Below are 72089 nucleotides of genomic sequence, written 5' to 3' on the forward strand. Positions count from 1 at the left end.
TAAAAGGCGACTAAATAGTGCTCAGATACCTAGCCGGTAGCTAGGGCGCTCTGCCCAGAGAGCAACTGGGATCTGTGCCCCAGGTGGTGGAATGGGGTACCCCTGGCGTGTTACATGCTGGGGTTGTCAGTGTATAATACGGAAAACCTGACGGCAAACCATAGTGGTGCACCGTGTTTGGAAAGATGCCACGTTCCTCGCACGTTAAAAAAAACATACTGTGGTATTTTCCCGGAGTAGGAACCATAGGGTTCTGCCACAGGAGGCTAAATTGCCCGACCCTACCCACCTCTCCCTATTTCCAGTAGCAATCAAAATTTGTCGACCCCATTTTCTTGTGTCGCATCCCATTTTTCATTTCATCATATTTTAATACAGGTGCCTTCTGATATCAACCCTTATAATTACTTCTGGTATCCCCTTATTGAAGACATACTGCAGAATATCAGTGTCACTGTCTGTTAGTTGTAGTTGTAGTTCTCTTTGAAACCACAATGAAATTTGAATGCGTGCTAAAATAGTGTAACTAGAAAAAATAATATTATCTAATACTTACAAATTAAACAATATAAAAAAAAATATAATGCACTTATCACACATGAATATCACTTACAAAAATAATCTAAAATACTTATCAATGTAATGTACAACATAATATTGTAACTATGTTTCATATTAGTATAAACAAGTTGGTAGCCTTTTTCCTAATTGATTCAAACAGATCAGACCTTTTTACATTTTCGCATGTACCTGCCTTTTACATATTTGAAAAAAGGTTTGATTTCAATGTATTTGCTTGATGTTTTTTTTTTTTTTTTTTTTTTTTTTTTTTTTTTTTTTTTTTTTTTTTGAATGTCTTCCAGACAGTCTGTGAATTCCACTTTGTTTATTCAAATTTTCTGAAACGGCAAAGCAAGTGTCTGCAGCCATACATTTACAAAGGCACCTTCCAGGATTCTCACCCTTTCCATTTGTGACAGTAAGTACTCTGCAGAATTGACTTCACACATTCTGTAAAGTACTTGCTGTGAACAGAGCGACCATAAAAGACCATTTGTTCTACGTTGCCTTCTTTGGCTGTGTCATTCAAAATCATTATTTGAATGGCCCATGTGACAAGGTTGGCGAAATAGTTCAGTACCTCGTCATCATTACCATACTGCTCATCTGTACATTATAAATATAAATGGCAAAAAAATTAACTTTATTTATTTACACATGACATGTGAACATTAGCAAAGTTGCAAATAAAAAGTTTTTAACCTTCTTTTAGTCAATATAAAAGTCTCTTTTCAAGCCAGATCATCTGTACATTATAAATATAGATCAAGTCTTTCAATGTAAGTTTTTCATATTTTGCATGTGTGTAGAACACCTGAAGACAGTGTGTTGCATACAGTACTTAGTATTCTATGACCCTGAACTTAGACCTCAAGGTCTACTTCCTGTTATTTCAATGACAAACTGGTATACGGGTGTATTTTTTTTGTCTTACCATGTGGGCTCTGTGGGCTCTGGATATTTGGCATGTTGGTAGATCCAATGACGATGTGTCGTGTACCATCGATAGTGGGCTATGACCTTGAACTTTTACCTCAATCATATAGCAATATGTAGTTAAAAATCAATTTAAATTATTATTTAATAATTGCATCAGCATACCATAAATTGTCTTAATTATTTGATTTAGAAGTGCATCTCTGCCAATTTCCTCTAGGTTTGGAAAATCGTGAACAACACGATAAATGAGTGCTTTCAAAATTACAAGCAAAAGGTCCTCATGAGCATTGTAATTACTTTTTACATTCCCATTTACATCAGCTCTATGTGAAATAACTTTAGAATGGTACAGAGTACCGTTTTTGCTCTATTGACTCTTGATGGTATAGTGCTGTGTATGCTTTCTGAAAAAAAGTGTTGTAAAAATTGTTTAATTAATAATTACTGTATGTTTATTTTAAACATATATTACAATGTCTGTTTAATTAAAGATACCATTAGAATAAGAATGGTATTAGATAAGAAGGGATATAACATTTTTTTTCTTTAGTTATTGAATAAACATGATTATAAATAACTTTTTTGTCTTTCAATGAGGGCTTTTAATATTTGGCGTGTAGATTGATCGACTAATTTGGGCTAAAGATGACGTGTCGCATTCCATGCACGATGGTTTATGACCTTGAACATAGACCTCAAGGGCAAATTCCTGTTTTTGTTTTTTTTTGTTTTTTGTTTGTTGGTTTTAACTTGTGTGCTGAAAAATGCCTATACAGACGTTAAAACTAGGTTTTTGTTTGTTTTTTTTTTTTTTTTGGGGGGGGGGGTTTCTTATCATATTTTGGTACTTCACTCTCTCCAACCAATTATCCTATTATTACTGAAATGGGACAAGTTCATATATATATATTTATAAATACCATCACAATATCCTGTTCAACATGTCACAATTCAACTACAAAATGTTCAAATCTCCCATCTGGGTTGTTTGAGAGGTGACAAGCATTTTTCGTCTTCTGTAGTCTTTCCCTACGACAGTAGAAATAATATCCATTATTAACCATGCAACATACTATGTAAATATACAGTTGGCAACTGGAGAAAAAATATGAGTTACACATTATCTGAAGTATACTACATTTTTTGTATTGACGGCAAATTCTGGTCAAAACGATTGTTTTGTCAACAGGTTACTGGTTAAAACATCTTATCAATATTTTTTTTAAGAAAATGTATTGTCATTTTTATTCATTTTTACAAAAATAAGGTCAAGATTGTACATTTTTTATATGTATACCTTGTCAACTGATCTCCTCCACCTACAACTACCTTGTGGGCATTAAGCTGGTCTATGTTCCCTGTAGAAGAAAATTGAAGTTTGTTGTGATACCCTGATTGTTATGAATTAATGCATAAACAAGTCTTATTATTGTTATTTAACCTTAGACATGGTAGACTAAGATCTAGATATATATTATTTAATGTTTCTCGATTGACAGCATTTATAAACTTTGAAGCAGACTGTACAGTTGTGATATTTGTGTCATTTCCTCACAGAATCTGTTGGTGAAAGGAACTACCTCAGGTTAATTTTCAGTAATTAAATTCCAATTATTTGTAAAGAATATGATTTTTGCATTGAATAAAATAAAGACATTACAACAGTTATTTTTTTTATCAATAGTATTTGACAAATATCAGAAAAAACAATAGAGAGATGGGTCATAATATTATTACGGGTACATTGTACTAGTACCAATCTATCTTTAATAATATTTCATCTTTCTTGGCACTGTTACAACGTTGACTGGTCGATAACTTGTATTGAGTTGTGAGTTCAAAAGCCTGATCTATTTTGGACCATTAAGATATCTGTTACTTGAATGAATCTAATTGAAATTGTTTTACAAGGGTTCATTCCACTAAATGAAAACTAGAAATGATTTTGGGTGTATACTTAAAAAGGGCATGAAAAAGGTATCGTTCTTATGTCCTTATAATAAATTGATTAACATGAATGGTTCTCATATTAATTTTAATGTTGTCATTATCTACTTTTTGGTGTTTGTACGGATGTCTAGGTTGTCACCAGTAATTTTTACTTCCCATTTTTTAATTGCATCGATTGTGATTCTTTCTGTTGTTTCAACTGCCTTGTCTAGCACATATATTTCTAGTGTACAAGACAAGGTTAGACTCAGTTGGTTGAGTTGTCTTATGCATTAACAAAATCAAAAACTATAAACCAGTTAACATGTTTTTGTGAATTTGTTCTTATTGTTACATAATTGCATTTGCAACTTTTACATTTAAGAGGCTGTACATTCAAAAAGCAGGCTCATCCTATGTTATGTGTAACACAGGATAATTTTTATTCCACCGACTTTTTCTTGTTCCAATGCACTGTTTATGTCATATGAAAACCAAACAGTATAACGATTTTGAGTTTCCAAATAAAGCAACAAAATTGTGCATAAAATAGAGTTAATGCCGTTTTTAAGTGAAATTTTAATGCTAACCAGGTAAGTTATTTTCTTAAATTGATACAGTTAATCAAAAACCAACATTAATTTTGAGAAACGAAACAATGAAATGGATGAACTTTTTTTTTTCACAAAATATGTCATATGCCTCTCGCTGCCTAGTTTTTGCATGGACACGTTCTTTAAATTATACATACTAGTGAACAATTCTATGGTAACTTGATGGAATGTATTACATTCTTTTACATATGGAATGCTGATGTTCTGTGAAACCAAAAAGACATGCTTGGAAAGCAAGCCTACAATCAAATTTTTCCAGGGTAATAAATTACTATTATATCTCATTCTGGTATAAGTAAATATGTCTGCAACAGACTAATTATGAGAGATTACTATTCCTAGTTTGAACTGTAGTCGGCTTGTTGATAATAAATCTAATATTGTAGGCTCAAACTAAATTCACTGGTAAAGTTCAATCTAATTAGTAGAGAATACTATTGTACCAACCTCATCACTGGCATTGCCTTTAACAGCAGCTACCGAAGTTGCCATGCGTTGAAATGCTGCGTTTTTATTGCACCTAGCAAACATGAGAATACTGGTTACAATAGCTGTTAACTGTCTCATCGAAACTTTAGATGAATTCTTTTCAATAGCAGTGTCCGCCAAAACTTGGAGTAAGTCTGAACATCTAAGAGAAGACAAATATTTACCATAATACATACCAAAATATGAAATTGACAGCTGTTTGTGTCATTTATTTGATAGAGGTGGAAACATGAAATTAAAAAAGTGTATATCTGGTATTTCAGTCACCAAAAATATACCAATAGAATTGATACATTTTTGTGTATTATGAGTTTTTAATATTTAAATCAAAACCTGTTTGAAAATATCAATTCTCCAGCTAGTTCACTAAACATTTCATCAACTTGGTAGAGGCACAGAGCAATTTCCTCCATTGGCACCAGTAGATGTTTTGTGTACAAAAGTTATCATTAATATGTTAATAACTTATCTTTTATTACAATTTTAATTCTATATTTTTTAACTTTAAATGTATTTGGAAATTACAAAAACATACAAGAACTTAAAAAATATTCATAAAATTCATGCAAACTTAAACCTTGTACACAAGAAATAATAAAGCCCTGGGTGGTAATCGAACCCACATACCAAGAGATGCAATCAGTGACAAATGAATTAATAATATTTATGCAGCTATGATGGATAAAATCACTAGTAGAAAATTATTGGAAATGACCTTTCTCCTGATTTGGATCGTGATTAATCTTATGATACAGCAGATGATTCTGGCAGATAGAAAATAGTTAATTAAAGTCAAGGATTACAGGAAATCCCCTTTTCCCCACTCATAGAATCATGTCAGGAGACTGAATCACTCACGTGGTTGAATTTTGCCATTCAAGGGCAATAAATTTAACAAGAAGTTGTCCAACAATTTTGACTCAGAAGACTTTGGTAGGACATCATAATAATCATTTCAATTATTAAGAATTTTTTTCTATCATAGTTTTCAAGGGAAATAACTCTTACAAAGAGTCGTCTGACAGCTTTTATCCTTGCAGACTTTTGTATGTCTTATAATAAGGATGATTTCACCAATAAAAACAATATGGCTAGACCTAACCGTTTTGGAGGTATATGCAAAAATTTACTGTTTGACCCCTATGTTCTGTTTTTGGCCATATTTTTGGACGGATCAAAAATCCCCACTTTAATTCTATGCAGGATACCCTTAAGAACATTCAAGTTTGGAACCAATTGGTCGAGTAGTGTCAGAGAAACTATTGAAAAATTTACGACGACGGACGCCAAGTGATGGCAATAGTTTACACGGCAAGGTGAGCTAAAATAATCTAAACAATGTCCTCAGACAGGATATTTGGTCTGAAATTGATTTCAACAAATTAAGCTTTTGTAAAAATTCAAAAGTAGTAGCAGTGAAATCTGTTCTCCCATTGGATTGATGAATGATTACGTCTGTAATTTGCATCAAATCACTCAATTAAAATTGGAAAATGGGAGATATATAAATGACATCTCTTTGAAAAAAATGATGGAACAAAATATTAATTATACTTGATACTAAATTTACTGAGAATGTATGGAAAGAAGAATGATAAGTTTTGGTATAAATATAATAAATGATGAGTACATGGTGATGAAATTATGATGAAGATGACAGTGATGGTGGGGATGATCTTAGTATGAAATGTCTAGCAGGACGCCTCATGCTGGAATAAAAATTCAAAAAAATCATCTATTTCTTCTTCCATAACAACATCATGAATGTTAGAGACATACTCATGATCACTTTCTTTTTTCCTTTTCTGGTTACCAATGTTAACATAAGTATGATCACTAGAAATACAAAGTACCCAGAAACAATGAATTTTAATGGCCTTAAGATATAATTTTATATGTATATATATATGTGTTTAATAAAAGTCAAATTGAAGTTGGCAACACAGGTTAAGCGTTGTTTTATGTATCAGTGGAAGAGTAATGACACCAGAGAAAATAATCCAAAAATGAAATATTTAAAGTATTTCTAATATTTTCATCTATACACTATACTCAGCTTTTTTTGTTCCGTGAAGTGCCATCACAAAATTACAACATAAGCTTTTCTTTCCTTTTAGAGTTATCTTCCATGCTACCCTTACATTTAAATAACATGTAAGATATCAATGCCACTCTTTATGAATATATTATTATGATGTTTCAAACCTGCTGCATAAACTATTATCCCTTGTCATCTCTTTCTGTTGTGACCTGTAAAATATAACTCAATGTATTATCAACATTATCAAATAACATAGCTTGGTAAAAATATTTTTCTTTCTTGAAAAAATTGAAATATATATTGATTTTGCAAAGTGAAATTTGTAGCATGTATCTTGTTATTTTCCTTATCATGCCATTTACAGACGATTGATAACTTTTTCAATTTACATGATGAGACATGACATGGTTTATACTTACAAAGTGGATGATGCATCTCCACTTTCATTAATCAAGTTAATCATTAATCATTACCTTACGAAGATTAAAATATAACTAGCTATAAAATATCACAAACTTTGTGTAATGAGTATCATTTAGTGTTTTTTTAAAGAAGGTATTCTTCTATATGTAAATACATGTATGGGTAATTATAAATGCTATTTGTTTTTAAATCAATTATAAGTGAAACAATTTCAAATATTTTTCACTTATGTCATATCACAAATGCATCCTTTTTCAAAGTTGACTGTTGTTTTTTTTATTAACTGCAAGGATTGAAAATAAATAAGTTAAATAATCATTATAGGGGAGATAACTCTTTAATTTCAACTTTACGGCCACTGATAATAGAAATAGTTGTTAAATTTCTCATACCCACAGTCTGATTCTATAGGTTGATTTTCATAAATGTCTTTGTTTTTGTTGTCTCGGAAAACCTGCAGCAAACAAATACAAAAATGAATCAAGAACAAACTACAAATCAAATTACAAAAAAGTGCTTGAAGTCTTCATGTTTAGTACTTGATTAGAAAAGTTTAGTTGGTCAAATAGGAAAAAAAACTAGCATACATATTGTGACCAGAATTTCTACATCAGCCACGGTTTTGTTTATATCATTGTCATGTGTCCTGATCAGTATCCTGATGTAATATGTAGATACTGATAAATGCCATGCATATATATGAATGAGTTACATAAATGCATTACATATACATGAATGGGTGCCAGTTTTTCATTTTCAGAATATAAAAATGGGGTGGGTAAAAACAATTTTTGGGGCCGCACCCTTTTACCTGTTAAGATACCCCCCCCCCCCCGTGGGCCTGGCTTATGACAATATAGCTAGTCTATTGGCCTTGCCATTGACCAATAGAGTGGTTACCTTTTATCCTTAATTCTGGTAAAATCAAACCCATTATCCGTGTGTCCCGCCCAATTTTTTAATTCATTATATTTTTTCTGTTCATTTTATCACCCATACCATGTTCATTAAATGGATATAGCAGAAATATTGCTGCTCGGTTGTTTAACCCAAATCAGTCAATCTTTGGATTTAGTGCAATTCATATGTAGTTTGCGATGTAATGAAATGGTTTTCCTTAAAATTATAGATTTGGACTAAGGGCAATAATATAAATAACATTTATATAGATAACGTAATTTACTTTTATTTTCATTGTAACTCAAGTTTTAAAGTAAGTTCTATGATTCACAGCTATAAAACTATGAAGTTATTCATAGCATGGAGAGGCATTTCTATCTTTTGGCGAATAAGTACTTGCAATTATTTTGGGGAAGATTTATATTGGCTGATTTTGAATAGTGAAGGGCGAGGGGAGGAGGCCGGGAAAAATTTGTTAATTCCGTGCACATTTTGGCAAAGGTGAGCAAACAATAGTCTGGCATCATTCATTTCCGGAAATAACCTTCACCAAATATCTGGATCCACACTTGGATATTGGACTTCGATACATGTATTTAAAGAGTTATAGAGGGAACCGAGGTTATAGCGGTAATCAAAAGAATGTAATCCAGAGACCAACAACAACATGGAAAACAGACATACACAACAAAGAACGTAAAGTAACTGAAATCATACATACAAAGTAACAAAAGCAATTGAGCAACTCGGACTTCTGGGAGCATGGACCAGGTGCAACGGTGGGATAAGCGTCCTCTGCTTTTCTAGAAATACCCGCCGAGTTGCTCGTAAAAAGTCAAGTCAGGGGTAGACGAAATAGGAAATTAATAGGCTGAAAGATTATCTTAAAAAGTAAGCATCAGCCTATCTCTCTTCAGGACAAGGCATTGCTTGCATACTGAACATTTGTTAAGCATCTTACAGATAAGGTGTATAATTTACAATTCAACGAAGCCAATGAAATTTACGTTCATGAAGGTGAGCTCTATTTAACTTGTTATATATCCCTATATAAATGAAGTAGATCGGGATATGCATTTACAAATTGGAAGCATGGGGTTTTCTGCTATGTTAATGATGTACATATTTCACTTATATCAGGAAAAACAAAACTTTTAATGCACACGTTTATGTACTGACTACTTTTATCACAAAAATGTGTGGAATATGTCGCACCCTTAGATACCAGCAGTTTAAAAAGAGGGACAATTCAGACAATTTGGGTATGTCTTTCATCACGACATTCATTTCGAAATTACAAATGGGACGACTTTGATTATCTATGTCGGGATGTTCCTACTTGCAATGGTATCGACTCTTTCTTACAAGATTTTTATTTTGGTTCCTACAGTTTCTTTGATAATGCCATACTTATATCCATCCATCGCACTTTTGATATTTAAAAAAGCTGTTTACGTCAAATTCTGGTTTCAGTTATTTGAATAAAGAAACTACCACAAATAAATGAGCGTAACATTATGTAGAATGGGTATGTCGTTTATTGTGATTATAATTCAATAAGCTTCACGTTCAATGGATTGTCAATCCTTTAACTGTAAGAACAAACTGTAAACATGATTTTATAGGTAACACGTACATTATACGGTTCCCACAGTCTTACAGAAGCTGTTTATTAGGTTTATCCGGATTGCGTTTTTGATCGACTTTCAATTTGTAATCAATAATATATTTGAAATGTAAAAGTAGTTTTGTTTTGCTGTCTTCATTGCATAGTTAATGTCGGATCGTTTTATTGTTTTATGAATTGTCATTGTAATTTTCAGCAAGAGATGCTTATCTTTGTCTTTTTTTGTGTCTTTTTTGTCCAGGGACAAAGACCAGACATGGAAAGCAGACATACACAACAAAGAACATAGAGTAACTAAAATCATACATTCAAAGTGTCAAACGCAAGTGAGCAATTCGGACTACACTTAAAAAAAACTGGGAGATGGACCAGGTACACCGGTAGGATAAACGACCTCTACTTTTCTAGAAACACCCGCAAAGTTGCTCATAAAAAGTCCGGGGTAAACGAAAGAGGAAAGGAAATCTATGACACGTTGAACAAATCAGTTTTCATGGCGCAGATGGATACACCGTAACGACCCATAAATTCATGATGAGAACCATAAAACTTCTGTAGTGATGACTTCAATATTGTAAAACATTTCCGTGTTCCAGACGTCTAGCGCGATACAAATAGTCTGCGTTGTTTCGGCAAGCTATTGCATAGCATATGAGTTGTGATATGAACACACCATACGCAGGTGCTGAAGGAATATTGCCACTAATGAAAGGAAAATTGACAATTCTGAATGAAAAGTCATCACGTTTGTCGTAAAGTTTGGTCGAAATTTTTCCTTTACCATCGATCTCTAAGTGTAGGTGAAGATATGAGGCTGATTTCACAATGTATGCAGTATTCTTTATCTCAAGTTCTTCGGAATTGATGCGATGTATGAAAGAATTGTAATTTTTTGTTGATGCTTCGGTATCATGCTACACTTTTGAATGGCAGAGTTCAATGTGTGCCCCCTCAAACTGCTGCGTTAAAACACACGTGGACGGTGGTTAGTCTTTTTTTACGGTGTACTGCCAGTCGTTAGTCTTTTTTACGGTGTACTGCCATGTTGCTTTGTTCGAAATCTCATTCAGCAAGAGGAATGTGTGAGTTTTCATTCGAGGAAAGCTTAAGACATTTCTACACAGTCATTATTTTCCAAATTATTATTAAATAAATAAATAGATATAAAATCATTAACAGGCAAGACAACACCTTCGCACGTCTTCCGTGTCGACTCATTCCGTGAGTATATCTCAGGTCTTACATTCTACATATACAGGACGTCGCTGATACTCCGTTCATATCATATTTTGTTGAGTACGTAGATTTTTCCTGTTTCCATGCTTAGACCACGTACTTGGGTGTTGTTGTATCTTTATTGTCCGGTAATTGCTTTGTCAGTATATCCAGTTTACTCCTCTTTAATCAATCTTGTATTTTCCTTTTACTCTATACAATATTGAAAACACAAGGCATAACGTTGCAGCAAAAACTCAAGTGACTTAAGTCAAACTAATAATAATCCTTAACATAAAATTTTAACAAGATGTGTATTAAAACATGTTGACAAATGTTGACAAAAATTGACATTGTTAACTTTGTATAAATAACGTTTAATATGAATTGTGAACCAATCATTCACATATCATTAATGTATGATGCTTGTGATGAAATATAAACTGTTACATGTTGATTCGACATATCGATAATGTATGATGCTTGTAATGAAATGTCTTTATATTTGCCGAACAATTTATTTTAACTAAAAAAGATGTTTTAAATATTTTTTCTTTTTGATATGAAAGTTGTTTCAATCGTATTTCGTATGGTTGCAAAATATTGCTGACTGGTGGTGGATCTTGAGATTGTGAAGGAGTTCGAGGGAAGTGTTTGTTTCTATGGCTAACCGACAAAACTATGCAATAATGTTTTTTTTTTTTTCGTGTTGTTTATGTATGTTTTTTTAGTGCTTTATAAACTGTTACATGTTGATTCGACGTGTCTTTCCTGTTATTTGAAAAAAAGAATGTACTGTATATCATATAGGGTGCAAAACAGGTATTTGAGACTTTTCAGGTATCGTACGACTTCGATTGCACATTCGTTCTTTATGTTAGGGTGGAGGCTTTAGGTAGTTAGGGTAGAGGCTTTTAAAACGAAATGTTGGTTGCTTTACTCTCAGAGTCCTTGTTGTTCATTTTAATCATTTAACAATATAGTATAAGTTTACTATATAAAAGTTGACCACATGTGTAATATACATCTATGTATATAATGCAAGGGTATTCACAGTAGAAAATATGTGCGTATGCATGAATACCTTCAACTTTTATACAGGAAACTTATATTATATTGTTAAATGATTAAAATAATAATAATAATAATAATAATAATAATAATAATATTGACACAAACTCGCATTTGTCAAACACAAAGAAAGCAACAGCAAATACTAATTGACCGATTTTTTGGTGTTCTTAATAGCTTGGACCCAAATCTCGTGATTTGGTTATGGTTTTTGCATTGTATTTGTAATGTACGAAAAATGTCACTCAACACAGATCGCTCGACATTTATTTAAATAAAGTATTTTAGAATAGTGGATAACCCCAGGCCACCCACACCACCACACCCCAACCCAAACTTGAAAAGAAAAAAATATTGAACATTTTGTGTAGGCTTGTTTTTAGAATTAAATATTGTACTGAACGGGAAAAATGAATGTAAATTGCAATATGCTATAAAATGTACCAGGAAGTTATACATTTTATTTCAAGCGCTATTTCCTGTTTGCTTTTTTTTTTCATTTTAATATCTTAAGATAACATTATCAGTATATCCATATATTTGTATCATAATAAAACACGAATTCAGCAGGTTATACCAGGTAAGAGCTTACTCATTTTTTTTTCTTTTGCTTTTCTACCCTGAACTAAGTTACAACGTCATATAAAATAAATGTTTTTTTTTAATATTATATTTGATTTTTTAATGACTTATTACCTATTGTATATTAGGTGCAGAACAACCTTTTCTTATTTTATTCTTTGTTGGGCCTACATATTTGTTTGGATGAGCAATAAAAAATTCTTAGTCAAAGATAACCAAAGCTATAAGAATGTTTGTTTTAAAATTAAACTTCTCAGTCTAAATTGTTCTTCTTCGAGCTAGATCGGTTTTGCAAATACACCTCCCTACCATGATAGCTCTGTTTGATATCAACTCAATGAGTAATTGTTTCATGCTTTTATGGTATTCTTTAATAGCTTTCACAAAGTCTTTCTAGTTCTGCTTTGAGGTCATCCGAAGCCCCGTTATCGTTTTACATTAATGCTGCTTCTCAACACTTCCGTTTTTAAGTTTAAATGTTATTGATACATTAATTTGAACTCTAAACCCAAAGAACTTCCGAATTATTATTTTTATTTTTTGGGGGTGTGATCATGAGGATACATGTATAAAGGGGATATGAATTTAGGCAAATGTTATGGCTAAGACGAAAAGGTTACACCCAGTTTTATTCATTGAAGAATGATAAAATGTCATGTAGGTGTTCTCTATATGAATTTAAGGAAATTGTACATACTGATTTTTGTATACATGCAGTTTTCGAAATAACGCATATTCTTTACATTTTCGATACAATATATCGTAAAAGATTGCCTATCAAGACTCTATTTGGTGACATAAATGTCGCCCTTTCAAATAAAATTAAAGTGTTAATAAATGACTAAGTAATGATATTTTAGACACTTTTGATCGATAAACAAATGGATATGTATGAAATACATACTAAACTCAATTCGTTTAAATACGTTATTAAAATCTGGTACTAGATGAAAAAAAACACTAAATCTACAAAACGAATATGTTCTGTAAAATTAGATCGGTTTATTCTGGTAATTCTATAGTTTACCGAACGATCGTATTAATCGCTTTCATGAAAACACTGAACATGACTTGAGTAAAACAAACTAAGTTTGCCCTGAATCACTGAATTACACTGAAAAATATTTTTGTTCAGTAAAGTCAGTGTGTGTTCGATTCAGTTCAGCCAGTAAATTGTTTGCTTCTTAATGATGATTATATATGAAAATAAAAACAATACATTAGAAGTTGATTTCAAATTTGATAAATGTAATACCTAGTTTGCATCGCGTATTTTCCAAACACTATTTATGAACTACTGTGAAAGTTTTTATAATTCGTGGATTCTTAAATGCATGGTTTGTCACTTCCAACAGTCAAAATAACGGAAAATGTGTATTTTTTTCAGGAATTGTATTTCCTTGTTTGAGTTAACTACGAAATACACAAGAATTTGTACCCCAAGAAAATAAGTACTTTACAGCATTTGTAAAGCAAAGGACATAAAATAAAATGCACGTATGATAGGCACTTATCAAATATTTAACATAAATGACTTTGTACAATATTTCACGAGTGAAACACATTATTGATTCTTGTTTAAACACATTGATATCATTACAATTTATACATAAATTTAAGTACATTATTCTTGGACATAACACTGTAATCTTGTTTATTTTGTAAGTACTGTGAAACCTTTCAAAACCAAATCATTTTCAAACAGGAAATCGGTGTAAATTATGCACGTTTTGAAGTCTTTTGAACCTGGATGAACCGATCACCCGCCTTAATCGACTGAATCTACAGTCCGAAAAAAGGGTTTACTTTAGAGAGATTTCACTGTGTATTGCAATCTCACAAGTTCATTTGAAAAACATTTTGTTTTACAATTACTCTCAGTCCTATCATATGGGCAAACATAACAACCACTCAACGATTTGCTCAATAACTGTAAATGTATTAATCTCCGCAGTTGCTAATTTTCGCGGATTGTGTCAAGTGAACATTTTCGCGGTATTAATTTTCGGGTTTTAAAAAATGAAAAGCATTATTTTATGTTTCGCGAGTACTATTTTTCTTGTTTGTCTATCAACCGCAAAAATAGTGAAAATTAGTACGTTTACAGTGGTTAAAACCATCTAATCGGAAACTTTTTGAAGCGTAAAATTTCGAAAATCAGTATCTACGAATATTTCGAAATAACGAAATAACTTTATTTTTTATTGTTGCTTCCTTTCCTCTAATAGAAAAATAATATACGTAATGAGCTTAATCGGAATACTTTTAATTGTTGATCATAGATAAGTGTTTATAAAAAAAAAATATTTGATTTACAAAATGTTTATTCCGCCAAAGGCGACAGGAATGTACTTTTTAGTAATAAGTAAGATTTTAAACTATGGTTTTGGGAATTTAATTGTCTAATGATCAGAAAACCAATTATTGTCATCATACAGTGCAGTGTTTTTTATTTCTATTTTTTCACTAACCAAAAGAACTTGAGTTAAAGGATAATACAGACACTGTGAAGTCGGCCTCATATCCTGACCTACACTTAGAGATCGATGGTAAAGAAAAACTATTGACAAAACTTTACGACAAACGGGATGACTTTTCATTCAATATTGTCAATTTTCCTTTCATCTGTGGCAACATGGAGTATGGAGTTTTCATATCACAACTCTTACGTTTTGCTGGAGCTTACCGTCACTACGCAGAATTTTTGTATCGTGCTAGACTTCTTACATTTTGGCTTCTGGAACAGGGGTATGTTGCTACAATCACAACAACGAACATAAAGTAACTAAGATAATACATAACCGCAAGAAACCATATGTAACATGTATGTTGTGAATATTGTTTTCCAAGTCGATAAACTTAAATATACCGAGTGAAGTGTCTTTTTTATATATCAAATGGCTACAACATGCTCTCCAAAAAGTCATTAGACTTATATTTGTGTTGCTAAGTCTCCGTAAAAGGATGTATGTACTGCATCTATAGGTAAGGAATTAGAGTAAGGTGTAGGAATTTGTTTCGGTTCAGGTTTTTGCCTATGGTTAGTGTTCGGAATAGAGCTAGAGAGTTGGCGTCAGGGTCAATTGAATTAGAGCTAGGGTTATGGTTAGAGTTTTGGTCTAGTAACAAGAAAATTGTTAGACCTAAACATTAGATTTAGGGTCAGGTCTATGGTTAGGATTGTGTCCCTTACCCTAGGCCTACCTCCTTAAGGTCTATGGTTAGGATTGTGTCCCTAACCCTAGGCCTACCTCCTTAAGGTCTATGGTTAGGATTGTGTCCCTTACCCTAGGCCTACCTCCTTAAGTACATGTAGCACATCACTAGATACTATAAAACTAATTTTCCCATCACCTAAATTCACAATCCCCTTCCCCATACACTATCTCCTTCTCCTAGTATACCACGGTTTTACCCTATAAGTACGGCATGGTATCAACGTTAAATATCACTTCTTGTGTTTAATTATTAGCATTTTTCAGGTTTAACAGTATCTGTAGCAATCTTGGCACGATGGTTATGTATCTCAAGTATATCGTTTTGATTCTGACGATTTTTGAAGTTATGGAGACAAGATATCTAAAAGGTTATATAAATATTTCCTTACCGTTTCTAAATGAAACGTTGTAGAAACTTGAAGATAAACTTCATTTTTATTGTGATGTAAACATTGTTCCAAATTTTAATATAGCTGATACTCTCGCCTGTCTGGGTAGTTTATTACAGTTGAGTGAGGGGGCAATATCTTTCGCTGGATCGGATTTGTTAAAACATTATAAAATTTTATAATCTATTTCTAATCATGTAGTAACAATTATGATTTGACGTTCCAGGATCTAATATTTGTGATTTTAAACATTTATATTTACAAAAAAAATATATTATTTTTTTTTTACAGCTAGAAAGTGTAAAGAAGAAGGTAAATTATATCCTACATGTTCTTCTGTTTCATAATCTCAAATGCCGATTCATTATATACTTTGTATAAAACTTGTTTCATTGTCTCAATAATGTAAAAATAAAACAAAAACAAAACAGGCAAAAAACAAAACAAAACAAAAAAAAAACAAACGGAAAACAAAATCTCCTGCAGTTTATTGACGGAGTTTTCATGATTCGGTTATTAATTAATGTTCCACATTGTAAAAAAGATTTTGATGACACCACACTGAATGCATAGACTAAACCTTAATTGTGTTTTGTACACGATGAACTGTATTTCGTTTCAGACTTGGGTCATATACTACAGTATTTCTTTAGTTATAATTAGATATGTTCTCTATGAATTTTTAATTTACGAAACGTAATTCTGTCACTTACAATAGTGTAGATCTTATTATTACTACAAGACCAAACGAGACTCTCAGTTCTACATCAAAATCGATTGTTACGACAACTCCAAACGCGGTGTTTAGTTTTGCATCACACTCTACTGTTACAGTTACTAGAACTCCAAACCAGGCTTCTAGTTCTGCTTCAACCTCTACTCTTACGACAACTCCAAAAGAGGCTTCTAGTTCTGTCTCAATATCTACGGTTACGACAACTCCAAAAGAGACTTCGAATTCAACCGCATCTCTATGTTTTGGTAATGCAGATTTTCGTAAGTAAATATATGGATATAAATATAGATACCTTGCAAAATAAAACGCGTATGACTAATAAATGACAAAAATTAGGAAAACAATGTAATACACTCATTGTGTTAGGATAAGAGTACCATCAGTTTTCTTGGTCATTTTTTTTCACTCTTCGAGTTCAGACCGTTGCTTTTAAAGTGTAACATTCTATCTTGCCGACTTTGTGTTTGCCTTCATCTCGAAATCTACCTCTGTGATTTGTTTCGTTGAAAACATTTTTGTAGTTAAACAATCAATCCCTCGTTGATATATTAATGCTGATATATAAGCATCAGTTTTGATTGTATTTTCGTTTTAGATGACCCTAATAACATCACGATAACAACAACGAACGGATCGGTCTATTATATCACTGGAACTGACATGACATATCAGTGTGCAAGTGTACGTTAGAATTTCCGATAAACCAAATCATTCATTTTAGACTGTGTGTTTAATTAGGGTGGAGGGATTGAACCGTTTGTATGCCGTATAACCGATAATTCAAGGATTTTTTATTTTCATTAATTTTGCAATACTATGGTTTTTTGTTTTTGTTTTTTGTTTTGATTTGTTTGTTTATTTGTTTTTGTTTTTTTGTTTTTGTTTGTTTGTTTGTTTGTTTTTTTTGTAAAAATAACCTCAGCACACTTTAAGCGAGAAAAAAAAAGTTATGTAATTTTGTTTGCTCTTTAACAGTGATAACTAACTGGATTACATGTTTCAATATCATATTGCGCTTTGCAAAACATAATGCATCACATATTTTGATCAATTTTGAAATATTCAAATGACGAAATTCAAAAATAATTCACTCAAAGCATTAAATAATTACTTCATCATCAAATGATTTTAGGAGGCTTGTTCTCAAGTAGGGGGACATCTTGCAGCCATGACATCAACTGCAGAAAAAAAAATTGGTAGTTCAAGAAGCAATAAACAAATGCTAATATGGGGTAAGTGTGCACTGTCTCGGTCTCCTTGGAACTTCCTATATACAGTCAAAGATAAACTGATGTCCGTAGAATAAAATATTTTGTATAAATAACGGTAACTTACCGAATGTTCCTAATGTACAAAATTTCGATAATTCACAGTATAATTTCACTCTTTCACTTTCTCCCGCCAAATGACACAACAAGAATATCAATCCGCCGTTCAAAAAATTTAAAATATATTTTGAAAAAGTCAACGAATAAGAAAGAAAATCTACAAAAAGGATACTTAATTGATTATCGTGAATGACAAAAATATGATCAACTGTGCCAAGAACGCATCAATATTTCACTCCTGCGCGGAACAAATTCAGCACACTCGTTAAATCTGGGCATTCTTCGGTACTCGTGATAATACTTTGATTATTCACTCTTTCCAATTATTTGTCCTATTAGTAACCTTTGATAAGAAGTTCCACATTTTCTACAAATGAGTTGTACATCATTTGCTTAAAATATTTTAGGCTTATTGAAATTGAAAAAAAAGTGGTGAAATTAAAAAAAAAAGAATACTTTCAGTGAGTTTTAGAACAATGAACAAGACCTGACAAAACAACAAAAACATAAAAGATATTAAAGTAACGCATTTGTACAGAACATGACATAATAATTAAAAGAATACTGAAATACTGAAAACATATAACCTAACCAAGTATGTGGTTCACCGACCCAACCAAGAAAGGACACTGGTCTTTCCATACTACATCCATGTCCAATTGCATCAAATATGATGGAAATGGAATATTGATAAATAACTGCGAATGGGAAATGCGATAGGAAAGGTATTTGATGCGGGGACATATGGGAAAAATAACGGATATTACAGAATGATAATATTAGTACACGAAATAAAATTTCGTATGGAAAATTGACATAAAGACAATGTACAAAGGGACAAGTAGGGTGGTATAAACCACAATTCAAGAGCTGTAATATTTTGTCATATTTGCATGATTTCAGCTGTGTGGATCGGACTAAACAAGGTTAATGGTACATACCAGTGGGTCACAGGTGAAGACTTTGATTTTGAAGACACTGACGTCAAGGACACAGTTACAGACATGTGTGGAGCAATGCAATACATATATGAGTGGCTTGGAGTAGACGAGTGTGACAACAACGACTTTCAGTTAAGAGGACTGTGTGAATTAAAGGCATAAAAACACCAACCCAACAAAAAACCAGTGCACTCAATACTGAATCGATGGCTTCATTCAATATCAATAAATGATACTTCATAAACTTTACCATAATATCGATTAAGATAGGAGTCGTTTAAATACGTAAGAAATACATTAGTCAGTAATAATAAAATGCCCTCCCCCACAAAAAAAAATAAATAAAATACAAACACACACACGCACAAAACAAAACAAAACAAAACAAAACAATTATAACAAAAACTATAGTACTTGGAGCGAATCTCTAATGGGGCAATCATGGGTCCTTTCAGCATGTAGAAATACTACACCACACTATTTAAACACTATACAAACACCGGTGTTATTCCCTCTAAATATCATATCAAACTGATTGTCATTATTGCCAAAACAATTAATTTGAATAAACAACATATTCATACCTCTGAATTTGTCAAAAAGTTTATTCACGTGTTATTCTAAGGAGAACATTACAAAGTCTATAACTTAATTCATATATTAAAGACAATATAAAAACAAAATCTAAGTTTGTGTGCACAAAAAAAGTATCCCAGAACACATTAGATAAATATTGTCTAAACGGCACCAATGGCTTCCCTGTATTTATTTTGAAAGTGGGTTTGTCATCGGTTAAGATTGCCGGTTCAAAATCTGCGGTCATCATTTCAACTGATTTTATTGATCAAATAGGAGTGGTGACATAACTACCGAAGGGCAGGATATTTTAAAAAGACTTCTTCTTTTCTCTCGCAGTAACTCTGATGCTGATGGTTTTTCATTTTTTAATTTATTTTGTAATTCAAGATATATATTTTTCTTTTGTCATTCGAAGTTCCTTTGTATACTCAGCAAAATAGAAGCACTTTGATATGTCTACCCGGGCTTGACTTTTGATGAGCAACGCGGCGGGTGTTTCTAGAAAAGCAGAGGACGCTTACCCTACCGGTGCACCTGGTCCATGCTCCCAGTTTTTAGTGGAGTCCGAGTTGCTCATTTACTTTTGTTACTTTGTATGTATAATTTTAGTTACTTTATGTTCTTTGTTGTGTATGTCTGTTTTCCATGTCTGGTCTTTGTCCTTGGATTACATTCTTTTGATTACCGCTATAACCTTGGTTCCTTTGATTACTCTTAATCAATTCAGTTGCCTACTTCAGAGCTGGGTCAGTAAGATTTCTTTTGATAAAACATTTCAAATTAAATTATGTCACGGATGAGACAGTATGGCTAAATAATAACCTAGCCTGTTTTAAAACTCCTAAATTCTATATGAGATCTCAAACCTTCCTCTTTCAATATATACACTCCTTGAAATGTTCACGTTTCTTTTTTTTAGCGTTCGTGCATCGTTTTTCATGCAGAAACAGATCGTTTTGCATTCGTTTAAACGCACAATAAACGCATGATATAAGCGTTTGTTTAAACGCACGCTAGGAGCCTTCGGTTATTTTTTGTACTTTGATTATTTCCTTGCTTCAACTAGCTGTTATTTTCATATTTTTTGCTGTTATTAGTTTATAAATCTTCAGGGTTATGTTGCTATAAGATTGAAGTCATCACTTCACAAGTTTTGTGATCGTCATCATGAACTCGTGGATCGTTATGGTGTATCCATCTGCACCATGAAAACTGATTTATTCAACGGGTGGTAGTTTTACTTTCCTCGTTTGTGTACCCCGGACTTTTTTATGAGCAACTCGACGGGTGTTTCTAAAGGACGTTTACCCTACCGGTGCACCTGGTCCATGCTCCCAGTTTTCAGTGGAGTCCAAGTCGCTCATTTGCTTTTGTTATTTTGCATTTATGATTTTAGTTACTTTATGTTCGTTGTTGTCTGTTTTCCATGTCTGGTCTTTGTTCTTGGATTACATTCTTTTGATTACCGCAATAACCTTGGTTCCCTTTATAACTCTTCATTGAATCGGTTTTCTATCTTTTTTTTTCTTTCATCGTTATTTGTTAATATTATAATTTGTGATCGTTCCTCTATCGTGTGTTTAAACGCACGCTATGAGCGTTCACCTATCGTGCGTTGAAAAGCACTTGAACGCTCACCTTAATTTTGTAACGTTTTATTTATATCTAATGTGTATGTTGTTCCTTTTAAACTTCCAAACGTTCATTTATTCATTATTATTCTTATTTACGTTTAATTCGATCCACTTCACAACATATATTGTTTTAACAATAACATTACCGAGCTGATAAACTCTTGGCAATAGTCCGTATAACACATGGTAACCCGGAAACCACCGCATATGTAAATATCTGTTAACATTTTATATACAAAAACATATTTTGACGTGGTTAAATAAGTTATATTTAACCATATGAATGTTTTAAGAGGAAGTTGCAAAAATATATGACATCTGAGACGATTTGAATTTTATTATAAATTTCCCTTTTATGTGCGGTTATATACCGGCATCTGGTGCATATGACATTTCTCAGTAACTGAGCTAAACGTTACCGTCTAGAGGTTAGGGATCTGTTCTATTGCTTCAATATGTTAGTCTTTGGCAATTTCATACCAGATACAATATGTTAACAATATTTCTTTGTGATGTAAATATGAGGAACTCAGTTTTATTATTAATTTTTCCACATATTACTGATCATCCACAAAACAATGTCGACGAGAAGGTGTTCAGTACGATGCAGAGCATCCTTTTGAGAAGATAGGTAAAGATATGGAAATAATAGTTCAAACCATGATTCTCCAATATTGTCCCAAATTGTAGTGTACATTGTGATTGTGGGTCCAAGAAAAGATCCTAGTGGACCCCTATACTTTATATGAACTGGTTGTGATAGTTTACCATCTATGGGAACAGTTTGATAACGATCAATAAGATATGTTTTTATCCATTACAATGTATATTATTTTGGACTTTCATTAAGGCAGTTTTGGTTGAATGAAATTTTCGGTATGCGGACTGGAGTTTGTTAAACGATAAGAAGCTTTCAAAGCCAGAATCTGCTACCTTTTCAAGCATTTTTCTCATATACGTCAAATTTAAGACTGGTTTATATTTGTTTTAAACATTTGCATTTAAACCGGGCTTTTTTAATCAGTGGTCTGATAAGGAAACCTTTAAATGATTTTGGTACTTATTCTTTCTTGAAATTTAAGATTCATTTATAATATATGTAAGCGATGGTAGCACTTTAAGACATTCTTTCAGCAGCCATGTTGGTAGTGCATCAATTTTACAATATTTACTTTGAGAATTTAAGTAAGTTTTTTATCACTTCATATTTCATACTATGTGGCCAAAATTAATTCACTGAGTTCACCTATTTGGGTGTTTCGAAATTCATCTGTAGTAACTGTATTTGATTGTGTATTTGCCTTTCAACTTATTTTAGTTCTAATATCATCGATTTTATTGATGAAGAATGCACTGAAATCTTGAGCTAGATCATCTACAGAGGAAGAAGTTGGAAAGACGACTCCTTCATTTCTAACGATGAGATTCTTTGTCACTTCGTACAAGGTCTTTTGATTACGTCCTTAAGATACTATATTTTCCGAATTAAAGTAAACACGTTTTGTTAAATAGGTTATCAGGAAGTCAAAACAATAACGAAATACTTAAGGACATTAGCTAAACCACCTGATAGTTGATTATGCCCAACTTTGGTTTAGTACTCAGCGAGTATAGAAGATTTATAATCTGGTTCCCTGGTCAATATCATAAGCGACCCTAGGAATGCTAAAACTATAGACTGGTTTCCAAGTGAACTTCATTTGAATGTGTTAATATGTCACAATAAGTTATATAGTTCAAGTGTTTTGTCAGGATATTACCAGTCAGCTTTAGTGATATTACCATCGGTTTGTACATTGTATTAATAATCCTGTACAATTTCTATGGATACGAAATTGCTTTGTTATAAGAAAATAAAATGGTCCCTCTGGAGATTTCTTTATCACGGGAGACATGACTTTCATTTTATGACTTTCATTTTATGTCGTCTGAATATAGCTGAAATATTGCTGCTCGGACGTTAAACCCCAAAAATCAATCAATTCATTTTATTTTGTTGTTTTGTTTTGCTTTTTGTTGTTTTTGTGGTGGTGCAATTGGAGGAGACATGGGCATGTTTTTGAAAATGACGCTTGTAATTTTTTTTTTATATACATTTAAAGTATATCCCATTTTTCGCGCTTTTTCACTGTTGTAATTTATTTTATAAACATATAAATCTTAGATTTAATAAAGAATCTTTCATTGATATTAAAAAGAACAATCGAGCCGAGATTGAAAACATCGTTGTTTATATAAAATCTTGGCTCGATTGTTCTATTTAATATCAATAAATGGTACTTGATGAAACTTAAATCTAATTCACGTCGTGTATACACTTTTATTTGTTATTATTATCTGTTTCATACCAAGCATAAACGTATTGCAATATTCCGCACACATTTGTAAACAGTATAGAAAGTCGAACAGACATGAGCACTATCCTATAATCCCTATTAAAATAGTAGATACTGATAAAGACCACCAACAGTGCAAGCAAGTAAGAGCTCTGAAAGGCCCTGTTAACAAAGTAAAAAAATCTAAGATAACAGAACAATTATAACAATAAAGTAAAAAGTCAAATAACGACAAGAAGACTCATTATTGACCAACATTGACATTAGGGCTATATCAATTATTTCTTATCAAGTATCATGCAAGCGCAGCAGAAAACTAAGAAATAGTGGCCTCAAAATCAAAATCGTCCCCTGTGCTAAAGTGATATGTACTGTTGACCTGACACCTGAAACAATTCAAATAAGAAAAATACTAAAGCTTTTGTATGGTGGTATTATGAGTAAAGCAATATTTTTATATTTTTCTTACGTTCGTAAAATCATTGGAAAAAAGCAGAAGATAGCTGAAAGAGGCGAGAAGAGAAAGGTAAACGGTTGTCCATTGTATTTTTTGAATGATAATTCAGCGTACCAGATCTAGATTTTGTGAATGATTCTTTTTGAAGTGCATATTTAAATTTCGTTTTACATTAACTTGTTTGACCAATTTCTGTAGACCTGTCTGAAATATATTCACATATTAATGTACCCCGTCCCACTATACTTTTACATATATCCAAACGGGTAGTTATAGGTAGTCTCTGAGGATGACTTGATCACTAATTTTCCATATGAAGTTTGTCTTATTATTAGTTTGCGCAAACTGCATAACACATGACTTCTTGCCATTGAATGTAAACCGCCATTTACCTGCATACCCGCATAATCACCACAGATATCAAGCATCGGTAGTAATCAGGACTTGATTTATCTTTGTTACCCCCTTTAAATATTGGCACAATTAGACTTTTCTGCCAGTCACTCAGAATGACATGTTTATTGATAATCAAGTTGAATAAAACCATTAAGCGTTTCACGGTCTTCTGACCATCATCAATGATATGTTCGTTCTGTATTTTGTCACTGCCACAAGCTATTGTTCTCTTAAGATCCTTAATTACGCTTCTTATTTCTTCTTCCAAAGCGGCCCGCCAGGTAGGTAATTATTACAGTTTAAGTTTCGTATAAGTTGAGTTGAGTTCGTGTCATTAGAGGTCTTCCCAAAAGATCCCTTCAATGAACTTTGGTCCCTGTGACCTTTCATTTGCACCCAAGGTCAAAGGTCACAGAGTGCTAGTTTTTTCTCTTACAACAATTACTTTGACACGGCCCTGTTTCGTTATCTTTCAAGATATCGTTACAAGATTTGAGCCATCGATAGACCTTATTTAAAACTTTTAAAGGATAACCCAATGATGAATTTTGTCTTTCATTGTAGAAAAGTTATCTCCCGTTGAACAGCGTCTTGTCAACATATTCCCCCAACCCATTGTTCAGGATATCATTATCATTCCTTCATATCTTTAAAACCACAATAGATAGAATCAATCTGGAAACGGTTTCATTTACGTCAGCAGACGACCTAATTAGTGAACATGAATTTGTATTTTGTTATCAATCATACGGGAGTTATATCCCTTGATATATCATACGAAAGATTTTAACATTTACATTTTGAGAAGTTGTAGAGACATGGGACCTTCACATTCTGCCTCAGCATTTATGTCGTCATACGTCTTTTGTATGTATCATTCATTTTTTTTATTGCCTGGATGTTTCTGAATCCATGTTTGGCTCTTTTTTAGTCTGCGTATGTCTTATGTTGAATTCCTCTTGGTCTACCGTTTTCCTCCCATATTTTGCGCTTTTCACGTTCTTAAATTTGATCAACTTTGACGCCGTTAGTCCGATATGGTTTCGTGCGTGGATTAAAAGAGTTAGTTGGGATAGTGGAATTAGCAGTTTTTATTAAAGTAAATGTGAACTCCTCATAAAAGGTTTGCTCATCAGTTTTTGACGATATTAACAACAAATTGTTAATTTTGTCAGAGACTTGTTTGATAAGCTCGTTACTCATGAAAATATAATCAAGTTTGTTTAAGTGTAAATGAAAAACTTGACACTATCAACTTATCTAAATACATATCGGAAACATGTGTTGTAGAGAGTGTCTATATACAAACGATGTTAACTCCTTTGATTTTATAGTATTTGTAGGCTCAAAGTTTTTGTGTACAAAAGAAGCATTAAAATCAGCTCCTATGATTAAGCTCCCATAGCTGCTTTAATATGTATACAAATCATCAATCAACTGTTGTTTATATTTTTCAATAGAATTGTCTACAGGTAAATATACACCCATGCTTAGTATTTACTAATTCTTTACCTATAACTCTGTCAGAATTCGTGTCAGTAATTTCCCTTACGGACAATTGCAGTGAATTTTTATATAATACTGAGACATCACCTTTACCATGCGTACATTTATAGTCAGTATTTAGCTCATTTGTTTTAGATGCACAGAGATAGCCCCTATCAATGCGACCCATACAAGATATCATATGTGGTTTTAATTTATGTTCTGTAGTTATCGCTGTATCACAACATTTGTTCATGTAAATTTAACAGGCAAACCGTAAAGGACATTATGCCTCGAATATGTAAAGTTCAAATTCATTAGAGACATTATAGAGCCAAAAAAGTTGTAAATAACTAATAAACATAACTTTATGCAAGTATTAATTGTCTGTGATATTAAGTAGCACTCAAGCTAAGAATCATGCAAAATGTGATACATTTGTGGAAAGCCTACATATTTTTATTTTTTTATATTTTGTTTAAAATGCTTTAGTAAATAGAAATTAATATTTGGTTTTTCATATAACCCGTGCTCATAGGAGATAAAAAGTATATAGAATGCACTGTAGATTTCAAAATTAAGGGAGATAATTCGGTATATGTCACTCAAATACAATAGAATCTACTGGATTTTCAATGTTGATTATGTCCTCAGAGCAGATCGGAATGAATAAGTACACATTTCATAATATACAGCCATAAAACAACTTAATTACAAAAATAAAAATATGTAGCCTTTTTGGGGATGTATTACATTTTTTTCAGATTTTGCATGATTCTTACAAAGACAGCTACTTAACACATTTTAAAAATATTTTAATCGTTCTGTTGAGGTTTATTCCACTTCCGATACCATTCGCAGTTACTAAGCCATTTCCTACATTTCACGCCCTGTGGCCCTAAATTGTCTACATTGATAATTTGATCCTACTTTTCTCCGATGTTAAGTTTTGCTGATACTCGATTTGCGTTATACCTGTCAGTGAAAAGTTGTAAATAGAACACTTTCACACCATTCTGTTCTAGAAAGTGCAGTATACCACTACGTGTCGATTTCACGTTTATACCGTATAAGTAAAACCTAGACGATCGCTTTTCTAGGTTTAACTGCTACAAACACATCGTTATTAACTGGGGCAGACTCTTTCTTACACCATCTATGCGGACTGGTATTTTGTTGATTTTACTGAGAGAGTTTTCGGAAGATCGTCATCATCATCCCCTGCATGTACCAGTGGTATTGATTTTCTGCTCGATTTGTCATTGTTGGTTTCATCACCTAATATAGGTATCGCATTTGATGGGTAAAATTTTGATGTTGGGTTGATCAATTTAAATTATTTAATTGTTCGCTCACTTGTTTAATAGGTGTAGCCTTTAGGTAGGGCATGTGACGTTCTAACAAGTAATTTGAGGTCATTAAGGGACTTTTGAATACCAGATTGAATTTTATTCTGTCTGTCTAACTCAATTGAAGCATTTGAAATTCTCAGTTCATGCATTAAGACCAACATCGTCTAATGCTTTAGTGTGTTATGCTGAAAATGTTAGTCTAGAGTTATACTGAACCGCTTTGCGTTCACAATCAATATCATTTGAAGCATACTCTGATTTAAGAGTGGTATATTTGACTATTAAGATTTTATTTTCAGCTTTAAGACCATTATTAATTTTCGCATAATTATGTACTGCTTTCTCGGGAGCTGTAATTGTCTCTAATATCATATGAATAGAAACTAGCGTACTTGCCAATTATGTAATTGTTTGGGTTTCGGTCTGATCTGAAGTCGCCTTGTTTTTTTGTGTTTTTTTTTAGGACACATCCTCAATTTGGGTGTTATCACCATTTAGAAACATGTAAAAATATAACAGTTATGTCCATAAGCAACCACTGCAGAACGGTTGTGGGTAGATGTCCTTTTTAACGATTTACTCGTAGGACATCCGTGGATCAGTTTCGCCCGATCAGCTAGTGTATTCCTTTACCATAAACTTTCCGAACTTTTTGACATATCAACATGTTTGTAATATACAACTATTTAGGAAGTTCCGCAAGTTCATCATCAAGTTTTGCGATGAAATCTTGTTGGGGAATAAGATCACAATCTTGCTAAGCCGGTTGGGAAGAAGCAAACCCATTTGATTCATAGCCAGTATTTACATTTTGAGAACGGGGGGCCCTATCCCTGTCAAAGTTCTTACAATGTCTCATTTCTTGGGTGAAAATGCATTATAGGACTCGTTTAACAAACCATCTTTCAAAATACACTGCTCTATCTGCACAGAATTTTATGTATTGGAACAATTGGGCACAATTTCATCTGAAGACAAAACACGACCGCCAGTGTCGATCTCCATTTTTCGTTTTCTTTTAATAAATAAAAAATGTTGACATATGCTTTTCTAATTCAATGCTTCAAGTACACCTTTTTTTTAAAATATAAATTCAATTATGACAATATTGCAAGTGAATGCCTGTAGAAATATTTCCTTAGTAATTCTATCATCACATATATATTTTCTACCAATGTTGTGCATTTCTAATTATTGGTAAATGAACTTTTATCATTATTTTGATTATTTTTTTTTTATATTTTTTTAATTATGTTTGATATGTTTTGTATAATTCGGTCCATGCTTTTAGGACGCTTACCCTACCGGTGCACATGGTCCATGCTTTTAGGACGCTTACCCTATCGGTGCACATGGTCCATGCTTTTAGTGGAGTCCGAGTTGCTCATTTGGTTTTGTTACTTTGTATGTATGATTTTAGTTACTTTATGTTCCTTGTTGTGTATGTCTGTTACCATGTCTGGTCTTTGTTATTATATTTTCAACTTTGGCTTCGTTATTTAAGATTTTAAACAAAGGGGAGTAACTTTCTATAAATTTGTCATCCGACAGACTGGTTTTCTCTGTTAAATCTGTGCAATGAATAGCAGTAGACTTCAAATTTGAATATTCAATTCATTTGAGCCGCGGTAAGTACTTGGAAACTTTTGAATAACTTCCGTTAAACAAAATGTTTATTGTTTTCCCTTCCCCCAATGAGACCGCCAGCCAGTTTGTCGGGTGTTGATAAAGTGACGTTTTTTTACATCGCTACAATAGTTTATTAAACGTGAAATCTAATATTTATATTGTGGTCCTATTTCATGTATATGTAAGGTTAATGCATACCGATGATATGTTTCAATTCAACACTGCCAAGTTCGACCGGTAAATGATGACTAAAAATGAGTATAAAACTGAGACGGAATCGTGCTGAATTTGTTGTATGAACTGTCAACATGAGATCACAAAATCATGAATCATAATATTGGCATATTCTGTAAATGATATGAAAAGAATACTTTCTTTTTTTATATTTAGCTTCATACTCAAAAAGAAAAGTGCACGTCATGAATTTTTAACTGAAATGTTTTGTCGTCAACTTCAAACATCTCACATCAAAATCACTATTGCGCCGTGATGAGTATAATCAATGAATTATAAACTCAAAACGTATGAAAAATATGTTCATTTTTACAAAATGTAAAATGAGCTTCTTATAACGTTAAGGCTTAGTCACTCAAAATGAATTTTACAACTGGTAAATTTAAGTAGTATCAGCCAGTGAAAAGCTAAAATCGACAAGACAAAGTCGTAAATTTGCTATAGTTTGGAAAACTAAATGTTCTAATTGTGTGACCATGATGCTTTGTAAGCAATATTTAAAGTATAAAACAGATACAAAATGGAAAGTCAAATTACTGTAAATTCTAGCCCAAGTCTTAAGAAGAATTGATTTAAATAGTGAAGTATTACTTGTAAAAAAAATGATGTTGAATTATAACAAACATGAAGACGTTTACATATATTATTCTAAACTGAAATTGTACTCGTCAAATGTTACAACATCAAATAAAATTATTCAATGTCAATGAAGTTTTTTTTTATTGAATTACAGAAATCCATGTAATATTCTCTTATTATCAGTGAACTCGGAGTTTGGGTACATGTATATAAGGTAAAGCTGTAAAAGAGTGTTCGACGAATAACTCCAGCGGCATTATGAGTTGTATTGCTATTTTGTTAAATAGACATTGTGTTGCGACACGCCAATAGTATACGTTGTAAAGTCACTACTTTATGATGTTAAGCAAATCGATCAAGTAGTTCCCACTCTTCGTGATTTTGTTTTTGGCGCGAAATCGACCATCGATCTCATTCCGCACAAGTGTACACCCTGGAAAAAATGGCTAATGAAATAATAAAAGGTGTGCTTGCAGAAATAGGGCAAGCAGCATTTAACAAAAAGTTTGAGAAAGAAAGGGTTGATGAAGCATTTCAGATACTGAATTAGCCAGGCCTGGGCTTTAAACCATGAGGAACAGATTTCATTTTCGGAAGAAAATAAAGGAGCTTTTGAACACAGGGGGTTTCAACAATGAAAATTCTGGCAAAGAAAGGGACAATTTTCCTCAGGGGACTCCAGCTCGCACAAATTCATTCAGCACGACGCGAACCAGCGTCTCCCAAATAAGAAATAGAATTTTCCAGCCATATAATACCAGAGGTAAAAAGCGTGCAATGCAGGCACAGGTAGGTCGGGGACGTACATGGACTGCTAATTTTGTATGTTTAGCAAACACAGATGCTTTATGTGTACCATCTACTCAAGAAAAAGAAATCTTGAACCGCACTGGTTTTGAAGTGAATAAAATTACATTGAATTACGATGACGACGAGGAAACTGCCACCCATAAATTGGCATCAGACACCAAAATAAATGATGATACCGAAGGGTTTCCAAAACTGAAACTTGCAGGTGGATTCGAGCTCTTACGAATATCTCAAAACTGTAGGACATTAGCAGTTCTACATTGAAATTGATCAGTAAAAAAAAGGGATATAATAAGTGCTCAGAGGAAACTATATATAAGGCCTGTGCAAAATAATTTCAGTACTCTACCAGATACTGATGACAACGACAAATGCCTGGTGATAAGAAAAGAGAAATGCCAGTTTTGTGATGTAGAGTTTGAAATACGCGCTCTTCGAACACAAGTAGAAATGTGCACACAAGAAGTAAAGTGCCCTTCTGAAAAAGAAGAAATCACGAACGAAACTATAACCTGTTCCTATATTGTCTAGTGAACAGTCTAATTTTAAGTTATCCAGAGCTCCCTGATCTGGGGTTTCTAGAGGTTATTACAAATTCCCCATCGCTACCAACTCCATTTTTCTCTTCTATTGCTGACGAGCAAATGTCTTCACATGAATCCGCTAATAACGTCAACGTTGTTGTACAAGAATGTATTGACTATTGCACCAATGAAAGCATTAATGATCCTATTGAAATATTAAAGAAACTGCAATTGAAAATTGTCACTGGGAGGCCTTTGGAGGTGCAATCACTATCGGAGGAGTTAAAAGGAGACACAAATTTCATAAGAATCGACCGGGATAATATTATTGCAACAGCCTTCGAATAGATAGAGACTATTGAACATTTGAGAGTAACTTTGGAAGTTGGATTCTATGGAGAGGTACAATGTTTATGAAATTCTTTTTTTTCGTAAAAACTAATGATAAATGAGATGATACTAAGAGTAAGCATTTCCGTTCCTTTTATCAACGTCAGATAAGTTTTAAACTTGTTTTTGTTTTTATTTTGATTTGGAAATAAAGGAAAAGATAAAGGCAAATTCATCATGGATTTAAAAAAATATTATGAAGTCGGTGAATACAAATGCTTATAGAGTCAGTAATTGAATTATTTATGGCCCATGGTATAACAGATCTTAACTTTTCATTTGACAATTGTTTTTTTAACTTTTCTACCATTTAGCACCTTTCATAAGCATATATTTACGTACATACATGTATCTCCAAATCACTGTCACATTTTCTACATTTGTAATTATTATCACTATATCCATCGGTGACTGATATGTGTTTAACACTTTTCCTTTTAAGTACTTTCATTTAAGTTACTTGGAGATTTTTTTCCATATTTGCACATGAATAATCTACGTAATGATCAATTTATCACACAATTTTAATGTTTCCTCTTTTCAGATTGAGGCTCCATATCTTGTGTGGAATTGGTCCAGTATCATGCATGCATGTTATTTCCTTGACAATTACGAAAATCCATAAAATTACCTCAAGTAATAAAGTACATGCAAGCATATGTAACTGTTATCTTTTATAGCTTGCAATAAATGTAGGAGGGCCAAGGAAAGAGTTTTTCAGACTTGTACTACAAGAAATCAAAAAGAAGTATTTTGACTTTGGTTTGAGGGAATTGCTGACTGACGAATATGTCACTGTGGGAAAAATATTTGGTAAGTATATCCTTATAATTGTTTTGTGCTCTGAAATACACGGACATTATATGCAATTGTCCTGTCAAGGTTTGCTTTAGTGGTTGGTTTGAGTTGGGTCTAATTGATAGTATTGTGTATGCCCTTATCGCAGTATTGAAAGGATATATACAACATGTAGTTTAACCCTTTAACAGTTATTTTGCATATTCGTACTGTTTTGATGAAATTTTGTGTTTATCTTAATGTGCATTTATATAGGATTGTTTTCAGTTTTTCACTTTCGACCAAGTTAGGAAAAATAACAAACTTAGGGAAAGTTCACGTTTATGAACCGCAAATGGATTATGGACACTTGTAAATTGTCCTGAAGTTGGTCATGCATGCGTAACTTGGTAAAAAATAAATTTAACACATTTACTGTGAAGAATGGCTCATCTTTTGGATGTAACAAACAAATTGGCTGCTTCTTAAGCCACTGTAATATACATGTACATTGCTCCTTTTGCACATTGATGGCTAAGGTAAAATTAGGACAATGCTTGTCTTGTAGACACAACTGTATTGTTTGAATCGGTATGTTGTATGTTTCTAATTTGAGTTTTAATAGCGTTAATTTTTATGTAAACTTAGTAGTTAAATGTATAAATTTTATAAAACATTGACTTCTAACCAGGTGTCTAATTTGTGATATGTACGAAGTCAAGAAACAAAATAGTTCTCCACAGATGGCCAGAATGGTTTACACGTAACCTATGGCAAATCATAGCATGTCAAACTGATGCAACTGATCCACATTCTAAAAATTATATGTATATATATATAAGGTCTGAAAAATGATAGATGTCACAGCGGTACGAGTTCGCGTCCCGCGGAGGGAACGACCAAAAATTTGCTTCGCAAATTTGACAGTTCTAACATCGTTGGGAATTTTTCAGACCACACTCGCTATTTGAATGTGACATTATTTTGAATTTAAAATCTGAGTAAAATGATTCTACTAGACAGGGTAGTCAAAAGGGCTTGGTTGAGGGTATGACTAGTTAGATAACTAACGGCGAGAGAAAAACAGAATGAACTAACTCCATTGACCTTAGTAGGATGGGAACAACTTTTGGGGTGGAAAGGGTATTTCACGTTATTGTTTAATATCAAAAGTGATGGTAATGAATTTTTGTTCATTGTACATTACATAGGTATGAACATAAAGTTTGATGTTTGCATTTTATTTTAGCTCTAGGTATTCTCCAAATGGAAAAATTCAACAGTTTTTGGATGCTAAATATATTGAGAAGTTAGTTTCTTTTGAAAATACCTCTTCCAGCTGTTTGGTGAATTTATGGAAAGGGATGGATAGTCTTGGAATTTTTAAGGTAGGCATCATCAATAAATAAAAATCTCCAACCTGTTAACAAGTTTTAAAACCTCTCCTCTAACTGCATTACTAGACCAAATAGAACTAAACTTGGTATGAATGTTCCTTAGGGTGTTCTGCATAGAACTGATGAGAAGATATTTGATCCTTCAAAAAGCCGCTGTTCCTTTAAATTGAAGGTTGTTTAAGAGTCGGTTGAGCAATTCAGGCTCTTTAGGGTCTTCCCAGTTATTATTCAGATCTCAGTGTGTTCCTTTTTTAAAACTCTGTTTTTTTAAGCTTTTTTTACGGTGTTTTCTTATCTTTAGCAGTTTTGGAGTTAAAAGGGTTCGAAATTGGGCCATGTCGAAAAAAACTGTTAATTTTAAGTCCGATATTGATTTTTTTTTCCTTATTGGACTCCTTGTGAAAATGTCCGCCTGCATTATTCGGTCAGATTTCAGATATCTTCGGTTTTCCAGTTCCAAGAGGCCACACTCCAAAAATCAACTTTTAGTTCTTGTTCCGATTTCGATCTTTCCAAAGCAGTTGATGTAGTTTTGCTTTTTACCTTTTGACCTTAAAAACACTCTTCCATGGAAACGCAAGTCATCTAAGCGCAATTATATTTCCCAGTTGGCCAAATACTGATAATTTAGTGGCGTTCGAAAAAAAAACTGTACCGGAAATTGATATTTCGTGTCATGTGTTATTTTCTGAATGAAATGTAGAAAATTATACGTGAAAATAACAAATTTTACTGCGTCGGCTATATTTTTTAATTCGATTTCCTAGGCCTAAGTATGTCACAAACTAATATTAAGTCCGGGATTGCCTCAAGTGAAGAGAATATTATATGCTGTGGTTGAAGCATGATGGGCCCCGCTAAGTTCTTTTAAATCATTCAATATTTAGTTTGGCAAAGATGGCTATGCAATAAATCCATTATGCATTATATTCTAGTGGATACTCTACAACATCCTAACAATTATGACTAAATACGTAAATTTGTAGATTTACTTACATTGTACCAAAACAATGCAAAGAGATGTCACACTCTGTTCACCTGCATCGGTTCCTTGGTAATGTTAAAATAGATGCACAATTTGTTATGAAATAATAGTTAACTGTGCACAGCCAATAAAACAAAATATCTTCGCTGCAACTACTTTACAGGAAAGTTTACCCTCCTCACAGTTCTACGGGAATGACAAAATTGTTTTACATGTAACTAACAGTGTTTTTTTTTTACTTGTGCAGCTGGAAGAAGGGGTACTTAGTCGTACTGCTACAGATGAAGAGCCATTACAAGGATTCAAAATTCTACCTTCTTTAACATTTGTTGAGTGTGCTGAGTCCTTCCTTCCTGTTGCAAACACATGCATTAGCAGGATGACATTACCAAGCCCATCATCTTTAACCAGCCTACCAGAGGACGCCGCACTTTTTGAAACTTATGATTTGGCTTTTTCAAACACATACTATGGACACAAGTGATACAGCAGTTTAGAAAGACATAATGTGATTGATTGAGAGCTATTTTCAACCTAATTCAATTCCAAAATTGAGCCTAATATGCACTGTATCTGACAAGATTTTTTTCATTTGATAACTTTTGTACTTTTGAAGAATAGAGTTCATTCCTAAATAAATGGTCTTACTGTTTATACGACCGAAAGAAATTTTCCGTCAAATAAAGATATGTAATGGTGCTGTTGTCTCATGTAGTTGCTTTGTTTTGTTCCATATCTCCAATATTTGTCAGTGGATCTGAAGAAAGTTTAACAAGGTTCCATAACCCAAAAGAAAGGTGCTATTGATTTTGGGGGTTATGATCCCAATCATTTTGGATACTATATTTTGGACCAAGAAATTCGAAAAAAAAAGAACTTTTATAACCAAATTATCAATAATTGAAAAAAGCAGCCACCATTGCTCTTTATAGACCTTAGCGGTCAAATTACCTATATCTACTTTCTACACATATCTCAAAAACTAGAAGAGATACTGGAAAATAAATTTGACTTCTTTAGCTTGAGGATCGCCGTAAAGGTATCTCATTTTAGGGAACCATCTCAGTGGTCTCTGGGCAGTCTGATTAACTGTATTGATGGAGGGTTTGTATTCGATACTCGGCCGAGTCACACCTAAGACTTTAAAATTGGCAGTCACTGCTTTTCCTCTAAGTATACGGTATTTAAGGAGATACGTGAAGACAGGATAAGAATGTGACCGAGTACAGTAGCATGCGTCCCTGCATACTGTTCCTTCTATTAGCTAGCACAATAGCAATCCGGCCTAGCATGTCGAACTAGGTCAAAGCAGGGACTGTTCGCTGGGTTAATCGTGTTCATGAAATTTCTACCATAGGATGTCAAAAATACTAAACAATCAAGTTTAAGGGCGACTACTTATTGCCCTTACATGGCAAAAATGTTGTGTTTTGTGGTTTTGCTTATAAATTGATAAGCGCAACATATATCTAATAAGAACTTCCAATTGTTGAAACCTGTTATAGCTCTCATACAAAACCTCAGTTTTGTACCACAATGTGCCAATCAACCAAGTAAGCAATGTTGAGGTTGATTTTGATGGTTATTTAACTTGAACAATTGATAAATAATGGACCGGAAACAATATTTTATTTTGAAGTTTTTATTAAATGATAAAAAATTCCATTTTTTTTTCGGGCAGGTTAGATATCTCATAAATTACGGTTTTCCAGTATAGGGATCAAAGTCAAAGGCCTTTGATGTGCACCCTTAAAATCAAAACTTCTTTCACCTTTAATTGAATTGTGTTGGTATTTTATTCGATGATTAAATATGTTGTGGTCGGCAAAATCTTTATAAGATAATAACATTTTGTCCATTAATTCAAATGAACAAGTTTCAGTAGCCCTAGCCAGACTTTGTCGTCGAGTACTCAGTAGCTCAAACGAGTTTTCAGGGAAACATTATTATACTAGCATTACTTTCTTTTTGTACATTGTAAAACAATTAAATTTTTTATTTAATGTCTTCATTAATAAATCGAATTTTATATGGTCCAAATGAAATTTAAAATGTTCACAGCAATTCATTTTTAATTCGCTAATATTGTTAGCGACTTTTTGCAGTCGTACTTTCAGTACTTTATATTCGTATATGATTTGCATAATTATATATTACTACACCACGTTATGCTGCAGTTCGGTGCCGTCTTTACAGTCATAGCGTCATTGTTATAGCTTCATGCAAGATAAAATGTACCTCCTAAATTCCATACACGTGTGTTCTACGTGTGTTTCTTGCATGTATGAGAACGGAAAGTTCACCTGAAATTCAGGCAGATGGGATTGATAATACACATTAGCAGGGCCCTGATATCTATAAATATTCATTGTCAGTTGTTCAATCTGGTTCCATGGTCAATATCATAAACGACCCAAAGATCGCTAAAATGAACCTCTTAAAAATATCATGCACATGTCTTTGTGTGTGTATTTTTTTATTGTATGAGAACGGGATGTTAACATCCAAAGTCGAAATGATCGGTCAGCATTGAATTTATCTAATATAATCCAGTTTTCGATTCAAACACAAGGGTGCGTTACAATTTACTATATAGGTCATATACATTATCAGGGCCCCGATATCTATGTATAGCATTTTCAGATGTTTAATCGGGTTATCAGTTGTTTTTATTGAAAACATTCGGGTCATCACGGTTATGAAAGAGTAATCATAACAAGGGAACCTCGATTCTAGAGGAAGCCACCCGGTTCATCGACCTGTATTTCGTATATGTATTTTTTTATAATCCGTCTGCCAGTGGCAATGGCAGAAAAATATCAATAAAATGCACGATTATTTTTTTTCTTTTTTTATATAAAGAACTCATCACTTTCGTCCATAAACTTCACCACAAATACTAGAAGCTAAATATAACAAAATATTACCCTTCAATAAATGCTTAGTTAAAGTCAAATTACATGGTGATTTTTTTACCCTTTTTTGTGACCCTTTTATAATAAACGGCCCGTGCAGGTCCGGGTGTCAAAAGAATAGGCCTGCAGCAACGCTAAGCTTATCGTAAAAGGCGACTAAATAGTGCTCAGGAACCTAGCCGGGGGCTAGACGCTCTGCCCACAGAGCAACTGGAATGTGTGCCCCAGGTGGATGAATGGGGTAACCCTGGCGTGTTACATGCTGGGGTTGTCAGGCCATAATACGGAAATCCTGAGCGCAAACTATAGTGGTGCACCGTGTTGGGAAAGATGTCCTGTTCATCGCACGTTAAAGAACCCTGCTGTGGTATTTGATAGGTATAGGAACCTTTGCGCCCCGCCACAGGAGGCTAAATTGCCCGACCTTACCCATCCCCCTTTTTCTAGTGGCAGCCAAAATTTGTTTACCCTATTATCATTGTGTCCCATCCTTTTTTTTTCATTTCATGTTCATTTTATCATCCATTTCATGTTCATCGTCTGAATATAGCTGAAATATTGCTGCTCGGACGTTAAACCCCAACAGACAAACAAACAAACATTTATAATAAACTACTCAAGTCAAACTTACAGCACAATGACATCCACTTTGGGTAAAACTATTACTAGACAATGTATTATAGAGTTTAAACCCAGTGTTCAGTACCATTTGATAAAGATTGTCAGTACAGATTAATAAAGATTTGTCAGTACTGTGGTTGTTCTATCAACTGATCTGTCTAATAAATACCTACAGTGTTCACTAATAACTATTTGAAATGGTCGAAAAACAGGTCGTTCATTGTCACCTACGTCGCCTTCAACAAAACCCCCCATACCATAGTCATGTAGAACATCTTCGTTGGTCAGTCCTACAGGGGCTTGGAGTTGACTTGATGTCCATAATGCCAAAGGAGACGACTTCATCGTGCGAATTTGGTGCCCGACCCAAGTTTTTTGCCCAAAACGATAAACGCCTGTTAATTTCATCAAGGTACACATAATGAAGATCTGATAAATGTGTATCATTTAAAGGATCCAAAATACCTTCATCTCCCGTGAAACAAAACAAATTATAGAAAAAAGACAAAACTCCTTCATAAACGTCCCTCCACAACCGTTCGATTCTTTGGTTATGTGTTCTCTTACCCGTTATCATTCCCGAAGGTCCCCGATTACGTGTACTCTTACCCGTTATCATTCCCGAAGGTCCCCGGTTACGTGTTCTCTTACCCGTTATCATTCCCGAAGGTCCCCGGTTACGTGTACTCTTACCCGTTATCATTCCCGAAGGTCCCCGTTTAAGGATCATATAGTCAGCTACTCTGACGTGTTCTTTGCCATTGTTTGATCTTGTGCGAAAAGGTAACTCAAATTGATTAACGCCAGCAAGAACGCATTCTATGATTGTGTCAAATGTATTGTTGTCTGTACATTTTAAGAATGTTATCATTCGACTAAAACCATCAATTCCTCCTACTACCACAAAATGCCATTTAATGAGTTTGTGGTTTGTGCCTATATGGCATAGGTGATTAGCCCCACTCACATTGTATATTCTTCATTTCAGTCTATTTTTCCGTCTTTCGAAAACACTCTGATTATCCAACCGATGAATACTATCTCTGAGTCGCCATCGAGGTATTTTTACACCTTTGAGACTTAACATCTATCTTAATATTTTTCACCACAGTTTGGATAAGATGACATAATGTCGTTCATTATGACATCTAATGCATTATCCTGAATATCAGAAAATTCATTTAATATTAATTTCATTCCGATACACCGTACTCTGAGCATTCATATCATATCCGAGGTTATTTTCTCAAATTTCTGTATCAATTGACACATATCAAATTTCTCCAAAACGCGCTCCATGTTGTTCAAACTAAATAATTTGAATTGGGAAAATATATTCGTATAAAGAGAGAATATTAATTTGAATATTACGGACTTTCACGTGAAAAGCCTGAACAAGAAAAAAGTAAAACAGCACATACAACACCCCTTCCCCCTCTCTGTGGTTTAGACGACAGTTCCACTCAAATAAACCGAGGATTGCACCATGGCGACGTACCTTTTTATATATGTCCTGTGCCTCTAGTATTCCTTAAATAACATCACGGCTCATAAGAATAAATCAAAGTACATTTACCAAACATATTAAATCTACGACTTTGTCGAATTTAGCTCTTCACTGACTGACAGCTACTTAAATTTACCAGTTGTATAATTAATTCATTTTGAGTGAATAAACCTTAACGTTATCAGAAGCTAACTTTACGTTTTGTAAAAATGAACATATTTTTTATACGTTTTGAGTTTGTAATCTAATGATTATACTCATCACGGCGCAATGGTGATTTTGATGTGAGATGTTTGAAGTTGACGACAAAACAATTCAGTTAAAAATTCATGTACTTTTCTCTTTGAGTATGAAGCTACATATCCTTCAAAAAGCCGCTGTTCCTTTAAATTGAAGGTTGTTTAAGAGTCGGCTGAGCAATTCAGGCTCTTTAGGGTCTTCCTAGTTATTATTCAGATCTCAGTGTGTTCCTTTTTTAAAACTCTGTTTTTTTTAAGCTTTTTTTACGGTGTTTTCTTATCTTTAGCAGTTTTGGAGTTAAAAGGGTTCGAAATTGGGCCATGTCGAAAAAAACTGTTAATTTTAAGTCCGATATTGATTTTTTTTTCCTTATTGGACTCCTTGTGAAAATGTCCGCCTGCATTATTCGGTCAGATTTCAGATATCTTCGGTTTTCCAGTTCCAAGAGGCCACACTCCAAAAATCAACTTTTAGTTCTTGTTCCGATTTCGATCTTTCCAAAGCAGTTGTTGTAGTTTTGCTTTTTACCTTTTGACCTTAAAAACACTCTTCCATGGAAACGCAAGTCATCTAAGCGCAATTATATTTCCCAATTGGCCAAATACTGATAATTTAGTGGCGTTCGAAAAAAAAACTGTACCGGAAATTGATATTTCGTGTCATGTGTTATTTTCTGAATGAAATGTAGAAAATTATACGTGAAAATAACAAATTTTACTGCGTCGGCTATATTTTTTAATCCGATTTCCTAGGCCTAAGTATGTCACAAACTAATATTAAGTCCGGGATTGCCTCAAGTGAAGAGAATATTATATGCTGCGGTTGAAGCATGATGGGCCCCGCTAAGTTCTTTTAAATCATTCAATATTTAGATATTTAGTTTGGAAAAGATGGCTATGCAATAAATCCATTATGCATTATATTCTAGTGGATACTCTACAACATCCTAACAATTATGACTAAATACGTAAATTTGTAGATTTACTTACATTGTACCAAAACAATGCAAAGAGATGTCACACTCTGTTCACCTGCATCGGTTCCTTGGTAATGTTAAAATAGATGCACAATTTGTTATGAAATAATAGTTAACTGTGCACAGCCAATGAAACAAAATATCTTCGCTGCAACTACTTTACAGGAAAGTTTACCCTCCTCACAGTTCTACGGGAATGACAAAATTGTTTTACATGTAACTAACAGTGTTTTTTTTACTTGTGCAGCTGGAAGAAGGGGTACTTAGTCGTACTGCTACAGATGAAGAGCCATTACAAGGATTCAAAATTCTACCTTCTTTAACATTTGTTGAGTGTGCTGAATCCTTCCTTCCTGTTGCAAACACATGCATTAGCAGGATGACATTACCAAGCCCATCATCTTTAACCAGCCTACCAGAGGACGCCGCACTTTTTGAAACTTATGATTTGGCTTTTTCAAACACATACTATGGACACAAGTGATACAGCAGTTTAGAAAGACATAATGTGATTGATTGAGAGCTATTTTCAACCTAATTCAATTCCAAAATTGAGCCTAATATGCACTGTATCTGACAAGATTTTTTTCATTTGATAACTTTTGTACTTTTGAAGAATAGAGTTCATTCCTAAATAAATGGTCTTACTGTTTATACGACCGAAAGAAATTTTCCGTCAAATAAAGATATGTAATGGTGCTGTTGTCTCATGTAGTTGCTTTGTTTTGTTCCATATCTCCAATATTTGTCAGTGGATCTGAAGAAAGTTTAACAAGGTTCCATAACCCAAAAGAAAGGTGCTATTGATTTTGGGGGTTATGATCCCAATCATTTTGGATACTATATTTTGGACCAAGAAATTCGGAAAAAAAAAGAACTTTTATAACCAAATTATCAATAATTGAAAAAAGCAGCCACCATTGCTCTTTATAGACCATAGCGGTCAAATTACCTATATCTACTTTCTACACATATCTCAAAAACTAGAAGAGATACTGGAAAATAAATTTGACTTCTTTAGCTTGAGGATCGCCGTAAAGGTATCTCATTTTAGGGAACCATCTCAGTGGTCTCTGGGCAGTCTGATTAACTGTATTGATGGAGGGTTTGTATTCGATACTCGGCCGAGTCACACCTAAGACTTTAAAATTGGCAGTCACTGCTTTTCCTCTAAGTATACGGTATTTAAGGGGATACGTGAAGACAGGATAAGAATGTGACCGAGTACAGTAGCATGCGTCCCTGCATACTGTTCCTTCTATTAGCTAGCACAATAGCAATCCGGCCTAGCATGTCGAACTAGGTCAAAGCAGGGACTGTTCGCTGGGTTAATCGTGTTCATGAAATTTCTACCATAGGATGTCAAAAATACTAAACAATCAAGTTTAAGGGCGACTACTTATTGCCCTTACATGGCAAAAATGTTGTGTTTTGTGGTTTTGCTTATAAATTGATAAGCGCAACATATATCTAATAAGAACTTCCAATTGTTGAAACCTGTTATAGCTCTCATACAAAACCTCAGTTTTGTACCACAATGTGCCAATCAACCAAGTAAGCAATGTTGAGGTTGATTTTGATGGTTATTTAACTTGAACAATTGATAAATAATGGACCGGAAACAATATTTTATTTTGAAGTTTTTATTAAATGATAAAAAATTCCATTTTTTTTTTCGGGCAGGTTAGATATCTCATAAATTACGGTTTTCCAGTATAGGGATCAAAGTCAAAGGCCTTTGATGTGCACCCTTAAAATCAAAACTTCTTTCACCTTTAATTGAATTTTGTTGGTATTTTATTCGATGATTAAATATGTTGTGGTCGGCAAAATCTTTATACGATAATAACATTTTGTCCATTAATTCAAATGAACAAGTTTCAGTAGCCCTAGCCAGACTTTGTCGTCGAGTACTCAGTAGCTCAAACGAGTTTTCAGGGAAACATTATTATACTAGCATTACTTTCTTTTTGTACATTGTAAAACAATTAAATTTTTTATTTAATTTCTTCATTAATAAATCGAATTTTATATGGTTCAAATGAAATTTAAAATGTTCACAGCAATTCATTTTTAATTCGCTAATATTGTTAGCGACTTTTTGCAGTCGTACTTTCAGTACTTTATATTCGTATATGATTTGCATAATTATATATTACTACACCACGTTATGCTGCAGTTCGGTGCCGTCTTTACAGTCATAGCGTCATTGTTATAGCTTCATGCAAGATAAAATGTACCTCCTAAATTCCATACACGTGTGTTCTACGTGTGTTTCTTGCATGTATGAGAACGGAAAGTTCACGTGAAATTCAGGCAGATGGGATTGATAATACACATTAGCAGGGCCCTGATATCTATAAATATTCAGTCAGTCAGTTGTTCAATCTGGTTCCATGGTCAATATCATAAACGACCCAAAGATCGCTAAAATGAACCTCTTAAAAATATCATGCACATGTCTTTGTGTGTGTATTTTTTTATTGTATGAGAACGGGATGTTAACATCCAAAGTCGAAATGATCGGTCAGCATTGAATTTATCTAATATAATCCAGTTTTCGATTCAAACACAAGGGTGCGTTACAATTTACTATATAGGTCATATACATTATCAGGGCCCCGATATCTATGTATAGCATTTTCAGATGTTTAATCGGGTTATCAGTTGTTTTTATTGAAAACATTCGGGTCATCACGGTTATGAAAGAGTAATCATAACAAGGGAACCTCGATTCTAGAGGAAGCCACCCGGTTCATCGACCTGTATTTCGTATATGTATTTTTTTATAATCCGTCTGCCAGTGGCAATGGCAGAAAAATATCAATAAAATGCACGATTATTTTTTTTCTTTTTTTATATAAAGAACTCATCACTTTCGTCCATAAACTTCACCACAAATACTAGAAGCTAAATATAACAAAATATTACCCTTCAATAAATGCTTAGTTAAAGTCAAATTACATGGTGACTTTTTTACCCTTTTTTGTGACCCTTTTATAATAAACGGCCCGTGCAGGTCCGGGTGTCAAAAGAATAGGCCTGCAGCAACGCTAAGCTTATCGTAAAAGGCGACTAAATAGTGCTCAGGAACCTAGCCGGGGGCTAGACGCTCTGCCCACAGAGCAACTGGAATGTGTGCCCCAAGTGGATGAATGGGGTAACCCTGGCGTGTTACATGCTGGGGTTGTCAGGCCATAATACGGAAATCCTGAGCGCAAACTATAGTGGTGCACCGTTTTGGGAAAGATGTCCCGTTCATCGCACGTTAAAGAACCCTGCTGTGGTATTTGATAGGTGTAGGAACCTTTGCGCCCCGCCACAGGAGGCTAAATTGCCCGACCTTACCCATCCCCCTTTTTCTAGTGGCAGCCAAAATTTGTTTACCCTATTATCATTGTGTCCCATCCTTTTTTTTTTCATTTCATGTTCATTTTATCATCCATTTCATGTTCATCGTCTGAATATAGCTGAAATATTGCTGCTCGGACGTTAAACCCCAACAGACAAACAAACAAACATTTATAATAAACTACTCAAGTCAAACTTACAGCACAATGACATCCACTTGGGGTGAAACTATTACTAGACAATGTATTATAGAGTTTAAACCCAGTGTTCAGTACCATTTGATAAAGATTGTCAGTACAGATTAATAAAGATTTGTCAGTACTGTGGTTGTTCTATCAACTGATCTGTCTAATAAATACCTACAGTGTTCACTAATAACTATTTGAAGTGGTCGAAAAACAGGTCGTTCATTGTCACCTACGTCGCCTTCAACAAAACCCTCCATACCATAGTCATGTAGAACATCTTCGTTGGTCAGTCCTACAGGGGCTTGGAGTTGACTTGATGTCCATAATGCCAAAGGAGACGACTTCATCGTGCGAATTTTGTGCCCGACCCATGTTTTTTGCCCAAAACGATAAACGCCTGTTAATTTCATCAAGGTACACATAATGAAGATCTGATAAATGTGTATCATTTAAAGGATCCAAAATACCTTCATCTCCCGTGAAACAAAACAAATTATAGAAAAAAGACAAAACTCCTTCATAAACGTCCCTCCACAACCGTTCGATTCTTTGGTTATGTGTTCTCTTACCCGTTATCATTCCCGAAGGTCCCCGGTTACGTGTACTCTTACCCGTTATCATTCCCGAAGGTCCCCGGTTACGTGTTCTCTTACCCGTTATCATTCCCGAAGGTCCCCGGTTATGTGTTCTCTTACCCGTTATCATTCCCGAAGGTCCCCGTTTAAGGATCATATAGTCAGCTACTCTGACGTGTTCTTTGCCATTGTTTGATCTTGTGCGAACAGGTAACTCAAATTGATTAACGCCAGCAAGAACGCATTCTATGATTGTGTCAAATGTATTGTTGTCTGTACATTTTAAGAATGTTATCATTCGACTAAAACCATCAATTCCTCCTACTACCACAAAATGCCATTTAATGAGTTTGTGGTTTGTGCCTATATGGCATAGGTGATTAGCCCCACTCACATTGTATATTCTTCATTTCAGTCTATTTTTCCGTCTTTCGAAAACACTCTGATTATCCAACCGATGAATACTGTCTCTGAGTCGCCATCGAGGTATTTTTACACCTTTAAGACTTAACATCTATCTTAATATTTTTCACCACAGTTTGGAGAAGATGACATAATGTCGTTCATTATGACATCTAATGCATTATCCTGAATATCAGAAAATTCATTTAATATTAATTTCATTCCGATACACCGTACTCTGAGCATTCATATCATATCCGAGGTTATTTTCTCAAATTTCTGTATCAATTGACACATATCAAATTTCTCCAAAACGCGCTCCATGTTGTTCAAACTAAATAATTTGAATTGGGAAAATATATTCGTATAAAGAGAGAATATTAATTTGAATATTGCGGACTTTCACGTGAAAAGCCTGAACAAGAAAAAAGTAAAACAGCACATACAACACCCCTTCCCCCTCTCTGTGGTTTAGACGACAGTTCCACTCAAATAAACCGAGGATTGTACCATGGCGACGTACCTTTTTATATATGTCCTGTGCCTCTAGTATTCCTTAAATAACATCACGGCTCATAAGAATAAATCAAAGTACATTTACCAAACATATTAAATCTACGACTTTGTCTTTGTCGAATTTAGCTCTTCACTGACTGACAGCTACTTAAATTTACCAGTTGTATAATTCATTTTGAGTGAATAACCCTTAACGTTATCAGAAGCTAACTTTACGTTTTGTAAAAATGAACATATTTTTTATACGTTTTGAGTTTGTAATCTAATGATTATACTCATCACGGCGCAATGGTGATTTTGATGTGAGATGTTTGAAGTTGACGACAAAACAATTCAGTTAAAAATTCATGTACTTTTCTATTTGAGTATGAAGCTACATATCCAACAAAAGAAAGTATTCTTTTCATATTATTTACAGAGTATCCCAAAAATATGATTCATGATTTTATAATCTCATGTTGACAGTTCATACTACAAATTCAACACGATTCCGTCTCAGTTTCATACCATTCTTTTTTTTTTTGTCATCATTTACCGGTCGAGCTTGACGGTGTTGAATTAAAACATATCATCCGTATGCATCAACCTTAAATATACATGAAATAGGACCACATTTTAAATATTAGATTTCACGTTTATAAACTATTGTAGCGATGTAAAAACGTCACCTTATCAGTTTTAACTTAATTTAAGATAAAGAAACTTCAACTTTACATTTAATAAGTTTCAACGATATATACCACATTGTCAACGATTTGATCTGACAAATAGCCACAGCTTTGTATAAAATGAACTTCACAATTTAAAGTTTACAAATAGCAGTTAATACTTATAACGTATCTGATTCAACTTAGTATCTCTATATTTGTATTTAACCTCATGAAAATTCCGTTTTATACTTCAATGTATAACTTTGACTATTGTCATTCACCAATATATGACAGACACGGCGTTCCATAATGTTCTATCGGGAAACGTTTGTTATAGCTTTTATGTTTTATATGCAATATATGCTAACGGTTTAAATAGTTGTCATCGGTTTTCAGCTACCCTTTTTATAAGAATGACTTATTTGGGATTGTTTTCTTTACTATTGTTTTATTACACAACAAGAATTTCCTTTTCTTCTACATTTTATTTACATCTATTATTCATTGTTATATATATATATATATATATATATATATATATATATATATATATATATATATATATAAAACGTCTCAGAATGTGACGACTCTATTCACTACACTGCTCCATCGGATCAAATTGATACAGGGAAGATAACGTAAACTTATAGAAGGATCTTAAAAATTCCCAACGATGTTAGAACTGTCAAATTTGCGAAGCAAATTTTTGTCGTTCCCTCCGCGGGACTCGAACTCGTACTGCTGTGACATCTATGGCAACACCGCCTGCACAAAGTCCAGTGCACTAGACTACTCGGCCAGCTAGGCTATATCAAAATATAGCTTTCGCTGGCCGGGTGATTCCTCCTCGTAGGATTAATCTAGGGCTGTAACTTAGTACACGATGTATGGTAGTATGGGACAGTTCATCTAAGTGTTACTATGTAGGATGTAGGATCAAATTAATGATGCATGTCACAGGAAATCAATATTTTACAACGTCTCAGAATGTCACATTCTTCGCAAATTTGACAGTTCTAACATCGTTCGGAATTTTTCAGACCCTTCTATAAGTTTACGTTATCTTCTCTGTATCAATTTGATCCGACGGAGCAGTTTAGTGATAAGAGTCGTCACATTCTGAGACTTTGTATAATATTGATTTGTTGTCATCGAGTTACTCATAATAAGTCAAGTCCGGGGTAGACAAACGAGGAAAGGAATACTATGATCCGTTGAATAAATTGGTTTTCATGGTGCTGATGGATACACCATAACGATCCGCGAGTTCATGATGACGACCATAAAACTTCTGTAGTGATGACTTCAATCTTGTAGCAACATAACCCTGTTCCAGAAGCCTATTTGTTGGAGTTCTAGCGCGATACAAAAAGTCTGTGTAGTTTAGGCATGCTCTGGCATAACGTATGTGTTGTGATATTAACACGCCATACGCAGGAGCCGAAGGGATGTTTCCACAGATGAAAGGAAAGTTTACAACTCTGAAAAATAGAAAACAGAATTCTAAATCTGTAAAGTACAAATTTCATTTCATACGTATTTGTGTTTGGAAATAATTTAGTTAGTAAAATTCAGTAATTAAAATATAGAGTATGTACAGCAATAATTTTGAATTAAAGAGAAAATTTTCAAGGATTTTGGATTTCCCAAGAAAAGCAATCAACAAATTAATTTTCATATGTTGTACCATCGTTTCAAGGAGCAAACTCTCGTATCATCGGCGTGATTATTGCATCACATTCAAACACAGAACAAAATGCCCTTCTTGTTACGTTAAACACGTATTTCTCTTTGGATGATTTGTCAGCTGATACATTTAAATATGATTTAGAGCGATTTGTGGCCGCGAACAAACAGATGGTTTGAATATTTTTTTTAATATCGAAGATTACACAGTGTTAATTTTTGCTGGCCAATCGATTGGTCAGTTGTATTTTTTTAAACTTTTAAAAATAAGAAATTCCCCCGATCAAATTTCGCCCTTAAAATATAATACTTAAGTAAAATCAAAGCACCAAAGGTGCTAAAACTCGGAAGTCGCTTGGCGTGCAACCTACAAGATAGGTTCCCAATGCTTTTTTAAGCAATGTGCTAGAGTGCCGGTCATGACATGGACTAAGGTTTACGAGTGTTTTTGGTGTTGAATCCAGATTTCCCTTGCAATCTGCAGCAAAACAAAACAAAGAAGTTCACAAATATCGTAAAAATAAGATTATTGCATTTGTTTATGTTCTTGAGACCTTAATCTTGAAAAAAGGCAGCTGATGATGTTGATTGTGACGCTTCTTTGTAAAATGACTTTGATTATAATACCATCCACGGGGCATAGTTAAAGTCCAGCACCACCCAAAGAGAAATAACTCCAATTAAATTGTCTTGGCTTTTAACTAGAATGGTTCCCGATCACAATATTTAGTAGTCCTTGGGAACCAGAATAGCTTTTAACTATTTTCTATGAAATTACTACGTGGCCAAGCGGCAAAAAAATTAGTTTGGCGTCTCGATTTACCAGTTCGACAATATTTAGCTGAAAATTAACACTTACAAATGTTTGAAAGAGTAATCAAGGGAACCAAGGTATAGCGGTAATCAAAAGAATTTAATCTAGGAACAAAGACCAGACATGGAAAACAGACATTCACAACAAAGAACATAAAGTAACTAAAATCATACATGAAATATCATTCATTTGGGATATCGGTGAAATATTTAAAGTTTAAAAGAGAATCACGCATTAATTTGAAGACAGCATTTCCGTCCGTGAAGTAATCTGCCGGAAGCCCTTTTGTCATTCTTATATACTTACAATACTCGAAGCCACTCACGTGAATTCCGAGTAAAAATGTGCTTTGAAAAATGGAGGAGGGGGAACCAAGAAAAGAGGTTTATTTTCAGGATAAATGCAACTCATTATCAACACCAACATTTTCATTAGGACTTTACCATCATTTCAATGAAGAAAGACATTTACTTAAATAATTGAAGAGCAGAAAAATTTCTCATGAAAAATTCTAAGATTATTTGGGAACTTCAATGTTCCACAACAGAACCTCAAAGCCACAACCAAGCTTTTTCTGACTGTTATCCGAACATAGTCGTTCCAAACAGGTAACCGTCCTTTTCTATTATGAATTTATCGGACCTTTTCATTATCGAAGATAAACAGACCTGAGACGTTTTGAATGTGCAATGGCTGTATAAGTGGTAGTTGGGTTGTTGACTTACAACATGTACATTGCGCTCACAGATTCATAAGCGGTAAGTTGTCACTAACCTGGCATTTCGACGACGTCCATTTAACATTTAAGGTAATGTTGTCTGTGGACCGAGTTAGTTATCTAGTCCTTTTCATGCAAACATACATAAATCATCAGTCAACTTACATGTACAAGGCAAATACAACAGTAGCAAATGTAAAATAGATTAAAATTAAAGAGCAGCACTATAAGTAGTCAACAATATAAAAGCGTAAAGCAGTGCTGTTGTGACTAACAAGCAGAACAATGACATGACCTGCCGTTCCATGAGTTTTGAAGATTCTTAAATTGAGTAAAAGATGATTCTCTACGAAGGTGGTCTGGCAGGTAATTCCAGGTTTTTGCAGCAAAATAATTAAATGAGTTTAACCGATACCTTATGATTTTATTTTGTCTAGCAGAAGATTATGTGGAAGGCAATCAAGTGCTTTGCTTAAATCCATCAAAATTGCGGCTGCAAATTTATTTTCATCCAATGCTTTTTCCAGTCCTCCACTATTTTCAATAACGCAGTTTGACTATTGCCTTTTTTCAGACAACGTCAAAATTCATGGATGCTAAGATACTAATATCGGGTAGGCATTGCCTAAATCAGCGAGCACCGTGAGCTATCCCATACATGTACTGTGTGTGCAAGACTTGTAAAAAAATAAAGGAAATTACAAAGAGGGGGGTGGTCGACCTGGATGAAAATATTTGCTTTGCAATATTTTTACTTATATTTAAGCACAAGCAAAATCAATATTTTCCGTATTTTCTACCAATTTTGACTGCAAATTACGCTCTACAGATTATGAATACATGTATCTCCATAGTACTTTTGTTAAAATTTTACAAACTTAAAGATTTTACGAATCATTTTCATAGACTACTGTGAAAGATACGAATTGTCATCAAGTAATATAAACAGATCTGGAGTTATTGCCCTTGAAAGATGAAAAATATTTCCAGGTGAGCCTCTTGTTGATGATTCTTAAAGGCTGGGAAGTTTCTTTTTTAATCAGATCTCGGGTACATGTATGCTATTTTGTTATTCCGGTATATATGCATGCATGCATGTTAGTGGGAAAAATAATATGCTTAATTTATGTGCAATGTACATTTGAATTTTATTTAATGTATTTGCACAGGGCCACAAATAACAGACAATATTGGATTGTCTTATTTCAGATGCAAATTTTACTTTAACTGCAACTACTTTACATAACCTTGGAAAGTACTAGTCCAATGACATTTCAAAAATTAATCCCAATGGAAAATTCTGAATTAGCAAAGCTGAATTCAAAAATTGAACTAAATCAGCAAAATTCCAAAAAAAAAAACTATTAATTTTGGTCTACCAGATTTGCAGTTAATCATACATAAAGAGGCTATACTAGAGGCCCTAGATGTGGTCATTGAAAGTTAAATGGCCTGATTTAGCTCACAAATTGATGTATATGCTTGTGCATGATCTTTTAGAAATACCCCCACACTTGCATGTTTCGCACATTTTTCATAACAGTTTATGTATAAAATGTCCCTTGAACTGCCAGAAATTGAAAATAGCAGACAAATTTGTAAACATTTGGACCCCCCTAGCATGCCAGAATCATTAAACTTAACCAGATTGTGTTTTTTAGTTGCAGAATGTGAGTTTAAGTCCCAACATAGTCTCATTTTCCTTTTGAATATCCATGTTCATAACATGTCTTTTGTGTTTTCATTTGCATCACTAAGCAAGATTCAGAGTCAGCTAGTCCTTTTTTATATGTTTCAGGATCATTCGGTATTGAGTCATAAGTCATAAAATTCCTGATTGCAGAAACAACCCTAGCTTTTTTTCATTTTTGGTGTCTTTTGTCTCAGTCTATCATATTCATATTTCTCATTTTGCCTTATCAGCAGGATGACCGGACGCGAGTTTAATGGAAGTGATACAACTAGAGCGTCACACTTCCGAAGTGCAGATTCCCCTGGTCCATGATTAATCCTGTGTGCACTTGAATGAGTAGGAGCAGAATAACTTCTTGGGTAAGTGGATTCTTTTGGATATACTTTCAACACCATCAGATTACGGCCTCACACTTTGTATCATTGTCCCAGAACGAGTCTTAAGTAACAAAGTTTGTCCGACCTAATTGACTGTTGATTATGTTACGCACATTATCTCTCATCATCCTCTGTAATTTGCAAGCATTTTGCTTTCTCATCTGGCATAAAGCCTTTGCCTCAGTGATCTTGCTCAGTACCTTTACATTAATACACTCCTTGAGACGTTTAGGTTTCCCGCACACATGATACCCAAAGGCACGATAATAAACGCTTCTATCCTGCCTTTAAACGAATACTCCTAGCGTGCATTTAAACGTGCGATAGACGAACGTTAGATAAATTATTAATAGCAAAAAATGTAAAAATAATAGCTGAATCAAGGAAATAATACAAGTATAAAAATAAACGAACGCTTCTATCGTGCGTTTAAACGAATGCTCGTATCGTGCATTTAAACGAACGCTCCTATTATGCGTTTAAACGTATACTCCTAGAGTGCGTTTTAACGAACACTCCTAGCGTGCGTTTTCACGAATACTTTTATATTGCATTTAAACGAACACTCCTAGCATCCGTTTAATGAACGCTTCTATCGTGCGTTTATTGTGAGTTTAAACGAACACAAAACGATGTGTAAACGCATGATAAACAATGCGCGGGCGCTAAAATGTTAAACGTGAACATCTCAAGGAGTGCAGAAGTATGATTTGTACCTTTCTCCACAATGTCCTGTATAACACAATGATACTGTCTGCTGCATAGCTAAGTCTGTTCACAAGTTTGTTCATATATCCTGCACACTCCTTCAGAGCAAAGTTGACCTCTGTTGTGCATCTGTTGCTTAAGCTAATAGCTAGTTGTCTATAGAGCAAAGTGTGGTCTGCTTTAGTTTCAAACTGTACCATCATTTCACTGAATATGGCATTGTCACAGGCTCACATTTGTGACTTGGCTAAGTGCCTGGCGTCGCAAAGTTTCTCAAGTACGAAATTTGAATTTTCTTCTTGTCTCTGGCTAAATCCTCTGAATGCATGACTGTCACCATCTGTTTTTAATTGTCCAATTATAAGTGGTTCTTCATCTTTATTTAGCATATCAGCCAGTATTTCATCATATCTCTTTTCATCGCCATTGTAGCACTCCATTTCATGTTAGCTGAACAGTGACCAGGATGGCATGGACACTCTGGATCCCCTCCAAGTGATCTCAAATAGCTTGCTGTCTTACATTTTTTGTTTGCACCATGAAGTCCAATAAGTTGCTTGTTTACTGTCACATTTTCTGCTATGGAGCTTGTAGCCTGGGTAGCAGGCTGAAACTGTGTTGTTTTATGGTGACCTAACAAGGATGTGTTGTATTGTGTGTCAGTTTCAGGTGGTATAGGTGTGTTTTTTGGGAACCCATGTCTTTGAGGTGACAGTCAAATCATACCACTAGTTCATATCACATAGTGGACCAAACAGTCAAATCATAGAGAAAGCTATATGTATAATGTTAGAAGCATTATATAATATTTTTGAAATATCTATATAAAGTACAATTTCTCCATTCTTGTTCATATATTTTAGAGTAATTAAGTATCAAGTTTCTTGGTCATTATAGAAAAGTTTTAAATTGACACTAATGAGTGATGAAATGATTTGTCAACGGTTATGTGCCTGACATGACTATGGTCCCGCCATGTTACCGCTTCAGTGTTGTTTTAAACAAGAAATATGATTTATACCTTAACACTGTTAATTATGTTGGTCTTGTATTACCATTACTGTTATCCGAATACTTATGTGTTTAAAAGACTCAAGTTTCTCTTGAGTTACATGTTTCAAAAGACATTTGTTCAAAATAGTTAGTACATGTATACCTAGGATTGTATATGTATTGGGAGGCAGTGTTCAAATAAGCACTAGTTTTAAGCCCTCACTTTCCGAGGCAGGATCACTGATATACCATTTACTTAGGTCATGGATGTACCATACTTTTCATTAGATGGTATTGATCTTTGGTTTTCTATATAGGTTGACCCTTCATTGAGTATGCAAAAAAAAGTCCTGGACCTTTCACACTTGAAACTTACCCCCCCCCCCCCCACACACACACACAGGATGAACATGATTAACCTCATAAATTTGTACTTCGTAAAAAAAAAAGAGCAGAAAGGAAGATGCCAGGTAATGATTTCCAAATTTTAAAAATACTTTGTTTTAAGGAGGTAGACCTAGAGTGAGTGACACAACTCTTAAAAATCATTGGAACGTTTGTATTCAATATTTTACAGCAATCTTATATAAGCATCTAATTAACTTGGATTCATTTTATTCTGCTTCAAACGAAAGGCTTGAGAAACTTTGGTGAAATTGAGTATGATACAAACATATCACTGAATTTGTGTGATGTCCCTCACCCTAGGTCTACCTCCTTTATTTATAAACATTTTGCAGAGGTGTTCATTTATTTGTTATCTTTTTATTTCTGTCAACAAACATTTACATTAGGCTAAAAACCACTAATTCCACTTCCCATAGGCTTCTATGCTAATTTCACAATATTCAATGGCTTCTCTGGACTTTACCTTAATTTTAACCTGCAGAGGACTATATATCAGCATGATTCTACATATGTCAGCTCACAATCCTCAGAATGGCATGTGGGGTTAGCAGACTTGCAGTGCAGTACTGGTCACCGGAAGTGAAGGGTCTATAAATAGCATGGGAAATCCCAGTGTTTTCACAAGATAGGGGTATATTTAAAAATCATTATGGAGATTAGGCTTCACATCACAAGAAGCAAAATGCACGTATAAAATGTACAGAAATGTTTTTCCTTTCAGAAACTGTTTAAATTTTTTAAATAAGATGAGAACTTTTTTCACAGCACTATGAGGAACAGGGGTAATTTCTGCGTAGGACTATTTTTGCGTACGTTCCAAATGCTCATTGGTTGAATTGGTGGTTTGTAACCATTATCGGAGTTGATACAAGATCTAGTTGTCCCCAAATATGTAGTCCGGTCTCTTTTTGTGATGATCGTTGTGAACCAGATGTTTCTTGTTGTCTAATAGTACTGTTCCTCTCATACCTTCTATTGTGAGTAAACTCTCTGTCCACTTCAGTAAATTTATTTGTAACACAGGTACAGGATCTAGTTGTCCCTATATATGAAGTCTGGTCTATTTTTGTGATGATCTTTGTAAACTAGATGTTTCTTGCTGCCTCATACAGCTGTTCCTATCATACCTCTTGTTGTAAGTGAACTCCCTCTCGATCACTTTGTAGAATCTGAATCATTTATTTGCAGCACCTCGTGTCTTACTGTGGTTCTCGTGACAGGTCTTTTGTTGTTCCTGTGTAATGTAGAATAGAGCCTGCCTTCCATGATTTTGCTATGGTGTAAAGTCTCACACATGGATAGGAACAATGGACACCTTTATAACATGTCGTGTGGTACATTTCTTTTACAGTCATATGTGTCTCCACTGAGTATCATCTTTAGAACTTGAGCAATATTATCTTTTCGATGTTGTCTATTTTCAGCACAGTGATGGTATTATGTCTTCATCTGAGGAACTTACATTCTCAAAACTAGTACCTTTTCACCATTCGTCTTCCTCCTCTACTATCCGTTATTAGTCTTTTATTGTTTTTTAATCTTTTCCTTTTAGACCACGATTCTAATGTCATTCAGATCTGTTATTTTTGGACGTCCATGTAGTTTTTATACCTCTATAGCTCTTGTTATTTTGTCAGGTGTGCATAGTGATCTTGTGTCTGTTGGTCTGTCTGTCTGTCGCACATTAGGTTATTATACCTCTATGGTTCTTGTTAATTTGTCAAGTATGTATAGTGATCTCATGTCTGTCTGTCTGTCTGTCGCACGTTAGGTTATTATACCTCTATGGCTCTTGTTAATTTGTCAGGTGTGCATAGTGATCTTGTGTCTGTTGATCTGTCTGTCTGTCGCACATTAGGTTGTTATACCTCTATGGCTCTTGTTAATTTGTCAAGTATGTATAGTATGTTCGTGTCTGTCTGTCTGTCTGTCGCACGTTAGGTTATTGTACCTCTATGGCTCTTGTTGATTTGTCATGTATGGATAGTGATATCATGTCTGTCTGTCTGTCTGTCACACTTTATGTTATTATACCTCTATGGCTCTCGTTAATTTGTCAAGTGTGCACAGCAATCTTGTGTCTGTCTGTGTGTCGCACGTTAGGTTATTATACCTCTATGGCTCTTGTTAATTTGTCAAGTATGTATAGTGATCTCTTGTCTGTCTGTCTGTCTGTCACATTTGATGTTATTATACCTCTATGACCCTTGTTGATTTGTCAAGTATGTATACTGATCTCGTGTCTGTCTGCCTGTCTGTCACACTTTATGTTATTATACCGCTATGGCTCTTGTCAGTTTGTCAAATATGTATAGAGATCTCGTGTCTGTCTGTCTGTTTGCTGTCACACGTTAGGTTATAATACCTCTATGGCTCTTGTTCATTTGTCAAGTATGTATAGTGATCTGTCTGTCGCACATTAGGTTATTATATCTCTATGGCTCTTGTTAATTTGTCATGTATGTATAGTGATCTCGTGTCTGTCACACTTTAGGTTATTATACCTCTATAGTTCTTGTTAATTTGTCAAGTATGTACAGTGGTCTCATGTCTGTCAGTCTGACTGTCTGTCACACTTAATGTTTGTAGGTTGTTTCTATACTTTTGATTAATTGGTCAAGTGTGAACAGTGATTTTTTGGTATGTGAGACTACCATGATGATAAACAGATTATGTTTACATTTTGTTCCACTGATTTTTACCGAAATTACTTGCCTTGGACTGGGGAAATGTTCAAAAATGAAAGTTTTTTGGGCCTTTTTTTCTAAACACTTAAAGATCGAGCTGATTTTTGGTATGTAACTCAACCATAGACAAGTATCTATAGGTTTTTTTCTCTGCTTCACTGACTTTTACTGAAATTACAGGTCTTAGAATTAGCAATTTCTTTTAAAACTACAGTTTTCAGAACTTTTTTTTTATCAACGCTCTCAGATATTGAGCTGATGTTTGGTATGCGAGTTTACAATGTATCATGATCAGTTACAGATCAAGTTTATGTTATGTTGAGATTTTCGACGAACTAAGACCCCTAAACTTTCTTTTTTTTCAAATACTTTTAATTTGAGAGTCTTATTTGTGGATGTGTTGGGTATATTATTGCGCTCACTAAGGTTCTTTGTATTAAAAAGTGTCTGTTATAGACAGGTATTCAGGTTATTCAGGTTCAGCGAAGACAGGGTTAAGTGTTCTGTTTTAGATATAAGAATCAAAATTTCACTGTACAGATTTTATGTTTGAAAGTACAGCGTTTTATTCTTGTTCTATTTTCAGGACATTTGTCTCTCCAGTGGCGTGGAGGAATGTGTCGGACGAAATCAGTCTGCGGTCATCTCGATTGTTCCATGTTCATCTTGACTGTGTATATATTATCTTCCAGTACTATGTACATGGGGCTGTTTGATATGATGGCATTTCATCATCATCCATGGATTCAGCAACTGAGGACCTATCATAGAAATTCTTCTCCTCAATCTTCCAGAATGGATTTCAAATCTCCCTTTCTAAAGACAAATGTAAGACCAGCTTGACCTCTTGAGTATTCCGGAATGTATTTAGACCCTCCTTTTTTAAGACCAGCCTAACCCTCTATTTTTTTGGTTAAAGTTTAAAGAGGGGAAAATCTTGTTACATTTTTGAGGTATCTTTTCAGTGTAATAAACTTATAATTGAATAGGGCTTTCCAAATCTGTAGGGTATAGGCCGTTTGATATGACAATTTACATTACAATTCAAATATTACACAAAAAACATTGCTACTAACTAACAACTAGACTTAGAAGTGATTATGGCTTTTTTTAAGACCAGCTTAACTCTTTTTCTTTTAAGACCAGCCTAACCCCTCCTTTTTAAAGACCAGCCTAGCCTTCCATTCTTAAGACCAGCCTAACCCTCCTTTTTAAAAACCAGCTTTACCCTCTCTTTGTTTAAGATCAGCCTACCCTCCTTTTTTAAGACCAGCCTAACACTCCTTTTTTTTAAGACCAGCCTTACCTTCTCTTTTTTTAAGACCAACCTAACCCTCCTTTTTTTTAAAGACCAGCGTAACCCTCTTTTTTTTTAAGACTAGCCTAAATCTTAATTTTTTTAAGACCAGCCTAACCCTCTTTTTTTTGGTTGAAGTATAACCAGTGGGGATCGTCTTGTTACATTTCTGATGTATCTTTTTAGTGTAATAAACTTAGAATTGATTATTTTTTTTAAATTACATAGTGAGAAATCAATCTAAACCTGTGTAATTCAAATTTAAAATTGGCTCGGTTAAGACTTGTATAGGTGGTTGGTTTTCTAAGGTTCCAAAATGTACATTTACACTGATATAAAGATTTTTGAAAAAAGAGTGTTTAGTTTAGACAGGTTTTACTGCATATGAAACCATCTTAGTTTTGTGTCAAATTAACTTTTTTTAATGTGAAGTGAACACTTTCTTGAATTACCTCCCTTAGACCATTTCTAACTTCTCTAAAATTCACTTTTTGTATTATAAAAAATGATAATATTTGAACACTTCTTTTACAACCCAAGGTAAACCAAAGTCCCACACTGTATCCAGGTTAGGCACTGAATCTTTTTTTTATACTGAAGGAAAAGGAGGTGAGGTTGGATAATTTGGAAAAATGTAATTTTTCCAAATTTTAGGCATTTTTTTCTCTTTTTTTTTCTCAGGCATGGACAGAAAAAAATTATGAATCAATATTTCCCTACAACCTTGGTAATTGCCCTTTTTTCCAACCGAGATCTTGATATCGGCGGGTAAAAGACAATATCAATCAAGAGCTGATAACAAGGGCAATATTAAAATGGCTGTACATATTCTGTTTATCTCGTACATTTTTGTACCAGTAATAAATTATTTTTCAATTTTTCTTTTTTTGGACAGAAAGTAATGAAAGACTAGCAGATAAATGATGTGCTCTATTCTATTATGTTTTACTGCATTTTCTTTGTGTATTTATAGCAGAATCACTCTTCATTGTGACAGGTGATTATTGTTCATAAGCAATTCAGCATAAAACCAATTTACCCTTTACTTTTATTTTCCTACTTTATATGTTGGGCATCATATGTAGATGCAAATGAAGAAATATGATTGCTGTCATGGATACTACATAGGGAAATAATCCAAATCAAGTATTCTTCATGATCATTAATTTTGAGTTCAATTCTTCTAACCAACACAAGGGATTTTGACATGCATGTATTTAGATACGCATGAAGTAATACAGTTACTCTCTGAAGACTCTAAAGGAATATATTCCAAATAAACTGTTCAAATGTTGAACCTCATAAGTGCAACTCCTCCTAAACTACTCAAGTGATTTTGATGAAACTGTATATAAAGGTTGGACATCATATATAGATGTGGAACAAATAAGGAATAAAGTTACCGTCAGGGACTGCAAGGGAAAAAAGTTGAACATACAAGTTAAATATTCATTGCATTAAAAGTGAGGGTCCTGCTCGCAGTATTTTTTTTTAATTCCTTTTTATGAAAAACTCATTTTTGTCACATTAAAACTGAAAAATACGCGCCTGAAATGAGAAGATATGTTGGACACATCGATAATTAAAACAATAGTACCCAACATGTCTATTATACATCTTATATCTTAATTGTTAACACTTTATGTTGAGGTTTGTTTTTTTTTTTCATGGGTATGAGTGGACATTTTTCGCTTATCTTGAGTTCAAATATTTATTACCCGGGCTCATTTTGAAGCTAAGATATTATATTAATGTACCATATCACACACAAACCTGATTACACTACGGTATTCTGAAAAAAGGAAAATAAGGGGTGATATAGAAGACATTCTGAAATTCTGAAAATTTCAATTTTTACGAATTTATAGTACATTTAAGTGTTATCCCAAAAAGAAAATCTTAGCGCCTGAATTGATAAGACATATTGGGAACATCATTGTCATAATTTGAATGCCTGAAATATGAGTTTTACTGTGTTGGTAAGCTGTGAATGAGAATTCTGTTTGTTACTGAAACCAGTTTTCTAGGGGAAGGGGTAATATTTTTAACATTTTTTTGAAAATTCTTTCATAATAATTAGGTTTTAGTGGTTTATTTATGGCGAAAATTAAATTATCTATCGAATGATACCAAATTTGAGAGTCGAATTTATGTGACTTTTGACCGAAAAATCGAAAATCCCATTTTTCGCTTTTGTTGATAAATTCTGACTACAAAAATCGCCAAAATTCATCAAAAGAATACCAGAAGTATAAAGTGTGATAACAGAAAATACCAAATAAGCCATTTTTTTACTGAAGCATTAATACACTAGGAGTTTTGACATTGAAAAATATGTCAATTTAAGCGATTTTTCGGAGAATTTTTTTATGGTATTATTTTAAAGCAGAGATATTGGGCTACATGATAAAGCATACATTGTACATATTTCCTTTTACTTTCTTCTATAGAAAGAAGTTCGTAGAATAAAAAAAAACTTTTAAAAAAATTGATTTTTGCCTCAACGAAGTATAAAAAGTAGCCCAAAAAAGAAAAATGCTTCAGTTTATTTCTTGGCGACAAAAAGATTCGGAATTGGGAGGTATAAGGGTACCTGAAAATCATAGTTTGGTTGACAAAAATCGGTGCACGGGGGTTATCTCAGCTCACGTACTATAAGTCCATGCGAGGTATAAGTGTTAGAACTCCACCCTTTTTTGAAATTTTGATAATTTTGTCTTTCTTAGTCTAATAGGTTTCCCTTTATTCTGTTCCTTGTACCAATTGTTAGGCACAGACCATTTTTGTACTGAGGGGAGGCTTGGTTTTTCATGAAAAAAATAAAAAAATAAGATAAAAATATTTTACTCAGTCATTGATTGAAAAAAAATATATTAATATTGTTTAATATTTCCGCCATCCCTTAACAATGTAGATATTCAAATACTTTTTAACCATGGCTGCTGCTGAAAAAAATAAATAATTTTCGTGCCTGGGCAAAAATTAAGTCTTTTATCTCAACACAAAACCCGAGCCCCGTTCAAAAAGAAAATGGTCTGTCTTACTTTCATATTAAGCAAAAGAAATCCTTCGCAGGGCAATGCTTGGTTAGAATGCAGAGGACATATCATGAACAGTTGGACCAAACTTTTACACGCTTTTCAAGCTTGATACAGTTCTCAATTTTAATAGCAATTAGACAGGAAAAGAACTTGACCAAAATCCCTGTTTTGCCCTTTATTCCTCAAAAAGTACACCCTAACAATCAATCCACGCCTTTCTTTTGAAGGTGTGTATGTCACCTCAAGGTACATTAGTGAAGATCCATTCATCTTTACTCAAGCTATTATCTGCAAAACAGGAAAATATTTGTAATCATTTAAGTTAAAACCCCTAAAATCAATCTCATACTTTCTTTAATGGTTTAATTTTATGAAGATCGATACAATTACATGTATACTCAAGTTACTGTTCAAACATGAAATATCTACAGACGACAGAACGGTACCATTATTCCACCGCAGTCAACAATGACGAAACTGACACCAGCATGATACCTTTATTCCACCGCAGACAACAATGACGAAACTAGCGACAGCATGATACTATTATTCCACCGTAGACGACGATGACAAAACTGATGATAGCATGATTACCATTATTCGACGGCAGACGACAATGCCGAACTGACGACAGCGTGATACCATTTTTCCACCACAGACAACAATGACGCAACTGACGACAGCATGATCAATACCATTATTCTTAATAGTCAATCTGTATCCTGTTTGAATCTTAATATGTCTTTTGTTTGTTTGTTCAACACTGTTATTTGTATCCTTTTGCATTTGTGTATTCTTTATTTATGGTGTCAATGAAGAGAGAGTTCATATTGATTGATTGACTGATTGATTGATAGCAGTTAATCAATTGTTTCAAACTTTTCCAGTGTAAGAGTAATCAAGGGAACCAAGGTTATAGCGGTAATCAAAAGAATGTAATCCAGGGACAAAGACCAGATATGGATATAGACATACACAACAAAGAACATAAAGTAACTAAAATCATACATACAAAGTAACAAAAGTAAATGAGCAACTCGGACTCCACTAAAAACCGAGAGCATGGACCAGGTGCACCGATAGGGTAAGTGTCTTCTGCTTTTCTAGAAACACCCGCCGTGTTGCTCATAAAAAGTCAAATCCGGGGAAGACAAACGAGGAAAGGTAAACTATGACCCGTTGAATAAATTGGTTCTCATGGTGCTGATGGATACATCATAACGATCCACGAGTTCATGATGACGACCATAAAACTTCTGTAGTGATGACTTCAATCTTGTAGCAACATAACCCTGTTCCAGAAGCCTATTTGTTAGAGTTCTTTCTAGCGCGATACAAAAAGTCTACGTAGTTTCGGCAAGCTCTGGCATAACGTATTAGTTGTGATATGAACACTCCATACGCAGGAGCCGAAGGGATGTTGCCACAGATGAAAGGAAAGTTGACAATTCTGAATGAAAAGTCATCACGTTTGTCGTAAAGTTTGGTTAATAATTTTCCTTTACCATCGATTTCTAAGTGTAGGTCAAGATATGAGGCTGACTTCACATTGTCTGTAGTATCCTTTATCTCAAGTTCTTTTGGGGAGATGCGATGTATCAAATCCCCGAAATTAGGATTGTTTAAAGATAATACGTCATCTATATAGCGGAAACTGAGATTGAAGGATCTAGTCAAACGATATTCTTTCTTTCTGATCAAATCAGCTATAAAGTCAGCCTCATAAGAGTGAAGAAATAGGTCAGCAAGTAAAGGAGCACAATTTGTTCCCATTGGAATGCCGACCGTTTGTTGAAAAACACGTCCACCACACTGGACAAATATGTTGTCGATTAAAACTTCCAGCATTTTGTAAACATCTTCCTCTGTATATTTGGAAGATGATTTGGAATTATTTCTTACAAAGTAAGAGGAATCTTTACCAAGAACTATATATTTGTATCTAGTTGTACCATCTTTTTGGAAAAACAACGATGTATAATGTTTTTAAATCGGGATTTTAACTGAGTATGGGGAATAGAAGTATACAGTGTTGAAAAATCATAGATTTTGATGCTATTATATTCAGATAATGGTCTTGAACTGATTGTCTCCAAAAGACTCTGGAAGATACAACCAGTAAGACATGACACTACTGTCAACGAAAATTTTAATTTCACCACTCTTCATAGTGGAGTCACTCATGCCTTCCAATGTGACTCCACCAAAGTACAAAATGTTGTTATACTAGTGAAATTGAAAGGAACCCTTTTTAATAAGGTCTCCAACATGGACCTCTTTAGTAGATACAATTAGGAAGGCATGACTTCTTTAGTACATGTAGATACAATCAGGAAGACGAACTCTGGAAGATACAACCAGGAAGACATGACACTACTGTCAACAAAACTTTTAATTTCTCCAATCTTCACAATAGAGTCAATCATGCCTTCCAATGTGACTCCACCAATGTACAAACCAGGAAAAAATTGCTCAATTTCAATAGTTTTTAATATTTTTTTTGGTCTGTTACTGAAATGTAATTAAGCTGCTGGAACCATTAAATATACCTTTGCATAGACTGGAGAAGTTAATTACAGACAATTTTTGAAATGGTGACTCCACTCAATATATCTCCATTGTGAAGAGTGGAGAAATTAAAATTTGTGTTGATAGTAGTGTGACCTCTTTAGTAAATACAATCAGGAAGACATGACCTCTTTAGTAGATACAATCAGGAGGACGTGATCTCTTTAGTAGATACAATCAGGAAGACATGACCTCTTCAGTAGATACAATCACGACGACATGAAACTTATCAGATGGTCGTGATGAATTGGATACCTCTTGACAAAACATCAACAAGACCACACTTAAACAGCTCTGTCCACTGACACTAAAGTGAAAACCAAGCAGAAATAATGTGGCGTCATACCATTGTGTTGAAAATTAACCCTCATGGGAACATCTTCACAGAATGGCCAAAGACAGGCAAGGACATTACAACTAGACCCTAAGGGCAAACAAAAAGATTTTCGTAAAATATGTTTTTATTTTTTTTTTAAATCAGCAGTCTGTATAATATTACAAGACAATTTACACAAAAAATATCAGATTTGCTTGGATTATAAGTAGAATTCTTGATACTTGAAAATTTCAGGAGCAATAACTCTTCTCTTCTAAAGTTGAATAAAATCATACTACATGTAATTAAGGAGGACTGCAATGGCTTGATAATGTTTCATAATAATTTGGAATTGAAAGCATATTTAATTGACACATGATCAAAATTGACAAACATGTATTATTAAAATATTGCAATAGTAACTTTAGAACTTTAAACTTCTATAGCATTAATAAAATTACAAAAAAATTAAGTGGTAAATGTTGTTAAAATATTGTAACAAAGTCTACCTTGTCTCCCTTAGAACTACAATGTAATACAATGTATTTAAGAATTATAATTATTTGACTGGATCTCTATTTAAACTAAATAATTAAGTGTAAGTTTTAAATCAGAAAAAATGCATGTCCAAATCCCACAAATCTGACAAAATATTTTTACTCAAGGATACTTTCTTTATTTGAAAAGACTTTACTTTGATCTCTACATCAATAGATTTGTTCCGAATAATTTTTTTAAGAGAATGTTAGAAAAATGAAATTTTTGACAGAATTAGCTGCCCTTGAAATTTCATTTTGAGTGCATTCCGGTGAGATTAAAACTCACCTTACCAAAATTGTATGCTTTTCAAGTGCACTGTGGTATTCGATAGGAGTAGAAACCTTTGCGCTCCGCCACAGGAGGCTAAATTGCCCAACCTTACCCATCCCCCCTTTTTCCAGTGGCAATCAAAATTTGTCGACCCTATTATCTTTTTATAGAGACGAACCGTATATACCAAAGGATATAAAACAAAATAACACAGAGCGGGTAGTTCAATTTGACATACATGTATGACATATTCCTTTTTCCCCCTCAAGAAAAACAAAACAATACAAATACATGTACATGTATGATACTTCCATATAATGAAAACAGCTAAATAAAATATATAATATATATACAGTGTATATATAATTAAAAGGCTATTTTTTGGCAATTTGTTAACATTATACATGTACATGAAGGTTCATTTCTGCTCCTGAAAACTCCAAATTAAAAATTTACATTCATGAAAATCATAATAGCTAGTGAATTAGAACTCACTAGTATTTTCAGTTTTGTTATTCCTTTTTACAAAACTAAGCATTCTATAATTACTTAAAGTTCCTTAAGAGTACATGTATGTGATTTCCACATTTTTAACTTTGAAATAAAAAAAATTCTTTCACGTTAAAAACTAAAATGAGAAAACAAACATTTTATGCTATACTTAATTCAGGCCAAACAATTCAGTCTTGTTTCCAGACTCTGTCAAACCCTATTGTTAAATAAAATAATTTTCCAACATACTGAATTTTTTTTTTACCTCATAATAATTTTTTTCAAATTTAGCCAATTACGTATAATGTTTAAATTTGGAATTCTCCAAAACTGAATGAATAATTACAAATGAACACTACATGTACATGTATTTTATAAGTGTTATTAATTTCACTCTTCAACATGCTTAAGTGTAAGTTCAAACAATAATCAAGACACAATGTACATGTACATGTATAATACTTGAAAAACCTTTGATAGCTTAGTTCTACATAAACAAAGTTCTCACTAGAGAAAATAATTCCATTTAAAATAAAAAAGAATCCAAATAGTCTAGCCTTTCATGCGAAAATCCATATTGGCTGAGCACATAATTGAAGACTCCGTGAATCGGCAAAGTCTCTTGAACTATGTGCAATCTTTAAATAGTCCATGTTGACTGCGTCCTGAAGATGAAGGCTCTATTGGAATGTGTCACATCTTTGATGGACATTAATATTATAAGGTTTGTCATTAATATCCACATCGATCATGATAAACTATGTTGGATTCGTCCATTATCGGAAAGTGTTTAAAACCAACTTTCAGCATGCCTTGGCCATCTAGATATATGAATAGTGTCTTAGTGTAAGATAAGATAAATTCCAAATCATTCTACTGTTCAATATGCATGTACATGTACATGTAATTCCATATGGCTAGTCCTAAAATACAAACTGGGTTTATTCATCTAGGGAAAATCCTAACTGGCCTTTTTAACAAGGCACTTGAGATTTCCTATTAAATTGTCAGACTTTGGTAGAATTGAACTATAAATAATTGATGAAAACACATTTACAGCGGGGTATCCAGGGGGTTCATGGGGTAATAGAAAATTTGTGTTATCTTCATTCATAATATCCAATGAGCAAATAATAGCCTGATACACATACATATTTACAAAAAAAAATAAAAATAAAAAAAGAGATTAACACATATTGTAAATAAATCAATGCTCATTGTACTCATGACAAGTACATTTATAAATCGAAAAAATTTACATTTAGATGATGTTCTGTACACGTAGTAAGTATTGAAGAAATCTCTGTGTATTTAACAATTAGGGAAAATAATTTCCAGTTTGTTTAAGTCAAAAATATTTCAAATTTCAAGAAGAACAAGAGGCTCCCAAGAGCCTGAATCGCTTACCTAGTTGAATTTTGCCTTTCAAAGGCAATAAATTAAAAAAGAAATTGTCCAACAATTTTGACTCAAGAAGTCTTTGGTAGAACTATTACAAGATCTTTTCAACAATTGAAAGTTTCCTTTAATCTATCATAGTTTTAATATTGACTGAAAACTATTTAAAAAAGTCATTTTTCCCCTTTCAAGGACAGCAACTCTTACAAGAAGTCTGAAGACTTTTGTAGTCCTAATAATATGAATCATTTCAGCTATTGAAAGAATTTGGATAAACCAAACTGTTCTGGAGATATATGTGAAAAACTACTGTTTGACCCCTATTCTCTATTTTTAGTAACAGCGGCCATGTTTTTAGACAAATAAAAAATCCCCACATCAGTTCTATGCAGTATACCCCAAGGTACAGTCATACATGTACCAAGTTTGGTTTTATTTGGTCAAGTACATGTAGTGTCAGAGAAGACTTTTGAAAGAAATAACATTAAAAATAGCAAAATCGTTAAAAAAGGGCAATAACTCCAACATAGCTTAACGGTTTAAAAAAAAACTTGACCAGAGATAGATCTCATCATGCTGAACACTTTTAACCATGTAATAATTCAGCTAAACTTAACGGTTTAGAAGATATATGTGAAAAACTAAAGTCTGACCCCTACGTTCTATTTTTAGTAACGGCGGCCATGTTTTTTGACGAATCAAAAATTCCCACATCTGTTCTATGCATGATACCCAGAGGAACATGCATACCAAGTTTGGTTCTAATTAGTCAAGTAGTTTCAGAGAAGAAGAGTTTTGAATAATTGTTAACGACCACAACGGACGCCAAGTGATGGCAATAGCTCACAGTTCACATGGCCTTTGGCCAGGTGAGCTAAAAATGAATATACATGTAACTTCAGAAGGATTTATATATACATGTATGTACATAAAGAAATGTATTTAGAAATTTAAAAACAAAAAACATTTGACTTGCATGTATATTTACAAGGATATCACATGTTGTAAAAGTTGAAGGTGAAATGTCTTGTAAAACAATTCAAATCATGAATAAAAATAAAATTAAAATATGGTACATGTTTTTACATAGCTACTTCTTTTACAGTTTCATTTTAAAATTTTGAAAGTATTGTTTTGATAATGATGAAGGATACATGTGTGTACATGTACTCATAATATTCATAACTAAAATAAGTAATATTTGTTTACAATTTCTAAAAGGTTCATTGTTTTAAAAAGTCTTTAAAAAGAATATACTGTACATGTACTTGTATATATGCTATTCATGACAAAATAACAAATACATGTAAAATTTTTTTACATCATTTGAGTATGACTAAATCCAAGTTAGAAACATGAAAATGATAAATACAATAATATACATGTACAAAAACAATGAAGTAAAGAGATTTTCACTAATGACACATCTAGATACATTTGTATATGTACATGTACATGTACATGTGTTTGAAAAACTTGATAAGACCAACACTTACATGTATTAATAAAGAAATATAAAATAATTTCAAAAAATCATTCATTTTACTAAATTAACTACTTTTGTTTTATTTTTTTTAATTTGACCCATCGAAATTTTTTTAAGCACATCTGACATTCGGTCAGACACAAGGTGATGACTTGTCTGACCGAACGACAATTTGTCTGACCGAAAAAACTCTGAACAATTTATCGACACGCTAACATTTTTGATGGGGGGTGGGAATCTCCAAGTACATTTTATTATCAAGCTGATTTTAAAACTACTGGGTATGGGCTCTTGAATTTGTTAATTTGTCACCATTATTCATTTTGGCTAGAGTGTATCTGATGAGTCTTCATAAACGAAACGTGTACTTTGTTTTGAGTTCTTTGTATTATATATTGTTGATTTTTTAAATTTGAAATAAAGTATTGTTATTAAATTATAAAATCTATTCTCAATCTCTTGCATAAAACATAATCATTTCAAAATTCAACATTTCATCTTGATAGTCAAAACATTCACTGTCTTCATAATCATCATCAATGTCTTTGTCACAAAGGCTCTCCACAATGTTAAGTGTTGAGTTAACTTCAACTTGTACATTATCAATATCATTCTTTTCCTCATCAAGTATTTCAACATCTGCATCATTAGTCATTATAACATCAACAGTATTTTGTGTTTCATTTTATTTTTTTCATTATTATTTTGACAATATAATGACCGCATGTTTCACATGTAAACGAGTAGCGAGACAACGGAAGGGACGATATATTAAAGGACAAAATGACGTGTAGCGAATGAACCGGAAGTTACATATTATTGTTTACAATCAAATTGATTGACTATCTCGCTAGACTGTAGACTAATTCACGTAATTATTAAAACGTTCTAGTTTTATTATTCACAAAAAACACTTCAGTTTTGAGAAAATCTTCTTTAACGTAAGAAAAAAACATCGGACACCCGGGCCGACAAGCAACGTGTATTTACCGGACCCGGGACAATTTTACCGGACAGGTACGACACGTTTCGATGGGTCTGTTTAAAGATTTTTAATTAAGTTAAATAAAAAAGTCAAAAGTTAGTAAAGATAATTAATTAAGTCAGTAAATTAAAACATATTTGTGAGAAACAAAAAATTCTTACAAAAAAAAAGGAAAAATTTCTGATATTGTCATAATGATTGCTGATAAATTAAATCATTATAAATTAAAAATATATTATTTACCTTTAAATCTGAATTTGTTTAACTAATATATTGTCCTAGTCCATCAAGAAAAAAAACCAAATCAATCTAAATGCACCATTCAAACCACATGTATATTTTGTACATGTTATAGTCTTGTTAGTCATAAAATTACAAACTGGCATTGTTCCTCACCCTCCACTTTTTCTCCATCCGCCCCTGATAACATTTATGAAAATTAAGTCCAAAAATTACAATGTAAATCCTGTTTTTTCTTTTCATCAAGTTAATTATCACATGAACAAATGTATGTTTATTTATGTCTGACAATTAAGAAAAATGTTGAAATGTCTGATATTATTAAAATTTATTTAGATAAACAAAGCCTACATGTAAAAAATAAAACATGTTTTCTTACCTTGAAATCGAATTAATCTCAATTATTTGTTTATCTCAGTTTTGATTCTCCATCAAAAGTCAATATACAGTAAATATCCTGAACACCTTCTTATACAATTATAAAGACCTAAATACTGGGTACGAATAGATCATTAATTGTGAGATAATAGGAACATTTCAAAATATCCATAGAAACAAGATGGCGGATAAACAATACATTCAATGCAAAATTCTCGTAGGAAAAATAAATTTTGAATTTTTTCAATCTCGGAGGTAAGAACGAAAAATAATTGTAAGGGAACGACATGAATACAATGGCAAGTTTTTGAAAGGAACCGTCGAGTAATTACAAAAATAAACGCAAAAAAAACGCAAACAATCTGAGGTGACTTGGAGTATAGATAAATTTACATGTATTTGACAATCTTGATGAAGACCAAAACTGACTGATAAAAAAATGTAAAATAATTTTTTTTAAAATCATTCATTTAACACTGTACTCAATATGACATTTCTGTACTATTTGAAAGATTTTTTAATAAGTCAATAATGATCATATTTTTGTAATCTTATACCAGAATAAAAATATAAAATTCTGTCAGATATTGTTAAGATTTCTGAAAATGGAGCCCCAAAAAATAAAAGATGTTTCTTTTCTTTTAATCGAGTTAATTATCATATGAACAAATGTTTGTTTATTTATGTCTGACAATTAAGAAAAAAGGTAGAAATGTCTGATATTATTAAAATTTATTTAAATAAACAAAGCCTACATGTAAAAAATAAAACATGTTTTCTTACCTTGAAATCGAATTAATCTCAATTATTTGTTTATCTCAGTTTTGGTTCTCCATCAAAAGTCAATATACAGTAAATATCCTGACCACATTCTTATTATCAACAACAGTGAGGAGATGGGTCACTTTATCATAATGTACACACCAAGGGTCATACAACCCATCACCTCCACTGACTACAACTTCATGTTTATCTCCATCCCTTGAAATTAGTAATAAATTATGTTTCTGATTATTACACACAAAAACATTCTGGTGTTCATCCATTGATATTCCAAGAGGCCATGACATTGTATTGTGATCTTTGAATGTAAAGATAACTCTGAGATCAGAATCCAGGACAGTAACTGTGTCGTTGTTGTTCCGAGGACAGGTATAACATATTCTGTTGCCATCTGTGTCTATATATGAATTAATACTAACAGTCTGGTCATCATGGAGTTTGTCTATTTTTTCTGTATCTATATTAATTTTTCGGATTCCTACCTGAGGTACACAGAAGTATAAATGTCCATCACTATGTGTAATTCCACTGACTTTACTCTTTATCTGAAGTGTTTTAATGATTTTACTCCTGTCTACATCTATGATGGAGATTGTTTTATGGAGAGGATTAGAAACAGCAACATGGTTCTCATTGATGACTGTAACATCGTATACTGCTCCTTCTCCTCCATTAAATCTGACTGATGATTTGTGTTGACCATTACTGTGTAGTATGTTTACTACACCATTGTCCCAATCAGTCAACACCAGGAGTCCATTAGGCAGCGTACAACAACCAGGACACCACGGACCTTGATCTACTGTAAACTGTTGTTTAAGTGTCAGTTGTCTGGGGAATCTTGTCTTCACCTCTGCCTGACCTTTGTTTGGTTTGTTTATGTCTATGGAGGTTCTATTTTTTTCTTTTGATACTTTAATGTCACACAGAGTTTTTATTCCAAAAATTGTGTCGTCTGCTGTGATGTTTTCATTCATTTCTATGTCTGTATTATCCATGGCTCCTTTTTCAGATAATTTATGTAAGATTTCTTCTGATTCTTGAACTTTTTTCTCCATTTGTTTTGTTGCGATGAATGTTTGAAAATTTGATGCGTGGTTCTTAACGAGTTCCTCCTGTTCCAATAATTCACCAAGTTTTCTTTTATTTGATTCCAGGATTTTTGTGGTGGCTTTGATTTCATTTACATTTTCATTTACAACTGACTCTAACTCTGATAGTGTTTTGTTTTCTAGTTTCTTTATTTGATCAATAAGACTTTGTGTTCTCTTTTTTACATTTGTTGATAATTCTTCCTTCTTTGTTTTCAGTATTTTCACATTTTCTTCTCTTTCAATGATTGCGGTCAAAAAAGTTTGATGAGTCGTTTTTAATGATATCCAAACATCTTCAAAAATGGCTGAAGATTTTACATTGCGGATCACATCATCTATAGGTAGAGCGTCCTCACATTTTTTATGATATTGCAATAAACATTTATAACAGACAACGCAATCGTGAGACCTACAGTAAATTTGATATTTTTGCTTGTGTTCTTCACAGTCAAGTTGAATTTTGTGGATAAAAGATGGTAATTTAAGGTAATCCTCATAAGGTATGGTGCTGTGGTCCCTTGTTGCTTTTTGTACTCTGTGTTGCTCACTACATGTTGAACAGAGGGAATCCTCACATTGTGGACACCATACTTCAGGAGTGCTGGTCTT

General features: G+C 33.5%; 2 protein-coding genes and 2 pseudogenes across 6 annotated transcripts in view; 2 read left to right on the forward strand and 2 right to left on the reverse strand.

The window, feature by feature from the left end:
• Window positions 1-12328: 12328 nt before the first annotated feature.
• Window positions 12329-19559, forward strand: LOC148596671 (uncharacterized). Its single transcript, XM_088563539.1, has 7 exons — window positions 12329-12389; window positions 15874-15977; window positions 16290-16310; window positions 16833-16994; window positions 17330-17415; window positions 17867-17966; window positions 18966-19559. Exons 2-7 carry the CDS (start codon window positions 15905-15907, stop codon window positions 19163-19165), a joined length of 642 nt encoding a protein of 213 aa, XP_088419665.1. The 5' UTR covers window positions 12329-12389; window positions 15874-15904; the 3' UTR covers window positions 19166-19559.
• Window positions 19560-31138: 11579 nt separating this feature from the next.
• Window positions 31139-35051, forward strand: LOC148596672 (uncharacterized; annotated as a pseudogene).
• A 3314-nt stretch (window positions 35052-38365) lies between these two features.
• LOC148596673 (uncharacterized) lies at window positions 38366-39300 on the reverse strand (annotated as a pseudogene).
• Window positions 39301-63941: 24641 nt separating this feature from the next.
• LOC148596674 (uncharacterized) overlaps window positions 63942-72089 on the reverse strand; it is a 13052-nt gene continuing 4904 nt past the window's right edge. For 3 of the 5 annotated variants that reach the window (XM_088563140.1, XM_088563141.1, XM_088563142.1), the window contains exons 2-3: window positions 70387-72089; window positions 63942-65937 (exon numbers count right to left, since the gene is read on the reverse strand). The exon at window positions 70387-72089 is cut by the window's right edge and continues 43 nt beyond it. In XM_088563140.1, the coding sequence (XP_088419266.1) occupies window positions 70446-72089 (1644 nt within the window). In that variant the 3' untranslated portion in view covers window positions 63942-65937; window positions 70387-70445. The other 2 variants (XR_015918948.1, XR_015918947.1) reach the window with 2 other exon arrangements.

This window comes from Perna viridis, chromosome 15 (genome assembly GCF_037379345.1).
Source record: "Perna viridis isolate PV_CMFRI_1.1 ecotype Kerala chromosome 15, ASM3737934v1, whole genome shotgun sequence".
Lineage (NCBI taxonomy): Eukaryota > Metazoa > Mollusca > Bivalvia > Mytilida > Mytilidae > Perna > Perna viridis.

What these genes read in the sequence shown, in the direction of transcription:
- LOC148596671 (XM_088563539.1), top strand. Translation starts at nt 15,905, where the DNA reads ATGGTTATGTATCTCAAGTATATCGTTTTGATTCTGACGATTTTTGAA. An exon ending in GGAGACAAGATATCTAAAAG is followed by an intron (nt 15,978 to 16,289) that starts GTTATATAAATA and finishes TTTTTTTTACAG; the next exon opens with CTAGAAAGTGTAAAGAAGAA. An exon ending in TTTTGGTAATGCAGATTTTC is followed by an intron (nt 16,995 to 17,329) that starts GTAAGTAAATAT and finishes TTTTCGTTTTAG; the next exon opens with ATGACCCTAATAACATCACG.